At 44.0% G+C, this 72089-nt stretch overlaps 4 protein-coding genes across 4 annotated transcripts in view; all 4 read right to left on the bottom strand.

Moving 5' to 3' along the window:
• LOC306919342 (uncharacterized protein) overlaps positions 1 to 4763 on the bottom strand; it is an 18456-nt gene extending 13693 nt beyond the window's left edge. Inside the window, exons 1-2 of the mRNA XM_079532137.1 lie at positions 4479 to 4763; positions 2068 to 2164 (exon numbers count right to left, since the gene is read on the bottom strand). Of these exons, the coding sequence (XP_079388263.1) occupies positions 2068 to 2137 (70 nt within the window). The 5' untranslated portion in view covers positions 2138 to 2164; positions 4479 to 4763. The remainder of the gene's footprint in view (positions 1 to 2067; positions 2165 to 4478) is intronic.
• A 17782-nt stretch (positions 4764 to 22545) lies between these two features.
• On the bottom strand, positions 22546 to 23406 carry LOC306919475 (eukaryotic translation initiation factor 3 subunit G-like; the record flags this gene model as incomplete). Its single annotated transcript, XM_079532244.1, has 1 exon — positions 22546 to 23406. One exon carries the CDS (start codon positions 23404 to 23406, stop codon positions 22546 to 22548), a length of 861 nt encoding a protein of 286 aa, XP_079388370.1.
• A 19619-nt stretch (positions 23407 to 43025) lies between these two features.
• Positions 43026 to 50095, bottom strand: LOC306919284 (dermatan-sulfate epimerase-like protein; the record flags this gene model as incomplete). The annotated part of the gene is made up of 4 exons (XM_079532097.1): positions 43026 to 43850; positions 44279 to 45413; positions 47812 to 48077; positions 48647 to 50095. 4 exons carry the CDS (start codon positions 50093 to 50095, stop codon positions 43026 to 43028), a joined length of 3675 nt encoding a protein of 1224 aa, XP_079388223.1.
• Positions 50096 to 66740: 16645 nt separating this feature from the next.
• Positions 66741 to 67511, bottom strand: LOC306919283 (THO complex subunit 4-like; the record flags this gene model as incomplete). Its single annotated transcript, XM_079532096.1, has 1 exon — positions 66741 to 67511. One exon carries the CDS (start codon positions 67509 to 67511, stop codon positions 66741 to 66743), a length of 771 nt encoding a protein of 256 aa, XP_079388222.1.
• Positions 67512 to 72089: the final 4578 nt, after the last annotated feature.

The following is a 72089-nucleotide window of genomic DNA, read 5'->3' as shown; positions in this document are numbered from 1 at the left end:
AAACAAAAAAGGTTTTAAATACTTCACTTTATGCACAATTCATTGAGAATATATGAAATTTCACTTTTTGAATTATATTAGGGAAAACAATGAACTTTTACACAATATTCTAATCCATTGAGATGGTATGCACCCACGGGAGGTTAGTAAAGGCTCATTCATAGTCTGGATTTTCGGTGGTGAGCTGACCACCGGAGCTGAAATAACGTTGAGCGGTGGTGAGTAAAAACAGAGAGAAGGGCTGGGGTGGTGGCGGTGGTTTGCTCTTCACCGCGGCTCATGACGTCATGTTGTAGTTCTGTGATCACCTCACCACCGAAAATGCAGACTACGAATGAGCCTTAAGCCACCGGTTGTGTGAGGGTTGAGGGCTGCTTGCTGCTGCTTTCACACCACCCAGACCAAGCGCTACATAGCGATTGAACAATGTTGGTAAAAGTAAGATATATGGCCCAGGCGGTGGCGTAACCGTCTGGGCACCCGACTGGTAATCCAGTCGCAGTGTGCCGCGGGTTCGACTCCCGAGCCCGACACGGCCTTTACTGCATGTCTTCCCCCATCTCTCTCCCGTTTCCTGTCTGTCCCTTCAAAAAACCAATAAAAAGGCGTAAGCCGCAAAAAAAATATCTTAAAAAAAAAAAAAAAGTAAGATATATATATTATACATTGTAACATTGCATCACATTTTCATTATAATACTGCTGGGTTAAACACACCGTCACAACCTCGCACTGCAATTGGCTAAAAGTTTTAAAACCCCTGAGGCGTCCCGGCAGTAAATATTAGTGGATGTAAACACCCAGAGGGAGCCAAAGGGAGAGTGTGCTGTTGCAGAACACCCCAGCATCATAATAGAGGGGAAGATAGAGGGGGGAAAAGGCCAAACAAATAGATTTATTTAAAATGTTGGCTTAAAACTTGTCTACATATATGACCTTTAACACCTTGAGGGCCCGGGCCTATTTAATCCATTAATAAAATGTGCCCATCGTTTATAGCGCCCGGACCACTTTTACCGACGGGCCGGATGTTGTTGTGAATGTGTGTGTAGCAGCTAACAATAGCCACACCACTCTAGAGTCGATCGACAACAACGGGAGGTAAGAATAAATCTATCGCGACTAGCGACTGGACAGCGGAGGGCCGTCAAACACAGGATCTTTTTTCATAATTAGACGGGATGATTTAGATCGCGAGTTAGGAATGTTTTAAGATTTTCGTTGTCGTCAGCGAAACAGGCAGGGAACATTTTCGATGACGTGTCACTGTTGTGCAACACCGAGGATTGCGCAACAAGCGCCTCTAGGCTGTAGAGCAGGGTTCCCCAATAGGCGGCCCGCGGGCCATTTGCGGCCCGCGGAGCGCCCCCTTGCGGCCCGCGGAAGAATTTCAAAAAAAAAAAAAAAAACATTTTTTTTGTTTTTTTTGGAGGGGGGGTCCCAGATATAAATGGCATTAAATGGGGGTCAGTAGCCTATGCATGTCAAACTGGGCATCCTTTTCAAATGGGGTCTTGCCCTGAAAATTAATTTTCAGGGCAAGACCTCGACCTCGTGCGTGCGGACTCGGCCCCCAGCCTGGTACCCTAGTCAAAATATGGCCCTTGAGGAAAATTAATTGGGGAACCCTGCTGTAGAGCGATGCGATCAGTTTTCATAGCACTAATTTGGCGTAGATTAATCAATCTCCGTCTCGGGCACTTGAACTTGACGGTGATCTCCGTCCTGCGCCGCCAAGGTGTTAACTGGCCACGTATGTGCATGTCGGACTAACGTATGCCCCTCCGTATTCAGTCAAGTTGGCTCTGTGTGTAGTGGAAAAGGCCATACAATGAGAAACAATCATCCTTCCAGATTATGGAAGTGCATACCTGAATTCTAAATAAAAGATTCTACTGTCCTGGCAGATTGAATGGGTTTCTATTAGTTATGTTATATTAGTATCACATTTAATTGTGTCTTATTCCACACTGTTGAAGCACAATCATTTCACTGCCAATAGTGCAGCTAGCAACTGTTGCATCATGTGACAATGAACACCTTCAAGCTGGACAAGAGAGAGACTTACTGAGGTCTGGCTGGTCTTCAGGTAACTCCTGTTTAATTGAAACAGGTGCGTCTGGGTCTGGAGAGTTCATCTGCACCTGCTGTCTGGACTCCAGAGTCTGGGAAGAAACAATTACAATCCCATAGTTCAGGGTTAATTACAAAGACTCTAAAGACCTATTCATACTCCAGATTTAGGTGATGAGGTCACCATCACAGAAAACTACGACATGATGTCACGGAGCGGTGGTGACCACCGAAAAGGTGGCCACCTCTTCACCTAAATCTAACCTAAAAGTATGCCATTAGAGAGAGACATAACTTCAACAATAACAGACTACTAATAAGGAAGGAGTATATAGCTTATTCCCTATGTGCAACATGCAGCGGACAATAATGTTCATCTCGTCTTTATCGCGGACATACTCAAAATAATGTGAATACTTCCAAGTATTGAATGTAACGCTTTGTTGTGCCGGTGTCTCTGTCTCCTCCACCTCCTCCATGTTTAGTTTGTTTAATCTCTTCTCTCTTGCAGTGTAGTCTAACACGAGTCACACACTAGTTTGTTGTTCCGCGTCCCGGACGCTTTAAGGCCCGCCCTTCTGCATCCGATACTTCACACATACGTACAGACGTAAGTGCGCATCGTTTCCATATCCGCTCTAGAGTCTAGATCTAGAGCGGATCAGCAGCCTGCAAAGCAACTCGACCCCAACCCAGTCTATCATTGTAAATAAACACTCAAACCCACAGTTCCACCAAGGCTCGTGAAAATAGTAATAATGTTACTTTTGGAAAAAAGTTAATGTAATATTATTACTCAAAATGTGAAAGTAACTAGTTACTTTACTAGTTACTGAAAAAAAGTAATAATATTACTGAAAGTAATATATTACTTAAGTTACTTGACAACAATGTTTACATGGCTGTCATGTTGGAAACGGCAGTAAATCAGCAGGGCGCATCCGTGCAGCTGGTGCTCCGAGGGTTTAATTAGGCATCGGTCTGTTATAGAGCGGAGCGGTCATTATCCAGAAATAACAGAATAATTGACCAATCAGAATCAAGCATTCAACCAAGCCATGTAATAAGCAATTATACTTAATACAATGTAAGGCCCTTATTCACTTCAATATCCTTTGCCGTCTTTAATAAGGTGTGGGGAAAGAATTGCTATCTTAATGTAATTATCTCTATGGTTGAAGATATTCTCTCTTTAGTAGAATTTATATTTTAGAAATCATAAATGTAATTTATATAGTAGTAGTTTAGTTTATTTTGGTCATAAAATGAACATTAAATGTATTGATTTGATCTTGTTTTTTTCCTCACAACTTATGGACAACACCAAAAAGAGGCTGATTCCGCAATGGCTTATTTTGCCTAACCTTTTTCACATCAAAAGCAAACTTAGAAAAAGAAGAAAAAACAAGAGGGGGCTACAGAAAACAAAGGGGAACTAGATAAAGTGCCCCTCGGGGCACAGGTCTCCACCAGGGCAGGTCAGGTTGTGGCCTCCTGTTACTGCTATAATAGGCCAATGTGAAACGGGTGGGATGTATTCCTCAGCCTAGTAGGAAAGTCTGAAAGATTTCACGTAAATTGCACACTGCGTTCATGATTTGAGGCATTTTGTTCCAAAAATGTGTTTTGCAAAAATCCACCTGTTGGTGGTGCTATAACATAACAGGCCAATGCAAAAATGGTGAGATATATTCCTCAGCCTAGTAGGGAAGTGTGTGAAAGATTTCATGTAAATTGCATGCTGCGTTCATGATTTGAGGCTTTTTGTTCAAAACGGGGCCAATTCTGAAAACTTTAAAAACCATGTTAGCCAGTTAGGATGGAATATGAAATGTCGGACAGATGCGTCTTGAACACATGACTATAGAGATGGTGTATAACGATTTGCTGGAGTTTTAGACAGAATCTGGAGGAGTAGTATCAATGTTTTTTTCAAAAGTTGGCCTCCTGGTGGCGCTATAACAGGCCGTTCTAGAAAATTTGGGGCAGATGTTCATCATTGGCATCCAGGGAGTGTGTGTGCGCATCGACCGGGTTAACAGTGCCGGAAATTAGCTGGTAAACACACGGACGGAGTGCAAAACATGTACTCTCTCCACATGCCTTTGGCCTGGTGGAGACAAAAAACTGAAGAAAAGACAAGACAGAGGGAAAGGATAGGTAAAATGTGATCACTCTGAATTGCACAGGACAGGAGGAAACGTTTAAGTAAACGTTATTATACTTATAGCGTTACTTTGTCATGATTTGTGCAAATGGTATGCTGCCTAAGTACTAATAATAATAATGAAAACATTGTTTTCTTTTCTTTCAGGTTTACTAATACTGAAATGCCCCTTTTCTTTCAGGCCAGCACTCCAACTTACATTCTCATTGTATATAAACAAAACAAAACAAAAAACATACCTCCTTCTTGTAGAAAAACACACTGCTACACCTCCAAAGTGGCCGGGTACTTGAAGCTAGCTTAGCATTCGCGTTAGCATACAAAACGTGTTTGAACTGCGTGTGTACATTAAGTTCCTCCCGTTTTCACAACGAGCCAGTATGTCACTCAGACACAGCAAGTTACACAAAGAAAGGTTTGTTTCATACAGTTAGATATAATCGGTTTGTTCACTACAGCAGACTTTCTCTGTAGCCTGTGCCGTTCACACCAGTGTTTTGTTGGCAAATATAAGCCAGCAGAAATAAGACTTCCGGTGGACGATCTCTTCAAAATAAGAGTACCCTCTAGTAAACTGAATTCATTGGAAAAACTGTTCATTTGCACATTAAACACATCTAAACGAGTAAAACACATTTAAACGATGCTCTACAACACACATTGTTTCTTTGTAAACAAAATAAAATAATTCATAATATTACAATATATCTTGGGCCCATTTAGACCTGAGGACGATTCTACAAAATGCTTTCTGTGGTGTGGTGCTCAACCTTTTTCATGTCAATTATTTTTCTTCTTTTTTATTTTCATTTTAACTGTTATGTTTCTTGGGCTGGCTTTTTGTAAGGTTTGTAATGTTGATGCTGCTTTGTACTGAACATAGATCTTGTATGATTTGGAAAAACAAATACAATTTTGAATTATTAAAAAATAAAAATAGCTGCAAGCAGCGATAAGGCGGGACCAATAAAGAAGACAATACACAATAAGAACAATATGCACAAATGAGACTCATGGGCTGAGTTGTCGGCACCCGGATTTGAACCAACAACCTTGGTCCAAGGGCAAGAGCTCTACTGACAGAGACAATCAGTGACTACAATGTAAACAGGAAAATCAGTGTGTTTGATAACAATCATGTGTGTCCTCGTTGGGCATGTCATTATCCATTACTACAGTGTGTTCGAACATGTTTTCACGTATAAAGTTCTCTTCAACTGGAATTTCAGATAAGGTCCATACATTGTGTGTAGAATGTTTCACGCAAATTGCTAAAAAAAACCAGGCAGAAAATCAGGTATTAGCATTTTTCAAACTGCTCAAAATGGTGGAAAATCTGAGGGCGGAGCTTACTTTTCAAAGCGACAGATGTGTTCCCCATGAGTCAAGGAACATGTGGAAACAAGTGCCATGAATTTTGGCCAAACGAGGCATGAGTTATGACTGTTCAAAGGTTTCATTTTCAAATAATTTCCATAGCGCCCCACTTTGACCAATTGGAGTAAGACTGGTTACAGGCCTATTTGGCATGACCCTCTACCATACTGTGAAGTGTAATAAGCAAATGACGCTTCATGTAGGTATTAGGGGCAGAAGAAGAAGTTTCACAAAACAGCAATTTTCATTGGCTCATAAAAACGTCATTTTTTCACTTAACAAAAATGTGCTACGATTATTTGTCCGTATAGGTCCAAAGTTCACGTGTAGAAGTTTGTGTATTTTGATCAAATATCCTGGGAGCAGATACACTTTAACCGTTTTTCATATAATTCAAAATGGCAGGTGATCTAAAGGTCAGAGGTCAAGTCAGAACACGAAAGTTGTTCGGCATGAGGAGACACATATGTGTATCAAAGTGTCACTGCCAACGGTCAAACGGTTCATGAGCTATGCACGTTCAAAGTTTGCATTTTCAATTGAGCGCTATAGTGCCACCATTTGGCCAATCGTCATGGGCTTCGCATAGTCACCGTTTGGCATGGCCCAATCGTCATGGGCTTCGCATAGTCACCGTTTGGCATGGCCAGATTACCGCGTTTCACAAAAAACGACTGCACGGTTCAGCCAGAACAGCTATTTTTGGCGGAAGAAGGAGAAGAAAAATAAACACAAAAACAATAAGTGACTTCTTGGTCCCTTAAGTGACCAAAGTCACTTCGTGACTTCTTGGTCCCTTAAAAAAAGAAATCCGCGACTCCACGGCGGCGCTACCACACACCCAAAATTGCCGATCTACAAGCTCACAAGGCGTCACGCTGCAAGCCTGCGGCGCGTTGTGAGCTTGTAGATCGGCTATAATTATGTGTGCACGCAGCACTGTGCACGTGGCACCAGCTAAAAACACCAAAGCACTAAAAACTATACTTATAAATTTACCAATAAAATACAAGTGATAAAGTGCAAGGTGCTTAGCTTTAAAATACCCAACGACCTTTGTGAGAGGTCTGGTCCTCTATTAAAATACAAATATAAAAACAAGGCAACACAGGTTCGTGGACAACTTTAAATATAAAAGGCAAACTTAAAACAGAGGCCGATTTGAATGAACGAACAAATACTTGTATTACACTAAAATAAACAATAACTCTTAAAATGTCCTAAAAATGTGCAAATTGGGCCAACAGGGGGGAACTCAGTCCATGAGGGGATCTCCATGGACTTCTTTCTTCTTGGTTCCCTGTGAATATACAAGGAAAAGCCACCAGTACATCTGTTCACAGTAACTTGACATCAATGATTGTTACACCGGTGGAGTACGTTGCCCAAATACCAGAGAACGTTACTTACAACAAGCCCAGACAGATGTCTGGGCGCTGCTGTGGTCGGGGGTCTGGTATTGGGTTCTGCCGTCTCTCTGCTCCGTCCATCACCCGTTCGCCTCCCATTGCACACGCTCAACTGCCGTCTCTCGACCGGTCTCTGGGCAGCCTCGTCCCCACAGGCAAGGCCAGGCCGGGCACACACCAGCCGGGGCCGTGGTCGTGGCTCTTACAGTTGTCGAAGGCATGGCTCTCGTGGCACTTATAGCCCAGCTACGGTCGGCAATCATGGCTACCACTGACCCCCGGGCTGGGGTGTGCCGGCCCCCGTCCTGGGCCCAGCCTGTGGGAGCTGCCCTTTTTCCTCCTCCAACACAGCCTTCCTTCAACATTCTCCCAAAACACTCTCTCTTTGTTCCCTTTGCCAGCCCCAATATATAGGGCTCTTGATTGCTGGCCACACCCATGCCCAGGTGCAAGTCAGTCACTCAGCTGCAGGTCCTTAGTTAGTTATGGTAGCCAGTCAGTGGAAAAATAGTTATACAAAATCATGCAGTTCAAACAGAATTAAATATTAAGCAAAACAATAAAGTAAATCACTCGACAATCTCACTGTACAGCATACAAAATTATAAAACACAGCAAATCATGAAAATTACAATAAACCAAAACACATCTAAAATTCCACCGGCTCACATCTCCCCACACTAAAAGGTTGGCAGTCCCTGCAACCCAAACCAAATTTTCACATCACATCATTTTTAAAACCTTGTTAAAAGTTTTGCCTTTTAAAAGTTGTCCTCGAACCTGTGTTGCCTTGTTTTTATATTTGTATTTTAATAGAGGACCAGACCTCTCACAAAGGTGGCGTAGTCGTTGGGTATTTTAAAGCTAAGCACCTTGCACTTTATCACTTGTATTTTATTGGTAAATATAGTTTTTAGTGCTTTGGTGTTTTTAGCTGGTTTTAGACTTGAACCTGTGTTGCTTTGTTTATATGTGTATTAGTTAATAGAGGACCAGACCTCAAAAAGGTGGCGTAGTTCGGCTACAGACAGTTTTTATTGAGTTCACAGTGAATATGCACCAGCACTTTAAAACAGTGCACTTTATTAATAGTTTCTTGTGACTTAATCGGCCACACGTCACACACGCATGCACGGCACCGTGCACAAGATTTACTGCTGATGATGCGGCCAGGCAGGTTCAGAGCCGGTCAGGGGGGCGAGAGGGAAATTCAGGAAGTTCAGGACGGAGAGGGCACTTTTCTCCGACGGTCAAAACAGCAGGGGCTAGAGCCCCCTTTCATGTGCACGTTCCCACAGTACAAACCAAGGGTAGGAAAATGTGTGCCCAATTTAATGGGAATCAGTAGCCATTTTAAATCGGTATTAAACAACCTTTTAGGGCACATGCCATTTAAAAATGCATGTATCATGAATGCATTTTTAAAATAAGTGTATGTCTTTAAAAAAAAATACATTATGAGACCTTATTCTGAAGGCAACCGGATTTCTTACATTTGCTAGCTCCTAATGCGGAAGAACATTGGAAGTTCTACATTTGGCAAAACAAAAACAAAAAAAACATTGAGATCATAAACAGACGCATTGATTGTAAAAACAATAATAATAATTTGCTTAACAACACAAACTGTCACACAAACTATCACGCAGAGAACACAGCTCGTTAATATTCATTAATATAATCCACAGTGGCGTGCACAGATAGACACTAGGGGGTGCTAGAGCACCCCCTGCCGCACCCCCTGCTCTTTTGGCAATGTGCCCTTTTGAAAAAAAAAGAAAAAAAAAACTTTTTTTCTCTTCTTTTTTTTTGATTTTTCAAAAATAGCAGACCTACAAGTTCATAGCGCGCCACTCGGTGGCGCGCTATGAGCTTGTAGATCTGCTATTTTTCAATAGCTAAAGCATAACATAATGCTAACACCAAAAGGGGTTCCTGCCCAAAATGGATTAAGGCAACCGGCCGGTTCCACGCGCTGCACAAGGTGCCCTTTTTTAACTTGAGCACCTGCCCCTCTAAATGTCTGTGCACGCCACTGATAATCCATGTATTAATAGAACAACCAGTTTACTTCACAGCCTTTCATTTAAAGTCACTTTTCCATCGGTACATTTGTGCACCATCGTCATAGGACGGTGTCGAGCGCAGAATGTAGCAAATCAAGTATTTCCAGAAATGTTTTATAGCACCCGCCACCCATACATTTTTTTTCGACATTTCATCAATTTGATTATTATTCCAGGACATTTTATTATCAACATAGTAACTTTAACTTTGGTTACTTGTTCAATATCTGCATTGCCTATAAAGTGTAAAGTCTGTGCAAATGTTGTGATTTGAAACTAATAGGGCCTACAATACAGTTTGTCTTTTCTATATTCAAAACCAATGTATTTATTCTCATCCATTTCTCTATAATGTATGATTACACCAGGTGAATGACATGTGAAAACAACAACAACAACAACAACAAACCATAGTCATTCTGTCAAAGCTAATTTAATGTCAGGACGTGTATTATGCATTTCTCCGTTGTCACCACAAGGTGGCAGTAAGCCTATATTCTGCATGTCTGTTGTAAGTGGAGCAAATGTAATCAGTGGTGATGTGATAAGTGCAGTGGTGTAAAGTAACAAAGTACAATTACTTCGTTACTTTACTTAAGCCGTGTACTTAAGTAAAGTAACGAATTTGTACTTTTATTTACTATTTTTATTTTTCTGTACTTTTACTTTGTTACATTTACAAGTAAAAAATCTTACTTTTAATCCGCTACATTAAAATTGGACACCTTTCGTTACTCGCCACACATTTCCGCGCAAAATATGCGAAATATGCGGGGATCGCTTGATTTCACAATCTCCGCATTTTCCGCATAAAGTTTATAAAGTAATCGCCTCACTCATTCGTCCACATGCACACAGAGAAGCATGGTGGTGCGGTGCGGTGAAAAAGCTTGACAGAAGCGCCCGTCTCTCTCTCTCTCTCTCTCTCTCTCTGGTGCGGTGAATAAATAACAGCGAGCCGCGCTGTGTGTGTGTGTGTGTGTGTGTGTGTGTGTGTGTGTGTGTGTCACAGTGTGTGTGTGTGTGTGTGTGTGTGTGTGTGTGTGTGTGTGTGTGTGTGTGTGTGTGTGTGTGTGTGTGTGTGTGTGTGTGTGTGTGTGACGCGCGCTGCATCTGCTGGTTATTGCCGTTCTGTCATCATAGCTGTTATTCATTTGCACGGCTGTGTTGAGGAACACGTATACAGTAGGCCTACTATCCTAACGTCAGGAACGTTACACGACTCACCCATCCAGGTGATTGCAAATTGCAATAATAATCACTGACTGAAAGTTGATATCGGTTTCATCTTTCTCCCCCAATAATGTAATCCACATTTGTCCAGTGCATAGGCCTATAGCCTACTGCAGGCTCTTTTAGATTTAGAAGACATTTTCAAGCTCTTGCTGAACGGATTGCGGAGCGGTCTTGATACCGGAAGGGCGCCAGTTCGAATCAGCGGTCCGACACGTTACAATTACCACCGCTGAAGTGCCCTTGAACAAGGCATTGAACCACTACGATGAAATGTTCTATGAGCAGGGCCTGGCTGGAAACAAGTTCTTGAGCTTAGCCCAGATACCATGGGTAAATATAGTAATCATTTAATTTCATTTAATTTCACTGAAATGATCGATTATTTTTATGGAGAAATAATTTAACATGCATCTCAATGGGAGACAGAAGGACAGTTTGCCCTCGCAGAGTGGAGTGGGTGGGGCTTAATTAGTGAAGGGCTAATTATAATGCGTGAATTCACGCAATTATAATGTCTGTTTTGCAAATTGCAATGGCTGCCCCATTCTCCCCTAAATGACTGTGGACTGTTGACTGTGGACCCCCATCTGAAATATATGTTTGTGTGAGCTTGCTTGCACCCTGAGGGTGCATGTATGTAAACACAAACATTGTCCTAACACAAACATTATGCCATTGATAATGAATGGCCAGTTTCTAGTGTTTATCCCAACACAAACATTAAATGCCATTGATAATGAATGGCCAGTTTCGAGACGAGTGTTGAAATAAACCCACTTTTGAGTTTAAAAAAAAATCCCACTCCTGTAGAATGACTCATGATCCCATCCCGCTCCCACTCAAAATTACTCCCGCTCCCATCCCGCTCCTGTTTTTTTTGGGTTTTTTTTTTAGTTAGTCATTAGGCAATTGATCGATCGATCCATCTATCCATCTATCTATAGGCCTATCTATCTATCTATCACTTCTGGCTTCTCAAGACAGATAGCCTACCAATTAAATTAAAATAAACTAGAAAAAGTGCCCCTCAGGGCACAAGTCTCCACCAGGGCAGGTTGGGTTGTGGCCTCCTGGTGGCGCTATAATAGGCCAATGTGAAAAGGGTGCCATTTCTTCATACGCCTTTGATGGCAATTGGATGATTTGAGGCATTTTGTTCCAAAAATGTGTTTTGCAAAAATCAACCTGTTGGTGGCGCTATAACAGGCCAATGTGAAAAGGGTGCGATATATTCCTCAGCCTAGTAAGAAAATGTGTGAAAGATTTCACGTAAATTGCATGTTGCGTTCATGATTTGAGGCTTTTGTTCAAAACGGGGCAATCTTGCAAACTGTGAAAGCCAATTATAGCCAATTAGGATGGAATATGAAATCTCGGACATATCCGACTTGAGCACATGACCATAGAGATAATGTGTAACGATTTGTGAGATTTTTGGACAGAATCTGGAGGAGTAATATCAAAAAATGTGTTTTACAAAAGTCGGCCTCCTGGTGGCGCTATAAAAGGCAGATGCGGAAAATGCAGGTCAAAGGTTTGTCCTTGGCCTCTAGGGAGTGTGCATGCAACGTTTCACGCAGATCGGTGCAGTTTTAGGTAATAAATGTGAAAAGCTGCCTCATGGTGGCGCTATAACAGGCCGTTCTGGAAAATGTGGGGCAGAGGTTCATCGTTGGCATCCAGGGAGTGTGTGTGCAAAGTTTGGCATCGACCGGGTTAACGGTGCCGGAGATTAGCTGGTAACAGACGGACGGAAGGACGGACGGACACACACACACACACACACGGACGGAGTGCAAAACATACTCTCTCCCCATGCCTTCGGCCTGGTGGAGACAATAAAGTGTTGGATTTACTACCAAATACCATGGCTGAGGGAAGTAGGGGTGCTGGGGGGGCTGTAGCACCCCCTCCCCCCAGGCACAGCCCCCCCTCGAACAGGAGGGGAAGAAAAAAAAAAGATAAATAAATATGCTGTATCACAGTATTGGCACCTTATCCTGGTGAATTGCCTGTGTCAGTTCGTTCATATAACTTGCGTGTGGAGAGGGAAAGTAAAGGCCACGTTTGCGAGTGAAAATGCGCTAAAATGCGCGTGCATGATGCGCGTGCACGCGCATTTTTGCGGCGCGCGCGCAGCGCACCCCCTACTAGACGCTCAGCCCCTGCGAGTGTAAAGTACTTCCCGCGGGCCTGCCAAATACAGTTCTGACACTTAATTTAAGTCCTATGACACGGTTTTTCCCTGAACAGAACTTAAAGCTTAACAGTTAACAAGTGCTTTGTCAATTAAGATTAAAAAAAAACCTCTATATGAATAATTATTCAGTCAAGTCTGTGTATGGCAGTGGTTCCCAGGGGTCCTTGAGAGTTCCAGTGGGTCCCCAGCTAAATAATAGTTTGGAACCAAATGGACCCTTATGGGTCTGTAACAAATGGGAGTGTACAAATGGAACCAAATGTTCCATTTGTACACTCAGAGTTAAATTAACATTGATTTTACAATATAATTTGGGGGTCCCAGCGATAAAAATGCCATTAAATGGGGGTCCGTAGACTAATACATGTCAAACTGGGGGTCCTTGAAATTAAAATGGTTGAGAATCACAGCTAGAACCGTAATAAAAATCTTCTCTTATGGGGGTCCCTACCCCTGGCATATTTTCAAATGGGGGTCCGCGGGCTAATAAATGTCGATTTAGGGGTCCTTGGCATGAAAATGTTTGGGAACCACTGGTGTATGGGACCCGGTTGGGAGAAAGAAGGGAGACGATGTATTGTAGAACATTCGCTCAGAACAGAACAGCTGTTCAGGGAGCTAGCTAACAGCTAACGTAGCATCACAATTGAAAGTTGCCACTGCCAGGAGAAACAAATGCATCAGGATGATCTGGCTATAAATAATCGATTCAATCACGGCACCGGCGCGATGCAGAATCATACACGGCCGCATTGCGATGTCTTTGACTCTTCATATAAAACTGTACAAAACGTCCAGCCCGACTGGATTGCATGGAGGAGGTTGTTGTGTTGTGGAAGCACTAGCACTGCTGACGCAAGTCAAAAGAGTGTTGGCTCACAGAAAGATGACTACAACAAAAATGGGTGCTTCTGTTATTTTGGTTGGAACTTGGCAGCGCGACCAACGTCAATCACGCTCCTGCACGCTCCCGTTGACTTTCATTCCCGTCCCGTCCCGATCACGGGATTAATACAAATATTAATCCCATCCCGCGGGAATCCCGTGTCCCGCGGGAGTCCCGACCAAATCTCTCTAGTGTGCATGCAACGTTTCACGCAGATCGGTGCAGTTTTAGGTAAAATATGTTAAAAGCTGCCTCATGGTGGCGCTATAACAGGCCGTTCTGGAAAATGGTAATGGACGGACAGAAGGACGGACGGACACACGGACGGAGTGCAAAACATACTCTCTCCCCATGCCTTCGGCCTGGTGGAGACAATAACATGTCAGTTGGATACTGTCAGTCATTTTAACGGGATGTCTTTCATTTCATCATGTCATGTTTGGAGTTTGGAGTCATGTTTAGAGTAGACCCAGGGAATGATTTCCCTCAGCCATTACAAGGTTAATGTAAAGATACACTTTTGTAACCAATGAGTCAAACATAATACTGTCAGAGTTGACCAACGAATTAATTTATGTGCATTGATTAGTGTGTCAGCAGTGTGTGTGTGTGTGTGTGTGTGTGTGTGTGTGTGTGTGTGTGTGTGTGTGCGTGTGTGCGTGCGTGCGTGCGTGCGCAGGGGTGATGGCCTCCATAAGATGGATATGAGCAAGTAACACACTCGTCTTGCATAATGATCTATATTTAAAACTGTCAGATGTCTGTTTGACATTTAAAATCCGTTTCAAAATGCAAATAACTCGCCTAAGTGGTTCTGCAGCACATTCTCACATTAAGCAAATCCGGCTGTCAATTTGAAAATGAAAAGCCAAATCATTTAGAACGGACAACAGAATTACTGCATCTAATTTTCCATCTGTTTTGTAAACAGGCGCAGTAAACATTCAGTGTTTCAACTAATCCAGAATTGATTATTTTCGTTGCAGCAAATTATGAGGGACCTTATATGGCAAACAATATCAAATATTATGTGGAGGGAATGGCATTTGGTTATTTCCATGTATGTATGTACATGTGTACATTGATGGATGGCTATCCATCTACACCATTGTAATACTGTTGTAATACTGTATACATTTTTATTTACATGAAGTAGTGCATGCGACATACCTACAGCACAGCGCAGCGCTATACCTACAGCACAGCACAGCACAGCACAGCACACCAGCACAGCACAGCACAGCACAGCACACCAGCACAGCACAGCACAGCACAGCACAGCACAGCACACCAGCACAGCACAGCACAGCACAGCACAGCACAGCACAGCACAGCACAGCACAGCACAGCACAACAGCACAGGTGGGTTGTCAGATCCGATCAGACTGCCATACGTTTTGTTACTTTGAAGGCCAGCATCAGATTTGTGTAGCCTACTCTGTGTGGACAGCAACCGGGAACCAATGGAGAAAGTGGAGAAGGGGGGAGACATCATCATTTTGAAGACTAAGCGAGCTGTGACATTCTGGATCAATTGGAGAGGCTTAACACTTTGGCTGCTATACAGTCCAGGAAGGCCTATACACAGGGTGCTGAAGGAAAGCATTGAAGGAGGACCCTTTTCCAAGTCCCAACACTGGCCTCACCTTCTGCAGTTTGTCTGCCTTGTTACCTGCCCCATTGTCCGAGAAGGGAAGGAACCGGAACCGGAGCAGGAGCTGAAAACGGCCACGGTCCATGGTCTTGTTGAAAAACGGGTTAGCAAGAACCTCACTAGTGTCCCGATACAGCTCCAACTTGGGCTTCACGGTGACCCCAGGGAATACAGGGCGACGACGTCCAACTCCACACTCTTGTGTGCCAGCTCTGCAGGGACAACAATTTACACATTTAGCAGATGCTCTTAGTCCAGAGCAATTTACAGTAAGCAAGAACACATGGTAGAGGGAGAAAAAAAAATGTGGTGCTTGTAGATTAGCTATTTTCAAATGCCCGAAATGCATATAGGGCGGCTGTAGTGGTTAGTCTATGACGTTTTGTAATGATAATCGAAATCCCAAAGTAACTAAAGCTGTCAAATTATATATATATATATATATATATACTTTATAAATATAATCAATATAGCGGTATAACGTATAGTATGGCAACTAAGTAGGCTATAACATGACGTTTGCAACGATGATGCAATGCAAAGACACGTAGATAGATAAATAATGACACAACGCGTCTTTGCATGGTTTCATTTCATCTGCCCTTCTCAATCCACATTATTTGTCTTACCCGATGATGATGATGATGAGGATGATGATGAGCGCCTCGCCAAATCTGTCACACCGATCTTCTTCTAGGATGCGTTCGGTCCCCCAGCAGCAATATCATCACCGTTGTTTTTACAGGAAGAAGATGTTACAATGCACCACCGAACCCCGCTTTAATTCCCTCGATCGCATCACACGCAGCATGGCTACTGCATGGCTAGTAGTAGTATAGGCTAGGCTAGCATGGCTCTTCTTTAGCCTACCCTGCCCCTCTCTCTCCTTCAGACGGTCCCTCGATACAATCCGTGAAATATTGGTGTCGCCAGCCCAGCAGCAATATCATCGCCATTGTTTTCACAGGAAGAAGCGGTTACAATGCAGCCAAGTTACAGAGGTGGAGGTGAAAGAAGAGCAGCAGCAACGATCCGTCCGACACTGTCTTCACACAAGACAAGACCCCTCCCCTCCCCTCCGAGGGAGAAACAGGAGGGGAGGGGGTAGGCAAACTGATACTGGGTCTTCATGCAGTGTGAAGTGTGATTGAGGCTGACTAGAGTTTTACGACCGTACAGAGCATGGACGCCGCTATTAGGGATACTCTAAACACAAAGCGCCCCTCCCGTCCTGTTTCAGGAGGGTTGGGGAGAGGAATTTATTTTATTATTTTTTGATCACGTGCCCGGGGTGTTGTGGCATGGATCGGGGCTGGTTGATCTATTGTCCGGGTGGGTAGAAAGGTGATTGAAAGTAATCAATACAAAAGTGCTTGAAACGTATTTTCACGTGTCTCGCACCGGACCTATTAATTAAGAACGTAAATGTAAGGTTATCGCGTTTGATGTGTTAAGTGCGCATGCTGGTAGGCCATTAAGGAGAGCGTTACAATAGTCAAGTTTTGATATGACTGCATAAGGAGCTGGCCTGACTGAGTGTAAACCTACAGGATCTAGTGAACGCTGTAGTGTGTGCTTTGAATGAGAGCTGACTATCCAGGACAACACCAAGGTAAAATGGAAAGGGTTACAAAAATCATGGATTCAGACAGGAAATGGGGAGAGAGATGGTGAGTGACACGCATAAAGGTTGTCGGGATCGGGATTTTTCATCAGTTAAAGATTTACAATTTACAATTTAGGCATTTAGCAGACGCTCTTAATCCAGAGCGATTTACATTAGGCAAGAACAAAAGCATGGGAATTAGGCCTGTCAGTCGATTAAAATATTTAATCGCGATTAATCGCATGATTGCCCATAGTTAATCGCCGATTAATCGCAAATTAATCGCATATTTTGTATCCATTCTAAATATACCTTAAATCAGTGGTTTTCAAGATTTTTCATATCAAGGTCCATTATGGATTCTGCATTTGAGCCACAGACCACCATTTGATGACATTTAGCCTTCCAGACCCAAACTAAAGAACGTATGGTTACTTGGTAACCTTTGTTCTCTGAGTGAAGAGACTACCTCTCCACCCAACATATTTCATAAGGTAAGGGGAATGACCCCACCTCACTTGTGACGTGGATATCTCTTTAAGACACACCAGTTGTACTGGCACGCACGGGTATATAAGGCCCAGGTGTGCGTGATTACACTGGTTTACTTGATCGACACCGCTTCTGAGCGACATCGTGGTGGAGAGGTAGTCTCTTCACTCAGAGAACAAAGGTTACATCGTAACCATACGTTCTCTATCGTATCGAGACTACCTCTCCACCCAACATATTTCATATGTAAGGGGAACTCTGTAAGACACCTCGTGAGGAAGCGAAGCAGTCCCAGAACCCCGAAGACACCGCCAGTGGGCTCCGACCCAATACATACTACATTTTTAATTATTTATCATGTATGTTCAATGTAATGTATTTACAACCCCATGTGGCAGCGAGGCCCTGTGTGGAATGTGTACATGCTCCTGTTGGGGCTGGCCTGCCTGCCCACCTATATGCCTGCTGGATTGTTTCACAAGCCAATGAGTGAAGTCCAGTCTTGGAGACTATCTGCCTAAGACAGTTAGGCCCATTTAAGGCCCTGAGAAGAACACTGAGGAAGGCCCTGCTTCACCACCCTGCTTAGGAGGGTGGGAATATATAATATATATATTATAGAGGGAAACAACTACGTTTCAGAAACTTGTACTTGGTTGTAAAGCACTGCATGCATCCCTCTCGTATCACAGCGGTTACAACAAGTTGAAAACATGTGCTAAGAAGAATGCAGCTCAGCTCTGTGGCTTTAACTAGCATACATTTTCTGTTCCTGTGCCTGTGCGCGCGTGTGAATGTGTGCAAGTGCAAGTGTGTGTGTGAGTGTGGTCTCCTTGGTGATGTAGCAGGGCCTGTAATGGATGCAAAGCCCAGAGTGACTTATTGGATGGTTTGCTATTCTCTGTTGAGGAAGGCAGCTAATTGGTGGTGGGGGTTGTGGTGGGGGGTTGTTAACAATGCAATTAGCTATATTTATGCTCGTTGCTGGGTGGGTGAGTAAGTATGTGGAGAGACGCCTGAGGCATGGCTTTCTGTCACCTACTAAAAATGTCCCTTTATTTGCTTTTAGCACAGTTGTAGTATCATCTGCCCCTGAAAACGGTGAGGTGTGCCATGTTTCATAATAACACACTAAGACCGGGGAAGCACTGTGTCATTTTAGATTATGTATAGCACATTAGTAGACTTTTAAAGAAATAGCTTCAAGTAGATCTGTCATTTTTGAAATATTGTGAACATTGGCTTTGAAAATATATTTTTGCCCCTGAAAACGGTGAGGTGTGCCATGTTTCATAATAACACACTAAGACCGGGGAAGCACTGTGTCATTTTAGATTATAGCTATATGTATAGCACATTAGTAGACTTTTAAAGAAATAGCTTCAAGTAGATCTGTCATTTTTGAAATATTGTGAACATTGGCTTTGAAAATATATTTTTAAAGCTAAATGTCTTAAAGGGGAAAACCACCCATTTTCAACATTTTACTATGTCATTTATATACCTTTAGAGCTGTTGTGTGGAAATAATAAAAAAGTCCCCCCATTTTGTATTTCCTAGAACTGTAATTATGAAAAAAATCATTAACATGGTGAAACACATCTTGATGATGTCATCAAGATGTGTTTCACCATGTTAATGATTTTTTTCAGACCTCTAGTTCTAGGAAACACAGAATGGGGGAACTTTTGTATTATTTCCACACAACAGCTCTAAGGTATATTAATGACATAGTAAAATGTTGAAAATGAATGGAATGCCCCTTTAACTAAAATATTTGCTTTACTACTACTACTACTACTATCGCTTGCAATATATTTGGATCCCTGGGACAACATTAGACTTAGAAGACATTTGTAGAATCTGCCTCAGGTCTAAATGGGTTAGGCTTAGGGACTTAATGTAGTCCTCCCTCTCGCTATAGTGCCATTAACACTGGTACCAGGTTGTGTTATGACTCCGTCGGGGACACTTAGCGTGATTCAACTCCACATAAACAATTGAATTTAAGCGCCGGGATGAATATTCATCGAGTGCTTCAAATGAAGACCTCATATTGATGCCTACGCCTGCCTGTTCTTAATGAACCCCGCATTGCAGCGAATGCCAGCGCGGGTAATTGGTTCTACGGTGACTCAGAGATGGTGCACACAGAACAGAGTAAATGTATGTGTGGTGGAGTGGACCCACAGCAGACATAATTGACAAGCATGGATATGGATGGATCCCTGCGACATCGACGTTTTCCTGTCGTCGTCGTCACGACGACAGGACGACAGACACGCACGCACGGACACGCACGCACGCACGCACGCACGCACGGACACACGCACGGACACACACACACACACACACACACACACACACACACACACACACACAGATGCTGTGCCCCCCCTCTCTCTCTCTGCTAAACCAAAGTAACATCTAATTTGTTCCAAAGGCCTTTTCTTAGTGAGTCTAGCATCTGGTTGCGTGGAATGAAACACTTCAGACTGGCAGCCCCCCAAATCCAGCCCAAATCTGATTGGTTGTATGCAGCAAATTTAGTTTTGGTCCAGCCCAAATCTGATTGGTTGTATGCAGCAAATTTAGTTTTGGTTTTAGTCATATTGTTTTGAATAGAAAAAATAATGTATTTTCTGTCATATTTTAGTCACCTGAAAAGTTTAGTTTTTGTCGTTTTAGTCGACTAAATCTAAAGTTGACTTTGACTAAAATGTAAATTTGGAAGGCCTTTATGGTGTCAGATTTTGCACTTATGGTTGCATGCTGAAAATAGATGATCTGTATATCTGCTATACACCTGTATAGTAGATACACAACCAAACATAATATGACTTATTACATGGCTTCGTTGAATTCATTAATTCTTGATAAAAGACTGCTCCGCTGCCTAATCAAACCCTCTGAGCACCTGCTGGGCCCCGCTGATTTCCTGCTGTTAACATGACAACCATGTAAACACACACACTGTGACACACAATGTCATTTACAGCTAAAAATTGCTCTCAAAAATGTTTTTGAAAACATCTGAGCGAGAAATAGACAAAGCAGTACCCGGAAATGGATTCTATTTGATCAACTCACTTCCTTGTTTTCTGACATTTATGTTATGTAGCCATAAGCGGGATAATATCTGGCTATATCTGGTTGTGTTGCGTCAGGATATAATTCACGTCCAGGGTGATTAACCACCTCGGCTTCGCCTCGGTAGTTTAACTCCCTGTCGGTAAATTATCTCCCGACAACGACCACCTAGCCAGATATTATCCCTTACTTGTCTTTTAGTTCTACTGGATCTCTTCTCCCCTATAGTCTCTCCCTAACTTTGTAGTTTTTATTGTTGACAAAGTTGTCAGTATAGCTTAGTTTTTTTGAGTGGTGTAAACCACTCCTACAACTGGCTTTGTTTGTGCAGAAAAAATGAGCATGGTTGCTATGTTCACCCTGTTCACCCGGGTGTGATTTCATTATTGAGTGGTGTAAACCACTCTTACAACTGGCTTTGTTAGTCTGTGCAGAAAAAATGAGCATGGTTGCTATGTTCACCCTGTTCACCCAGGCTATATAAGACCTTACACCACTCAGTTCACACGGGTGTGATTTTTTAGGTGCGCTAACCCCTCCACTGCCTGGCTTTTTAAATTAAGTTATATGGCAGCCAAGTCTATGGACTTTTAATGTCTGTTTAGAGAACACAATTCACACCCGTGTGAAGTGAGGGGCGTACATCATCGTGCATCATCATTAAGAATGGTGGTCCCTTATTGGCCAAGGGTGGCCACGGACATACCCAGTCAATTTGCTCAAGACACATACAGTATGACGTAAATTCTCCATTCATTGTCATGGTGAATTGAACATGGTGGACCCTGTTGTAAACAAGTGTAATGCTTAATTGGGTCGTTCACTCACAGTTAACAGCCTTTGTATTGAGTTTGTGCTTGAAATGTACTGTAATTTTGCAAACTGTTAATACAAATTTCAATCAATCAATCAATGGCATTTAATGTTTGTGTTCAGACAGAATCTACACTATAGCTGTTTATAGGAGGAGCTGGCGCCCCTCACAATTCGAATGGTAGCCAAGTCTATGGACTTTTAACGTTTGTTTAGGGCAGCAGTTAGACGAACATTCACATGAGACATCATGTGGCCAATATAAATACATTTTGTGACTGGTTTTGTTTTATACAATATAACTGGCAGTGAATCTGCAATGAATGTGGCAGAGACAGTGGGCGCTCCTCACTTCACATGAGTGTGATTTTATTTAGTTAGTGTGGTTGACCAAGTAAGTGACTGAGTTTAATTTATGTATTCCGTATGAACTATTTGAGGCTAGCCTCTGCTATATACAGCTTCTGTCCCCGCACGTCTCAATATTTGCCATTGACAATGGAAGAAGAAATTAGGTAAAATGCCCACCAAATATGACGTAAATTTGTGGAAACACAAAACGCCCCTCACTTCACATGGGTGTGATTGTTTTTACTATAGTCAGGGTCCCTGTAGCCTGGGGTCCACCTATGCTTTCTATGGCATAGGCAGCTCCCGGCAGGATCCGCCGGGAGAATCTAGACGCAGCTGCGCGACATGAGACTAATTAATTAGAGCGACAGAGAGAGAGAGGAGTGTGTGTGTGTACTGTGTATGTGCGTGCGTGTGTGCGTCAATTTAACAAAGGTGCAGACGATCAGAAATCAGCAGAGAGTGATCGACGTTTGCGCTACTCTATGCCGAATTGAAGTGGACTCGGTCCCAGACTGTTTTTTTCTCCCTGGAAATAAAAACGTCTAGGTTTCCGAGGCTAGGGTCCCTGTGACGTCATGTGGGTCAATACATCATCATACTGTACTTATGCAAGACTCAAAGCTTGAAATTGTCAATGCAAACACACTTGCAATTTCCCAGAGTTGTGCCCTTTTTGAGGGGCGCTAGTCCCTCCCATGCCCAGCTTTGTCCGTTTGTGTGTACCCCATAGCAATGATTTGATTGGCTGATCACCCCTTAGCGATGATTTGATTGGCTGAGCAAAGTACGTATTGAGGATAAAAAGTGAGGACTGACAAGTGAGGACGCCAATTGCGATTGGCCGGAATGTGATGATGTATGATGATGTACTTTATGCTGTCACACGAGGGTGAAGTGAGGGGCCCTCTTGCCATCATACATCATCACATTCCGGCCAATCGTGTCCCCCTTGGGGTTTCACATAGAAATGATGTGGCTTGAATGTGCATCTCTCACACCTGAGGTATACTTCAGACTCTTTGTTGTTTTCTCATCAAAAAAATCCTTTATCATAATAATAACAGCCAAATTGAACTTCTGGAACAATACAATCTCCCCTGGCATATTGTTTGAATAGTGGCACTCAGTTGTTTGATGGCTTTGCCCATTCAACATTGAGAATAAGATGATCATAACCATATCCTGACATCTTTGCAATGGCCCTGGCTGCATCCTCCTGATGGTGGAAGCTGATAAAAGCAGAGCCCTTGGACTGTCCAGTGAACTTGTCCTTGACTAGGTACGTCCTGGAAAGGGAGCCAAATGGCCTAAAGAGCTCCTGAAGGTCCTCCTCGCAGGCGTCCTCAGACAGATTGCTCACGCGAATAGTTGCGTTGTCGTCAGCTCTGCGGTTGGACTGCATGGTCTCTCCTCTGCGTGTGCCTCCGTCCCTCAAGCTGGGAGGAACATATTTTCCGGCCTTGCTCTGTGCCGGCTGTGCCGGCTCCGATTCTCCCGAGCCGGCAGGCCTCTCCTCGCCTCCCGTTGCCAACAGGGTGTCCTTGTAAGGGCAGCGGGTGGTCCAATGGTCACCTTTGCACACACGGCAGGTCACCATCTTCTGTCCCTTGAGCTTGTTCATGGGGTCTTCATCCTGATGGTGGTCTTGGGCGTTCAGTTCCTCTTTGCTGGAGATGAAGGTCATGAAGACATCGTCACTGACAGTGGTGGTAGCGACATTAGGACCTGGTGCGTCAAACTCTGAGTTGCCAAATTTCTTCCAATTCTTTCTCCTGGCCACAGCTTTTGAGGTTTTTCTAGTCTCAATCCTGATGGTCCGCACAATCTTGAACTTCTTTCCTGCTTCATCTATTTGATATTCTGTAATGGTTTTGATGTTTCCTTTGATTGTTTCTTTTGGAGGCGGTAACCGACCATCGGTTTCTTCCTCTTCAACCTGGTCCGCCCAACTGGGTTTGAAATCTCCGCGTTCAGCCGATGACATCGTCTTGGTTAGTTAAAGGTTTATGATAACAGCCTGTGACACGCTAACTATTTATAACCCCAGTTGTTGTTGGCGGACCTCCTCATGTCTCAGCCATAACCAGTTCCCAATGCAGGTATGCCTGCCCAAATATGGAGTGTGTTTTGTCTAACCTCAGTGTGTCATCACTCATCAGGCATATACTGATGTCATCAGGGATCTCCATATGTGGGCATAAAAGGGACAAGAACTGACAGATCCAGAGATCTCCATATATGAGCATACCAGCATGCCCATATATGGAGTCAAGGTAGTGTACAATAATAGAATAAAACAAGAACACAGTCAAAAATAAAGCAGCAGTAAAATACAATAAGAAACAGAGCAACACAGCAGGACATAGAAATAGATACAAACAGAACAACAGTACATAGAAATTAGGGATGTCCCGATACACTTTTTTCGTTTCCGATCCGATCCTGATACCACAATTATCAGTGTTTGTGGATCTCGTGTTGTGTTTATAGCTATCTTGCTATATAGAGCGTTGCAGTCCCGCCCCCTTTCATGACGACGCCAGGCCCAGGAAATGAAACCCAATGCATTTTTCTCATAGACATTTCAAAAAGTATTTATTTAAAGACGGTTACGCCGCGGACAAAGTCAACTCGAGTTGTGACAACTCATGACAACAAACACAATATTTTGGACCAAACAAATAATTACAAAGAAGAAAAACAACAAAGAAAGTGTTGTAACCTGCCGTTTTTTTCTTCTTTCTAATTATTTGTTCGGCTGTGTTTCAACTGCGCCCCTCCCCCTCATACAACACAAATGTTGTGTCAAACCATGTGACTCCCATTGGAAATGCATTGGGGCAAGCTGTGTCACACCCTTTGTATACAGCAATCTGTTGCGACCGTGTGAGTGAGGCCTTAGGCCTCCATTTCCAATGGAGGTCACATGGTCTGTTGTATGGCTTTCAGCTGTGTTTGGACTGCGCCCCTCCCCCTCACACAACACAATGTTGTGTCAAACCATGTGACTCCCATTGGAAATGCATTGGGGCGGCCATGACACTACCCAACGAGCATAGAGCATTGAATTAACCGTGTGAGCTCAGCCTTAGAATGGGACATTCTGCATAATGTGTAGGCCTACTTACATTCTGATGCCAATACTTTTGCACTTTGACTCAAGTACATTTTGAATTCCGGACTTTGACTTGCATATTGCAGTATTGACATTGATTTACTTAAGTAAAACATTAGATAGCACATTATGTAGACTTAGATAGTATTTTAAACAGACCTATAGCTTGTTACGTAGACAGCTCTAGAATTGCACTTTATGTAGTCATAGCACTTTATAGTACACATGTATAATATATTATATAGTATAGTATGTATAGTTAACATAGATACTCCACTGTTACGTTAGTTTATGATTCATGATAACTACTTTTTATATATGTGATGTATGCCATGCTTTTGTTATTGCTTAATGTAAGTCGCTCTGGATTAAGAGCGTCTGCTAAATGCCTAAATTGTAAATTGTAATTGTAACATTTGAGTACTTTATCCACCACTGATTTCCGCCTCTGTAGTGGGGACGGTCCATATTAAAATTCTCAACGGGCCCAAAAATGATGGTCCGGCCCGACCCTACCATAAAAAATAAATGCCACCAAATGGCGGCGCCGTGTTTCAGTGTGAAAGTGAGAACGGAGATCAAAGGATGTATGTAACTCACGTTAGAATAGGCTATTAATGTTCCATTTCCAATCATTCTAATGGATTCCATACAGTGGTGGTGGTGACTGGTGACTGGTGAGTAAACACGAATAGCTGCTGCAGCTCCCTCCCTTAGTTTCGTCTGAAGTGAAGTTGCTTTACGTGTAGCGTTTAAATATATCACCATGGATCGCTTGGCGACGTTGATTAATAATTAGGTTTTATTAATCGCAGCCAGCTGGGTTAACGAGACTCGGTGCAACATGACGAAACCCTGTCGCTTCGTTCAGCTATAGGCTATCGTGTGATAATCCGATTGATTTTATAAAACATTTATGCATATGGCAACTTGGCAAGTTAACTGGTGGTTAGTAGCTCGTTTGGTGCACAAACGTCTCACACCGTTCACTGTTCTCTACTGTACTGCCTGCGCGCAGTGCAGGACTGCGGGGCTGCATGCTGCTCTGGCCTCGTACACACATGCCGGACGGACATGATCTGTTCCGTCTGTGTTTCATGGCCGCCTTCAGGCTCAATGCTTTTCCAATGGAAGTCACGTGGTTTGACATGTGTGCACGAGGCCTCGGAGTCTGAAATGCCAGTGCGATGCGACCCCCGCCACCAGTCCTCCTGTCACAAGTGAATCGCCTAGCGCAGCCCTCTTCATAATGAATACATATAGGCTACATGTATACACAATCACATTACACAACAGAATTGCTATTTTTATTATAATAACACTCTTTAAAAAAAAGAAAGAAAAATAACAAAATCACGGAAAATCACAGAGCCCTCGGCCCGGCCCGACTAATTAGCATAGTTTTGGGGCCCGGCTCGGCCCGATAACGTCGGGTCGGTCGGTACCGATCGGGCCAGGTCGGGTTCGGGCAGAGTTTGAGAACTTTAGTCCATATAGCAACCTTTTGTAAAACTCAGGCTTTGCGCTGAAATGCTTCCATGCCACAGACAGAGCTAAACTGGTTAGGATTGAGAGGGAACAATATGAAACATGTGCTATAGTTTTATGATTGGCTTATCTCACAGGGCAAGAATCCCTCACCGCCGTGGAGCACATAGTCTAGGAGTTGAAATGGAGGCAATCACTTTAAGGCTTTATATGTGTGTGTGTGTGTGTGTGCGTGCGTGCGTGCGTGCGTGCGTGCGTGCGTGCGTAAGTGCGTGCGTAAGTGCGTGCGTGCATGGCGTGTGTGTGTTTGTCAACTTGTTCTCACACAGTGAAACCACTAACACAGCTGCCCCATTCTAAAGCACCACTACACACAGACATGCACCACCCACGCACGCAGGCACGCACACACAAACACACACACGTATACCTATGCTGTTTTTAACATAACTATGACAACAGTGGCAGTGCCAATATGACAGTGTCCTGCTGTGACCACTAATCACAGATCAATGGCGCATGCAAAAACAAACTCACACATAATTCTCTCTCTCTGTCTATTGTATTGTGTGTAACACATAGAACATGTAAATCAGGGGTAAGGAGAGGCCATGCCTAGACATGGTTGAGGAGTCTGAGGAGAGCCGTGGCCACAGCAGCACTTTGACAGCAGGGTTATGGTTGCTGAGCTTCGCTAATGAAGGACTACCGAGTCTGTCATCCTCATACTGGTACAACGGCATTGCCTGCCTGCCTGCCTGCCTGTCTGTGTTTTTGTTTTGTTTAAAAAAAAACTTAACCTTCATTTAACCAGTAAAAAACACATTGAGACTGCGTCTCTTTTACAAGTGGGAACTGACCAAGAGGCAGAAATAAAATTACACTTCAATACTACATCGTAAATGTCACATTATGGAACAGCAAATAAAACATTCATGATACACCTCAAAGTACAGGAATAAATACAACAAATCACCAAAGTGCTAATCTTTTAGTAGCAGGGCAAAATACACAATGTACAAAATATAAACAGAAATAATAAATACATTGGCATGAACATAGGCTAGTACATATCCAAACATGTGCAGGTGTTGGACTGTACATTCTACTTAATCATCAGGGTTTAGACAATACAGGAGATGATTCTCCATTCCAAAGGTAAACCCCAGCAAAGCAGCAGGTGTGGTGCTGGCCCTAAAAGCAAAAACGGCCGTATTAAAAATAGTACTTACTGTAGCTACTACAATTCGCTGAGGCAAGAGCAGAGAAACACACAATGAAACGTACTGGCTTTAATGAGCCTGTCGTTGTGCTCACTGCAGCGGTAGCCAGGTAAGAGGACAACTGTAAACAACAAGAGCCCATGTTTATATTCCCATGGCATCAAAGACACCAAATGAATATATACACTGCGGAGAAGGAGGACCACCAACCACATACCTGGGTGGCATGGCGTCGTTTCACCACACGCCAAACAGGACTCCAGCGGGAGTGAGTCGGGTGTAGCCCCGAGGTTAAAAACACAAGCGGGGAAAATTGGACCCGCTTGTGAACCGAACCGCTACGGATCCGAGAAACATTCTAATTGGCCACACCCGCCCGGAAACGGACCCGGAAGGATTGGATCCGGTCCGAAACGGAGCCGAGAAGGATTTGCCTGTTTGGACCCGGTCTGACCAAAACGGCGCCAATCCGATCCGATATAGTGTGTTCTCTGCAATACTATATGCTTCAACATGACATGAGACTGCTCTCTATGGGCGACGTGACCCGCCTCTCGAGACAGCGCAGCGGAGGTTTGCAAACTTGCTAATATTAGTGCATTTTAGCGCACCGACATTCTTACCAGAGGTGTTGACAATCACAACAAAACTGTCCCACATTTTTCCTCCGAGGTGGAAAGCCTGGTGACGCGAGGTTAGTCCCACATTGCTCGTTGCTTTGCGTTTCACCTCGCTCGCTCAAGGGGGCCGCCATGATTGCATTAACTCCTTTGCATTAACCACAGCTCCGGGTGCCAGCCTTAAAAATCTTCTCTTATGGGGTCCATGGCATTATGTTTTCAAATGGGGGTCCGCAGGCTCATTAGTGTCAATTTGGGGGTCCTTGACATGAAAAAACTGGCACATGACAGCACAGTCCTTTGCAATTTGCAACTCTATATTTATTATAATGATATGAAGTGACTTGCCATACCATCCATTGACTCCCCATTCATCCAATTTGCATCTGCGATCTGCTTGTATTAAACGACATTAAACTCACCAACATTGCAGCTGTAGGGAAAGCTTGAATATCCACTTTCAAACTTTTGTTTCATAAAAATCCACCGAATCTTTTTCCCACTCAGCTCTGCACTTAGTTTTTCTAATTTTCTCACTACTCACTACTAGAACTTTCTGACTCTGAGGTAGATAAGATTTTTGGCTGTCAACACTCAACAGCATCCATTTGTGTTTTCAATGTTGTAGCCCGGAGCGTGGTGGAATAGTTGCTAAGATACGATACTGCATAGTGATTGGCTCTGCTGCATGCCTATGAAGAGTACTAACCAATGAGCTGTGCCTATAGTGCCTAGACACCAGGTTCCATGTCTTCCTCCTGTTCCCATAGCTCAGATAGCTGCCTCTTCTGCTTGTGTTTGTGTGTGTGTGTGTGTGTGTGTGTGTGTGTGTGTGTGTGTGTGTGTGTGTGTGTGTGTGTGTGTGTGTGTGTGTGTGTGTGTGTGTGTGTGTGTGTGTGTGTGTGTGTGTGTGCCCGCATGTGAGTGACTGAGAATCACCATAACGCACTGTCATTCTTCCACAACCCCAAAATACGGGATTAAGTGCGTCCCGTATCGGTTCATTACGGGACAGGTCTTTTAGTTGCCAAATAAGGTATGATCCCGTATTTTACTGTACTTGGCTTAGGGTTGGCAACCCTAAGCCATATACAGGGTTCAGCAACAGACCCTGTAACATTAGAAACACATGTCTCCTATAAATGTCACAAAAGTGTATTTGTACAGACTCTATATTCACACATGAGACATCCCTGCATCATCACATGCAGAAGGGGCAGCTATCTGAGCTATGGGAACAGGAGGAAGACATGGAACCTGGTGTCTAGAAAGGCGCTAGGCACAGCTCATTGGTCAGTACTCTTCATAGGCATGCAGCAGAGCCAATCACTATGTAGTCTATTTGACCTGTAGTATCTATTTCACCACGCTCCGACAGGTCCACAACATTGAAAAAACAAATGGATGCTGTTGACAGCTAAAAATCTTATCTACCTCAGAGTCAGAAAGTTCTAGTAGTGAGATAGAACTAAAAAAGAAGAAAAACTAAGTGCAGAGCTGAGTGGGAAAAAGATTCGGTGGATTTTTATGAAACAAAAGCTTTGCAGTTTGAAAGTGGATATTCAAGCTTTCCCTACAGCTGCAATGTTGGTGAGTTTAATGTCTTTTAATACAAGCAGATGCAAATTGGATGAATGGGGAGTCAACGGATGCTTTATGGCAAGTCACTTCATATCATTATAATAAATCTAGAGTTGCAAATTGCAAAGGACTGTGCTGTCATGTGCCAGTTAGCCCTGACAGGGACACAGTTCCTTGTTCATCAAGCAACTCTAGTGGTTCCCAAACGTTTTCATGTCAAGGGCCCCCAAATTGACACTAATGAACCTGCGGACCCCCATTTGAAAACATAATGGACCCCCATAAGAGAAGATTGTTAAGGCTCTAGCAGTGATTCTCAACCCGTTTAATTTCAAGGACCCCCAGTTTGTCATGCATTTAATGGCATTTCTACCTCTGGGACCCCCAATTTATATTGTTAAATTTATGTTAATTTTACAAATGGAACCAAATGGACCTGCACTCTCAGAGTTACAGACCCATAAGGGTCCATTTGGTTCCAAACTATCATTTAGCTGGAGACCCCCTGGAACTCACTCAAGGACCCCTGGGGGTCCCCGGACCCCATTTTGGGAACCACTGGACCCCCAGGGGTCCTTGAGTGAGTAACTGTAAATGTGAATTTAAACCAGAAGAGTGGGTACTGAGAAGCCTGTATGCTTTGTAAAATGGTCTGAAAAAAGGTAAAGTTTATGATTTGAACATTTGACATTTAAGACTTAATATTTTGTATGCTGTTTGTTAAACCTATAAAACCTTATGGCATGAACTATACGTTGGAAGGTGTAGAGCAAAGTTTTAGGTCAGTGCAGACTGCAGATTCATTCAAGTCATGTATACTTTCCAAATCATACCTTTACTAACATTTAGATTTTGTTTTTTGTCAATTTCATACTGCTACATGGTCAATGTAATGAAGTACCCCAACACTGATACACATATTTTTAAACCATTAAGATCAACTAAATCATATTATAATGCAAGTAGATGTAATGACTAATATTTATTCATAATACAAATAATGCATACTATATAGCACTTTTACACTCTCAAACAGCTCATAGGCCTACATGTCAATACAGGTCAGGTAGTATTTGATATTAATTATATAATATTATATTACAATTACAATATTACAACTAGAAATATTGTTCCTGAAGAAACAATGTGGGGTCGCTGGAAGCCAAAAGATTGTAGTGTGTTGTTTAATTTAATGTAATTGATTAACGTAATTTAGACCTGAAATTGGGGGGGTTTGACCGGAAATGAGCCAATTAGATTTTCAAATAAGGGACACCAATTTTTAATAAGGGACACCAATTTTTCCAGCTCCTCCAAACTCGTACAGTTTAAAAGAGGATCATCCTAGACCTCTCCTCCCCCCACGGCACCTCCACCCCCAGCATCAACAGCCTCATCCCCAGCCCCCCCTTCTCCATGCAGTATGCCTCCCCCTTCACCCCGACTGTTGGCACCTTTTTGGGGTTCTCTGGCAGGAACACTACTACTTTGCCGTCCGCCTCACCTTCGGCAACAACCACCACCTCCCCTACGTCACTCATCTGCTAGATGACTTCCTGGTCGTCACTCCGCCTCACTCCCCCTGGCCCGACGAACTCCACCTCCTCGACCCAGACCATTCCCAATCCTCCACTCTATATGAACTCTATCCCGTCGTCATCGCCGCAGCCCTGTGGGGCTCCCAGTGGACCAGCAAGAGCATCCTCATCCACACAGACAATATGGCCGTGGTCCACATAGTCAACAAAGGCTGCTGCTCCTCACTCCCCGTCATGTCCCTCCTGCGCCGCCTAACCTGGCTCTCCGTCACCCACCAGTTCCTCCTCCGTGCCGCCCACATCCCCGGCCACCACAACGCCATCGCTGACTCCCTTTCCCGCTTTCTTTTTCAGAAATTCAAGACCTTGGCCCCACACTCCGATCCTCTGCCTGTCCCGGTCCCTCCGTTTTCAGACATCATCTTCCCCTAGAACACCCCCTCTTCCACCTCATTCTCCAGTCCCAGCGCTCCGTCCTGCAGAGCGTAGCCGACTCCACCCTCTCATCATACCGGACAGCGTGGACCAACTTCCAGTCCTTTCACCTCCGCCACCACCTCCCCTTCCCTTCACTCGATCTCCTCACCCTCTCCGCCTACATCAGCTTCAGCGCCTCCACCCTCTCCACCCACTCCTCCACGATCAGAGTCTACCTTTGCGGGATCAACTTCTTCACTAAACTCCTGACCGGTTCGCCCCATCCATTCACCCAGCACCCCCAAATCATCCTCCAACTCAAAGGCTTGCAGCGCGGCGAACCGCGGCTTCCTCCCCGACGCCTCCCCCTCACCATAGATATCTTGGCATCCTGCATTCACACCATCCGGTCCGGCTACGCCAATCAAACCCTCAACTCCACACTCAAATCCATGTTCCTCCTGGCCTTCTACGGCTTCCTCCGCTGTTCGGAGTTCACGGCCGCCAACCAGAACTTCGACCCCACAATCCACCCCTGCCTCTCCGACATAACCTCCCACGACCGCGACACGTTGGTCTTCACCCTGAAACAAAGCAAGTCCTCCCAGCATCGCCCAATCCCCATCTACCTCTTCCGCATCAACTCCCCCACCAGTCCTTTCGAATCCCTGGTCAACCACATCCGCCTCAGACAATCCCAGCACGCTCTCCCCCAGGACCCCCTCTTCACCAACGAACACGGGACCGTCGCCACACGCGGCTGGTTCCTCCTCCACCTCCGCCAGATCCTCACCACCTCAGGCTACCCATCGGAAAACTTCTCCGGTCACTCCTTCCGCATTGGCGCCGCCTCCACCGCCGCCAGCCGAGGCCTCCAGGACCACACCGTCCGCCTGCTCGGCAGATGGTCCTCCCAAGCCTACCTGACCTACATCCGCTCCTCCCTCCACGACATCAAACAGGCCCACAACTCCCTGGTCTAGTGGTCGCCCCAGTCTTCCTTTTTGGGGATCAGTCTCCACGTGTACCGCAGGCTGACCGCCACACGACCCCCTCCCCAAAGACTCCAGGGTCGGCGACCCCCCGGAACCCGCGCCCCACTCCCTCATCATTCATTCATTCATTCAATAAAATCTTTAAACCTTCCACAATGTGTGTTCATTCCAACTAGTGAAATGGAGTTGGAACAACAGATGTTCAGGAGGCGGAGGAACACACCTTGACCATACCTTCACGCCAATCTCCGCCCCACACGCCAATCTACCTGAGCCTACTTATAGCCGCCCAATACAACCCAGCATCCTCTATGCTTTTCGTATCCCACCTCCATCCCCATCACCACCTCAGGACCAGCAGCATCTCCACTGCTCCATCTCCTCCTCCCTCTCTCCTCACCTCCTCCCTTCCTCGCAGTTCCCACGGGGGGGATCAGTCTCCACGTGTACCGCAGGCTGACCGCCACACGACACCCTCCCCAAAGACTCCAGGGTCGGCGACCCCCCGGAACCCGCGCCCCGCTCCCTCATCATTCATTCATTCAATAAAATCTTTAAACCTTCCACAATGTGTGTTCATTCCAACTAGTGAATTGTATTGTCATTGAAACACACTTTTGCTGTGAATAATAGTGATGATACATAATGTAGGGAAGAACGGGGTAAGATGAACCACTTTTTCCTTAAGTTGTCCTGGAAGCAAGGCAAAATGGCAGTAAAATCTAATGATCTACCCATATTTCAGGATGTCTTCTATCAATTGAAATGATGAGTAAGCATCTATGACAAAGGGCCATGAAAATATGACATTTAAAAATGTGGCTCAATTTGCCCCAGTTAAGGGGTAAGTTGATCCAAGTCGAAGGGCAAGTCGAACCACATGATATTTTAATGTTAAAAGCTTAAACTTGAACAGATAATGTATTCACTTATAAATAATAATATAATAACAGTTTTCCCTTTTGCAAATAGTCTTATTTATTTGTTTATTTATTATTTAAACAATATTAAGACATTTAAATAAAGTTTGTTATTCAGAACTTCTCTTAAATGAGTATGTACATGCAAATTAAAGGTCATTCAGTATAATTTGAGTAGCAAAGACTTAATAAAAACATGTGAATAGTGATTCCCATTGACTCAATTTACCCCCGGACATTGGCTCATCTTACCCATAGCCACCATTTTAGAAAACAATGACTAGAATAAGCTACTTCAGACAATTGAATTGTTAAATGATTCACATGGTTCTATCCATTGGCAAATCATCAACGTGTAACAGTCATTTTACATGATATGTCGAAATTTTACTTTGACAGACAAAACAGTTTTTTGTGTAAAATAATGTTTTCTACTTTCCCCATGTGCTTCCCAACTTCACAGCCAGGTGTAAATAATGGATGCTTACTAGATTTAAGGTCACATGGCAACACAGTTTTCTAGATAAAGGGCGTGGTTCAACTTACCCGCTGGCTCATCTTACCCCGTTCTCCCCTACATGTAAAATGTATATTGTCAGTTTATGCTGGACTCACTGAGGGGAGGGTCTGTTGCTGAACCCTGTATATGGCTGCATATTCACTGCATATTATCCATTTATTTTCTGACGTACAGACGTACAACAACCAGTAAAGAATCATCAGCAGCAGCGTGTGGTCCCTTCCTTTCTGTCCACCAACACAACACAACGCAGAGGGTTAGCGGATGTGCAGCCAACTAGACAAACTGGCAGAGCACACCCGTTACAATGGTTTGAGGAGTTTTTTTGGGGGGAGGGGGTCAGGTGCTACCCTGGCTGTCGGTGTAATTATTTTTGGGGGGCGGGGGGTTTGGGGAGGTTTTGGGGTCCGTTTTGTGGTGGTTTTGGGGGGGTTGTCAGGGCTGGGTGCTGCCCTGGCTGTTCTGGGGGGTTTTGGGCGGGTTTAGGGAAGGTCAGGGCTGGGTGCTGCCCTGGCTATCGGGGTCACCCGATCCTAGGGCAATTCAAGAAAGACATCATCAGTTATTATGCAGAGCTGCACCTTTCCTCCAGCTCCTCCAAACTCGTACAGGATTCCCGCGTTCACCGCGTCTCTGACCAGCGCCAAGGCTCGTTTCCCTCTCTTAAGTTGACCGTCGTAGCCATTGGCTACCATTGTACCATCATTGTAATTCGTGAAAACATCGTCTGCCGGCTCACGGCCTTTCCCTTCCGAGACGTGGTTCTGACTATGGGGTTCAATCTCCTTATTTCCTGAACCTTGTACATGAGGTAACTTCTAAGTTGTTGGGGAAGACTAGGTCTTTCTTTTCACTTTTGCCAGTTAGTGTCGGTCATAGACTTGTCCTCTTGAAACTTTTTGGACAGACTTTCAGTCAGGATGTTGGTGGATTTCAGGAGGGGTGAATGTAACAAGGTTACAATTGTAGTTTATTTTCATGTTGAAATCCCACCAAATCTTTATTACTTTCAGTCAATGTTGTTCCATTCCAATACCTGTACTGTCACTTTAAGACTTCACTGCAGCCGAGAGTTAATTTAGCGACTTTAAGCAACGACGGATACGGAAATGGATCAGTGCTCGATACATAAACCTGCTCTCCGTCGCAGTCCTTTCTACTACTACACTTACACGTAGTGTCTACAACGCCATGTCATAACCATGTTTATTGAAATTATAGCTGTCATACATTTACACCGATTGCTCCATCACCTCTCTTATGCTGTGTAATGTGTTGGCATGCTCTGAATGAAGAAATAACACTAATACCTTATGTCATATTAACCATGTTTATTAAAACGGTTTTAGAATAACACAGATTGCTCCAACACCTTCCTCTTTCCACTGCTGATCATGTCCAGCGCATGTAAGAATTAAGCAATATCGGCAAGTTAGCTGACGCGCGACGGGGTGTTTATGTTTGACACATGCTGCATAGATGCGTCACCATGGGAACCAATGTCGCCGTCGACGACGGCTGTTTGCTTAACGATTTTGACAGCTACGGCGACGGTGTCATAGCCGCCGTACTTCCGCATAGTGTTGCCGTCCTGAAACAGTCGTTGCTTTAAGTCCCTAATGACGTTATACAGCTGCGCCTCCTTCTCAGTTTATGCTGGACTCACTGAGGGGAGGTATGTGTTGTTTTTCTCCGTCAGAGTTGACGTTACACCCATTACAATAGCAAAATAATGGTGTATTAGTAAATTAACTGTGATTATTTTATTTTATTTCATTATTTGTATTACTTATTACGTATTACTTTTTCCACTCACTGTATCGAACGTGTAGTATTTTCAAAATGTGTTATATTGGATTTTTTGCTGTAATCAGGTTGTGATGTTTTCAAGGTTTGCAATGTTTAGTGTTTTGTCCATGCATGCTGTGTATATGTAATGTGTTTTGTCTACGGTTTACATGTGCAGTATTTAATTGTGACTGTATCATCTATGTTGGGACTGTTGTAATCTCTAAGTACTGGACCCTCGTCTGGTTCTGACAGACAGGTAGTGTGTGCAGGCTGGGTGGTGTGTGATAATCCGGTTGAAGTATTCCTTCGGTACGGCGACTGCGGCGGCGGGCCCGGGAGAACAATAACGCGACACGAGACAGTATCACGCTAAAGGTCCACAAAGTTTATTACACAAACGGGAACATATATAGTGACAATAAGATATGAGACAGAATAACGTGCCTACTGCAGCAAGGCTGACCTTGCTGCCGCTGAGATGTCTCTCGTAGCCTATCTATAAAGTATGCTACAGTACAGGCAGTACACAATACATATCAAGTACACTGTATCTCAAGTTCAGATTCAGATTCAGATACCTTTATTTGCCATTTGTGTATACACACATAGGAATTTGCTTTGACATAACATGAGTGCATTCAATTCTTTTTTCACAAATACCAACAGACATAAGACAACACCGTGCAGGGAAATACAAGTGCATAGACTAAGATGTACTGTGCATGGGCTAATATTATAACAGGGACCACCTCGAAAACGAGATGGTACATATCTCAAGGGTTTTGATATATATTTTTTTGTCCTAAAAAAGAAACTTGAATCACAGGTTTAACATGACTCAGCCTCTTATTCCAGCTGCTTGAGGGCGTGGTCTGCCTGCCATGCAAGATGCTTTTTACCGGGCAAGCATTCAGCGAAAATTGCAGATCTACAAGCACACAATGCATGGCAATGTGGAGTGAGCTTGTAGTTGACCAGGGTTGCTGTTTTGGCGGAACGCTCATCTCCATTATAACTTGATGTGTTATTATTATTGTAGAAAAGAGTCATCCTAGTTCTCAACAGCAACCCTCCCTCTGGCCTACTCATGGATTGGATCCACCCATTTCCTGCCGTCACTCCCTACCAATCCCTAATCACACATGTGCTCACTCACACCTCAATTTTGATTGATTGATTGAAGAATTTATTAACAGTTTGCAGAATTACAGTACATTTCAAGCACAAGCTCAATACAAAGGCTGTTAACTGTGAGTGGACGACCCAATTAAGCATTACACTTGTTTCCAATAGGGTCCACCATGTTCAAATCATCAAAACATTTAGAGACGTACAAATAGACACTTCTATAGACAGAACAGGAATTCATCAAAAAGGAGGTAAAAAGGGAAAATAAATATATACAGTGAGGGGAAAAAAGGGGGGGGGCGGGGGGCCTGCTATATATACTGCTTGAGTGCCTGTCCCTACAGTTATTGTTTGGCAGCAGCAGCAGCATGAGCTCCACCTTGGAATCTCTCTGTCCTGGTCTGGACTCTGGAGTCTCAGAAGCAGACCATTATGCGTCAATGAAGTGAGTTCAGTTCATGCTTTGTATGCTGTATTTATTGGTTATTGTGATATTAGATCTCAGCTGTTTGCTTTGAAACCTTATGGAGAAGATGGTGTGTAATGCGCAGTGCACATTATTTTACTTGTTTAGTATTCATGGAAATGCAGTATTTAACCTAGAGTTCATTGAAATGTTGTTTGTATTATAAGTTTGCTTTGTACTCTTTAATGTATTTAGTGGTAGCTACCCACCCACACCTTGAGTACCAAGTTTGCATTAGGCCTAATTGTCTATTGTCTGTATAAATGTGATGTGTATATAATGTTGACTTGTAATTATGTTTCTCTGTCTTTTATAGTAAAAAACCATAACGTGAAGCCTCACCAACTCCTTGCTCATAAACCAAATGCTCATGTGTGCAACGGAACAATAAAGGCTTTGATGGAACGCTTTGTATGCATTCTTGCCGATGCACCATGGTGATGTTAAATATCCTGTGAACCTAGAACTCTATCTCTTTAATAATTATTATATTTTTTGTTTAAATAAACGGTAAAACACATACGTAAATGATTCTGCGAGAAGAAAAAAGAAATCCCTCAATTAAGTAAATTAACACGCTACTTGATCATACTACAGTGTCACACGTTTTGGACATAATGAAGGATTTAAGTGTTAACGCAGCAGGCTGTCATGTATTTATTTTCGACTAAATCCATTGAGTGATCTGATGCTCTATCAGGACGCAACGCGAGGCGCTTAAAAGTCAGCCAGACAGTGCAGGTACTGGCTTGTTGTGAGTAAATGTACTTAGTTACTGCCCACCACTGCAATTTAGCAGACTACACTACAGTAGTGGTTTTCAATGAGTATAATGTGCACGGAAGGAGAGTCATGTTTGAGAGTCCCTGCCAAGCACCAGCCGGGCAGTTCGTTACAGAAATAAAGGCTCAAGAACAAAATGAGTAATGACGTGATTGAGTCATGGAGGAGGCGATGAGACGCGCACGCGCACGCACACACACACAGCATGCTATCTCCATAATCCTTGTCCGGTTAAGACATGTTTGACACCCGCAAAGTGCTCACATACAGTCACAGACATGTACTGCGACACATGCTTTAGATTCGCCTGGCAGGTCTGTTTTAATTATTGACTCGACTTGCACACTTGCCACGCGTGTAATTATATAACCACTAAAGCACGGGTAGTTAGGCTGCTGTCATCCGTGTCCAATAACATGGGCACGTCTCTACTGCTGCAGCCATTGTGGGAATATTAAGACGTCTGCATTATGTATGTAGAAAATACTTCCCTGCATATTGTCTGGTATGAACATGACAGTAATGCAGGTTACAGTTAATGAGATGTTATATCTAATCACAAGGTACGGTACACAATACACATACTATAATCATGTTAGGCCTATACGCTACATCAATATCCAATATTATTGTTTACAAATAACATGTCATAGTAAAAAGGGTGTTGTACTGTAATCAGTAAGTGCATGTACAGTGCAAGGATCTTTTATGCTTTCAATACATCAGAGACAAAATAATATTGTACTTTTAGTCCACTACAATTATTTGAAAAAGTTACTTTGTAGATTTTGATTATTATTAAACAACCAAATGTACAGTTTGGCAATATGAAAATAGACAAGTTCACAATGCTTTGGGATGCGACATGTTGTGAGCTTTGTAGTAGATCTACTATTTTCAAAACTATTTGTATGCATTTTATTCATTTGAAACCTCGTGAAAACTGGACATTCTGCACAATGAGTACTTCTACTTTTGGTTCTACATTTTGATCCCAATACTTTTGTACTTTTATTCAAGTAAATTTAGAATGTCTGACTTTTACTAGTAACATAATTTCCACAGTTCAGTATTGATACTTTTTAACTTAAGTAAAACATGATGTGAGTATGCTTCCACCATTGCCTTTTCAAATCAAGGCCCATTATTTGAGCAGTTGAGACGAATAACAGTCTAAGTCCATAATTTATTCTGACCGGCCGATGCGTCTTGACCCCTAATCCATCATTTTTACATTATGGATAATTACTATGGAATTGCTGCCACAGACACCATTGATGACATTTACACTGCGTGAAAAGAGGAGTTAATGGGCAATTTTTGGCACTAGATTTGCCCGTAAACCTCAAGTTTAGCAGTCATAGCCTATACAGTAATATGCTGTAATATAAAGGTGTGATGGTACAATTCGGGAGTTTACCGGAGTTTGTTGGAAAGTTTAACGTGAGTTTCCTGTAATATACACATCCGTATTCCATTATTTTTTGCACAGTGTTCCATGCTTTTTGCAGTGTTAGTATCTCAGGCCCAAAACCATTCCACACTGTATTGATGTGGCACAATAGGAGAGATAACAGGCAAAAAAAGTAGAAGATTTGTTATTTTGATCAACTCAAAATAACAATTCTTCTACTTTTTCTAATATGTAGACTTCTCGTAAATCAAGTAATGCTGATTTGTAACAATAATTTAACTCTTGAGAGTGTAAAATGAAACCGAATGGATGGGTCTATTCGGTTTCATTTTAAACTCTCAAAGGTTAAAGATCTAATAAAAGTCCATTTGGTTACCAACTCTCAATTTAGCTGGGGACCAAGCTGGAACCCCCTCAAGGACCACTGGTGGTCCCCGGACCACGGCTGGAAAAACACTGCTCTACATCCATCTCCAATATTATTGTTACGCATAACGTCATTCACACTGCGCCTGTGAAACACATCAAAGCGGTCCCTGGTTGCCCAGTATATTTAAGGATTTATTATTGTCTTTACATGGTCTCCACCTCCCTTCCATTTCCCACAGAGCCAACAGAGAAAACAGCTGTACAAGAGAAAGGAATTGTAATTCAAGGCCACAGAAGCAAGGAAACGTAATCCCCACCACCAGCAAAAAGAACAAAACAGAGGATTGCAACAGCAAAGTGAAAAAAGCAAACGGCTGCCAAGTCTACACGTTCAAAGACCACAGAACAACAAACAGGCGTTCCGAGCTGTCAAGGGTTTCACTTTCAATGTTCAGAGAAATGGGAAAAACAAAAACAAGAAAAGTATGGATTTCTTAACCCATTAAAACTGGGAAAGCCATTTTAGATTTATTTGGCTGTTCAAAAATAGCAGATCTACAAGCCTGTGAGCTTGGAGATATTTTTTAATTTTTTAATGTGCAAATCTTTGAATATATATTTAACAAATATTTGCCTGTCCCTGGAACAAAATGTTTTGAGATTGCCAAATCCAATTTTTGGGGACCCTTCAGTTTGAGCACCACTGATACAGTAACATTTTCTTTTATGTTTGTTTGTTTGTTTTGTTTTTCGGAAAAAAGACATGAAAAAAAAATTGCAATAAGTTTTGGTTTTTCATTTTCTACAAACACAACGAAAAGAAGCCCATGAGCGTGCATCATCTGTGAATGAATTATATATTAATTTAAACTGGTTTAACCGGTTATAGCCAGACGCCATCAAAAGTCGCAGAGGGGCATAGGTAGATTTTGCTCACAAAAAAGAAGGAAAAAGTACAGTAGACAATAGAGTCAGTCTATCAGTCTTTGACTTTATTTTGCTGTACTTAAAATGCATGCCCATATAGTCTGCTGCCAGAGGAATCCTTTCAAGACAAAAGAGCTTGCATTTCCTCCAGGCCTCTGTGAAGATTGCGCCGCAATAAAACACAATTATGTTATGGCATTCTCTTCTTATTCTCTATTCTTCTTCCTTCTTTCAGATTAATATGGGTAGCTGAAGGGAACACTTTGGAAATTGCTTCGACTGGAAATGTGTCAAAGCTGTCAGTTTTCCGTCAGTTTGATCCCTATTGAGCACTTTCCTCTCTGATCTAACGCAATAAAACTCTGCCAAAGGGAGTTAAAATAATCATATTCAACCCTGATCCTCTCAGATGTCTGCCTTGTGTGGCACCATTTATACTTGCAACGTTTCTTCTCTCCTAGAAATAGTCTCTTTCAGAGGCTCTTATGCTTCCAAGCTAATTTATGAGTGGCATACAGTGAAGCCTGTTATTCCATGAGGGCTATGAAATACACACACATATATATATATATCCCACAGACAGTCAGCAGCATTTACTGTTTGATACCTGATTTAAACTCGGTTTTGTCAAAAATAGCAGCTCTACATGCTCCAAACGCATTGCATGGAAACACGTTGTGAGTTTGTAGACCGATTATTTTTTTGACGAGCAACACTGGCACACACAACTAACTATTTAACCCATTAAAACAAATAGATAACTCCATGGCACATTAATTAGGATACATGTATATTAAAATTAGGGATATCCCGATACACCTTTTTTGTTCCTGATCCGATCCAGATACCACAATTTCGATACCGATACCAAATACCGATACCAGTGTGGTGTGGTAGTGTGTATAGTGATCTTGTGTTGTGTTGATAGCTAGAGCGTCTGCTAAATGCCTAAATTGTAAATTGTATCTAGCTATATATCTCGTGTTGTGCTTATAGCAGATTCCTCACTCAAATGTGCACTTGCAGTTTGGGCAACTTGAAAGCAAACTCCACATGCCCCAACATTTTATTTACCTGCCATAGTGTCAAACCCTTACCCCTGTATGGGATCGGTGGTTAGACTGGCATAGGCCTATTCGCCGGTACCGATATGAACCGATATAATATGACAAATAAGGGCCGATACAGATACTTTTCCAATACAGATACAGTATCGGGACATCTCTAATTAAAATACAGTCAACATATGATTCATAAAGCTTTATCGCCATCTTGTATCATTCTGCCAAACCGATTGGATAAAAATAGACACTTGCAGATCCCATAATAAAAGGGGCGGAGCACTCAAATAATGCACATGATATATAATTCATTGACAACCTAATCACTTTTATACACAAACAACTCTTTCTCCAAGTTAAATAAATAAACATGATCAATATATTAAAACTCCTATTGAATCATTTTAATGTAAAACATTTCTCCCATTGCAAACATAGTTTTGCCCTAATGACAATAAGAGCCCAAATTTGCCTTACCCCTTTAACTATTTATAGGCATTTTTTGTGTATTTTGAAAAAATATTTTAAAATAGTTCGGACGGGAACCCCTTTTGGTGTTTTAAGCGTTATGTTATACTTTAACTATTGAAAAATAGTAGATCTACAAGCTCATAGCGAGCTTGTAGATCTGCTATTTTTGAAAATGTGGTGCAAATCTTTGAATATATATTCTTCCAGAGCGAACGTTTTTAATTCAAATCTTTGCTTCTGGGGGGTGCCTGGAACCACATATTTTCAGATGGGGGTCCGTAGCCAAATACAGACAATTATGGGGGTCCTCGACATGAAAAAGATTGAGCACCACTGACATAGAAACATAGGTTTTTCCGTCAGGATTTAGAAGACATTTTTTTAGAATCGGCCTCAGGTCTAAATGGTTTAAAAATTCAAAATAGTTGGTTTAAGCATAAGGGGGTAAGGCACGCAAGATAGGGTTGTATTCACAAATCTTTTAGTTTTTCCTTAAACATATTTAATTTATTTATATTTTTCACATCAAAGCTACGAGATAATGTACGAACCCGCACTACATATTGGATTCATGTTAAATGTGTGTTTTCAGACATTGAACCGCTTAAACCATCAATGCACGACTAAACTTGACCTTTGGCTTTGTACTTGGTCTGCATGACCAAGTACGGACCCCATGTTGAAGACCCCTGCAGTAAGAGATGGGGAGCTATACAGTAAACAAGACAACTCGGCGCATGTGAGTCCGCTGACCAGCAGCAGTATATATAGTGTTGTTAACTGTCCAACCTGGCATAACCCAGCCTCCCCATCACGCCGCCACACGTGTCCTCGATCAGCCGTATGTCCTTTCGGGGCATGCTGTCCCTCCATATATCGATGCTGTCCGGTGAGACGTCCCCCTCGTACATGAGGTTGTACAGGCTGGTGGAGGTGGCGAAGAGGAGCCGGTTGAGGGCGGCCGGCGACAGCGGCACGCCCAGGAACGAGTGTATCCTCTCGGCCGTCTCCCGCGGGTACGCCACCGCGTCCTCAAAGCGCACGCGGAGGGGCCGGGCCTCCGCGGGCAGGGTGTCGCCGACCCGCAGCGTGGCCGCCGTGTGCGCCAGCCACAGATGGGCGAGCAGCAGGACGGCGTTGTTGGCCTCCGACGCCGAGCGGAGGAGCTTGGGTATCGTTTTGAACTCGGGCGCCAGAGTCGGGCACGAAGTGTCCTCCTTCGATATCGAGGACAGGTGCTGGGGGATGTTCTTGAGCGCGTAGAGGCTGGGCTTGCTGTTGTACACCATGAGGTAGATCCACGCCCGGGGGTCTCGGACCACGTAGATGGACCTCAGCGACGGGCCCACCGCCTCCCGGATGAAGGGCAGCTTGAGCGCCCAGCTCCCGCTGCGCATGGCGAGGACGACGCGCGCGGCGGGGTACTCGGCGACGTGGCGCCTCATCTCCCGGACGTACTCTGCGTCTCGGTCCAGGCTGGCCCTCAGCTTGCCCTTCAGCTCCCTCCTCGCCCCCGTCCTCTTCCTCCTGTCCCGGGAGGAGGAGGAGGAGGAGGAGGAGAAGGCTCTGAGCGGCTGCCTGATCCGGCCGCCTTCTCCCAGCTAGACAGACAGACAGACAGACAGACAGACAGACAGATCTTTATTGTCATTGTAACAACAGCATTTAAAAGAATTGTTGTACACAAGTACAACGAAATTTAAAGTGCCACTGCCAACCGAGCAGTGCATCAAATCACTAAAATATATATGAAGCTAAAATAAAACTATGACACACGCACACACACACACACACACACACACACACACACACAGACACAGACACACACACACACACACACACACACACACACACACACACACACACACACACACACACACACAACCGTATACTTTCTGCTATTGAACAAACCCCTATTGGACTTAACATGTATTGCAGCTGTTATTGCACAAACCCCTATTGCACTTTACTTAAAAACAGCACAATAAAACATGTATGTATTTCTTAGCAGCATTGAGTGTGACTATACCTGAACGTTCTGCAGGTGCAGCTTGGTGTCGTGGACCAGCGAGGTGAGCCAGCCCTGGACCGTCTTGAAGCGCCCGCCCGCCGCGTCGGCGCGCGACCACTCGCAGGCGTCGGCCAGCGAGTCGAACTCGAACTCCGTCTCGGGCACGTCCAGGTGCTCCGTGGGCACGCGCACGTACAGGAAGTCGGACGCGTTGTGGAAGAGGTGCGCAAGTATCTCAGCGCCGGAGCCGGGCAGCGTCGCTATGACGACCGTGGGCAGGGGGAAGAGACGCTGGTCGTACGGCGGGCGGACGCCGCGCAGCTTGTCGCTCGCGTCGGCATCATCACCGCCGCCGCCCCCCTTCTTCCACTTCACCCCGCACAGCAGCCGATCACAGCTGTTGGCCACAAACAGCAGCTCGGCGATCCACAGCAGCAGCACCGAGAGGAGGGCGTAGCGCATCAGCCTGCCGAAGCACACGTAAAACCTCCTCTGCACGCTCAGGAATCCGATGGCCACACAGAGTACGACCCCCGCGATGACGTTGACCGTAAATCCAAAATCGAACAGCTGATTATCGCCGCCGCCGATCGGCTTAGGGACGAGCTGCGTCCCCAGGCCGTATCGGGTGGTTTGATGTCTGTCCTCGACTTTGGCGTGACCTCCGAAACCCAGGTAGCTCAACCTGGCTCCGATGTCTTTGTGGTTTGTCGCGACGGAGACTATTTTCTCCGTGTCGTTTATGATCAAAGAGAGCCTCACCCCGTTTTTGCTGCTGTCCACGAATCTGCAGTCGGACACTTTGACGTACGGCCCGTGCATCACGTAAGCCACCCGGCTGACCGCGCCCGTCATGGGGAACGTGACGTTGACGTACTGCGTCCATCTTTTCTTAAACTCGGCCGCCTGCTCGGCCTCCTGTATCCGGGTGTCGGGACTGCGGCCCTGCGCGTCGAACCAGAACATTCTGTAGTGGGCGTCCCACACGTCCATCAGCGCCCCGTTGTACCTGTCCATGAACCTGCGCGGCACGTACTTGAAGTCGATGTCCAGGTTGTGGAAGAAGGCGCTGAGCGAGGTGACGGGCGAGTCGTCCCACTTCTCCACGTGGTCCAGCACCAGCAGCGTCTGCGAGTCGACGAGGACCAGCGCCCTGAATCACAATCAGAATTATTGTCACGCCACAGGTTTTACAGATAAATAAAAAAATATATATACTTTTTCATGAATTCATTTGTCAACTTATGTTATTATCATTTTTTCACCATCATCATGTAAGATGACAACTGAATTTATGTGATATAGCCCCGAGCTGAATTAAAACAATGGCATGGCATTTCATGTTTGTGTTGCCACAAAAAGCCGACAAAAAGTCGTTCAGACACTTATGACGTAAATTCTCCATACATTGTCAATGGCAAATGTGACACAAGTTAAGGACGAAAAGCTGTATAGAGGGCTGGCGCCCCTCAAAAACAAGAAAATGTGCTATTGTTTGTTATTTCTGTTCCTACCTTCAAAACCACCACCTGTTTAGACTAGCCTATACAAGTTGACTTGATTTTAACTTGTTACTTGTACTGTTTTATTGCTTTTAATTCTTCTCTCTTTTTGTTCTTCTTTTTCCATGTTCTCCCCCCTGGCCCCCACACATGTAAAGCGTATTTGAGTAAGAAAACGAACAAATGCTCTACATCAAGGGTCTTTCAAAAAATGTCAGGCCAAGGACCCCTTAGCTGACAGAGAGATGATTATATTACATATATTGGATTCATGTTAAATGTGTGTTTTCAGTCATTTAACGACTTGAACACTACACTCAAAATATGACCTTTGGCTTTGTACTTGGGTCTGCATACTTAGTTTAGACTAGTCATTGGTTAGACATGGGTTAAGGTTAGGTTTAGGTGTGCTGCCCCGTGGGAGGTTAGGTTTAGGGTCAGGGTTTGAGATTGTAGGGTTGTAGTTGTAGGACTAATGACTGGTGTCACGTGGACTGCGGTCACGTGTGTGTTATGATTTGTTATGATTAGTTTTGTTATGATGTAGTATAGATATATATATTTATTGGTTAATATTATGTATATATCTATATGAGGTAACTGGTGGTATTGTTATAGTTATATTGTATATGTTTAGACCTATCTTTGATATCTCTTATTATATATATATATATAGCTATACATCCAGTAGACTTGTTATGAACCATATATTGGAATAGAGGGCGCCTTCTATTATATATGTGTTCTTCTCCACTCCAGGTTCAGGTTGGATTGGCTGTGTTTGCCTTGTAGTTCCATCAACGAGGGGCCGGCTCTAGCCCAGCGTCTGATCAACGCTTGGCTTCCTGATTGGCTGCCGGTCGCGTGCACTCGCTGCAGCAGTGCACTGTGTTCTCTACTTAGCCAGTTCATGTCTGACAGCTCGCCGGGGAACATCACTAGGATCTTCCCCCGACCCGCTGCTACTGATATGTGTAACAACTAGAGTACTAACTGTCAACTATCTAAAACCTTATTGTTTAAACCCATGTTGTGTCCGCCCTTCGGAAAGGCGTTGTTTGTTTCTTTTGTTTGTTTGTTATCGAGCCTTATTGTAAATATATCTTTTGAGTTATGTTTTATTATATATATAGTTTTATAATAAAACTTCCCATTTGAGCACGGTTTCCTTGTTCTTCAGTCACATGTTACCTACCTACTACCCCTAGACTTATGATTTGTAACACTGGTCTAACCAATGACTAGTCTAAACCAAAAACTGTCTAAACTAAGTACTGCACCCGTCTGTTCTTTTTTTCCCTGTAGCATACACCAACCTCTTTGCCGACAATAGCAAATCTACAAGCTCATAGCGTGTCTGCTATGCGTTGTGAGCTCGTAGATCTGTTCTTTCCGGCTAATGTTCCCGGTCAGAACAGGAATGAGTGTTCAAATGGTTAATGTAAAAATAAAAATCACACCCGTTTGAAGTGAGGGGCGCTCTTATCATTATACATCATCATACATCATCTCATGAACAACTGAATTGATGTGATTGGTTAGCCGATTTGTCGATTTGTCTACATATGACGTAAATTTCCCCTTCATTGTCAATGGTATTTAATGTTTGCGTTGCCACAAATTTCATATTTGGCGGACATTTGACCTAATTTCTCCTTTCATTGTCAATGGCAAATGGACAAAAGCTGTATATAGGACGGCTAGCCCCTCAAACATAATAACGATAATCACACCTGTGTGAAGTGAGGGGCGATCTTATCATCGCATTATTTTGTTTATGTTTTTTTTTGTTGTGTCTTTTTGTTTAAATTTTTCTTCTGTGTGTGTGTGTGTGTGTGTGTGTGTGTGTGTGTGTGTGTGTGTGTGTGTGTGTGTGTGTGTGTGTGTGTGTGTGTGTGTGTGTGCGCATGCGTGCGTGCGTGCGTTTTTTTTTGTGTGATACAGCGGCGGGCGGGTGGAGTGTCTGTCACAGCATGACAGACAGACAGACAGACAGACAGTTCTGCCTGGGTTGCATAGTAAATCGTTCAGTGCATTCGCAACATGTACCTGTACACGCTCTTCAGCCGCATGGCGGGGGAGTAGGCGCCCGCCGCCTCCCCGCTCACAAACATGGTGTCCTCGTGCGCGGAGGCGGCGATCAGCTCCCCCGCGGCGTCGCCCACCCCTTCGTCGGTCCAGCGCAGCCACTTGGCGCACTCCCCCAGTTGGCCCTCCCACGGAGCGTTGCAATGGCTGCTGGGAGAGGGTCCGAACACCAGCACGTTGTTCAGGTAGCTGTGCTTGGGCCCGTAGAGCGCCTCGGACACGAACACCTGCAACGGAAGATGTTACTGAGAAGGTTCCACAGACAATAAGGATTATTGAGGAGCAATGTACATTCTTTATATGCCAGATCTCACAGCAACACATTGCTGCTTGTTGATTTTGACAGCAAATTTGGATTAAGTTTTGGTCATATTCTAGTCACCTGAAATATTTTACTTTTAGTCTAGTTTTAGTCGACTAAATCTACGGTTGATTTAGTCAACTAAAATATTTTTTGTTAGGCCGTGGACCGTGGTGCTATTGAAATGGCTGATTTTCACTTAGCCGTATGCCGGAAATAGCCGATCTACAATCTCACAATGCATCACGCTGTGACAGGTTGTGAGCTTGTAGATCAGCTATTTGCGGTCTGTGACACTCACGCGCACCACTGATGACTTGATTTAGTTCTACTGGATCTCTTTTCCACTAGTCCCTCCTTAACAATTTAGTCTAGTTTTTATTTGTTGACAAAATTGTCAGTAAATTTAGTAGTAAAAAAGCTGTACATTGTACATGAAATAAATCAATACCATAACAACTCTTATATGAATTCGGCCATCACACACACACACACCTGTCCGTTGGGGGCGAACGTGAAGGAGTTCTGGTCGGGGTGCTCGTGGCCCGGGTTGAAGCTGTTCCAGCCGTCGATCCAGGAGTAGGGCCTGTCGTGGACGATGTCGTAGACGGCGCGGCCGCCCAGCTTCCCCGACTTGAAGGAGACGAACGTGTTGCCCTGGCCGCTGGGCAGGCCCGCCCCGTAGGTCACCACGCCCCAGTTGGAGAAGACGTGCATGCGGGCCCTGGCGAAGCCGCCGTGGGGAGGCTGCGGCGCGAGGCCGGCGTCGTACCAGATATACTCCGTGTGCAGCGTGGCCCAGCGCTGGGCGGACGACTGGCCCATGGGCCCGTCCTTGGGCCGGTGCTTTCTGACGTGCTGCGCCAGCCAGTTGCCCGTTCCGTTCCGCATGACGAACGTGTCCAGGAAGACGAGCTGGCTCTCCGGGCCGTAGAACCAGTTGTAGTTTGAGTCGGCGATGCCGACCGTCCTCTGGAACCCGGGCAGCAGTGTGGCGTAGTAGAACCAGAAGTGTCCCCGGAGCCAGTTGTTGCGTGTGTTGTCCATGTTGAAATGCCGCCGCGCCAAGAAGACGTACTGCGTGACGGACTTGGCCGTGTAGCTCCCGTAGGCCACGCCCTCGTCCAGGGACCCGTCGACCACGTGGTTTAAAAGAAACATGGTCTTCTCCATGTAGCTCACGGCCACCTGTTTCCAGATCATCGACTCTGGGTCGTCGTGGCTCCCCACCACTATCGCTCCGGTCAAGATGGCCAAGACGTTGGTGGTCTGGTGGTTCTGCAGGTACTGTTTCCCCCACCCCCTGTACTTGGACAACTCGTACAGCTCCGCCGTCTCGGAGCGAATCCTCCCGAGGTAAAGGTTCCGTCGCTTCTCGTCCAGATGCGGGTGAATGAAGTCGTAAGCGGTGGCGAAGCCGGTGAGCGAATGTGCCGCGGGGACCTCGTCGTTGGGAGCGGCGGTCACCTTCCAGTCCGGGTATCCCGCCATCCTGTCCATGAACGTGATCAGAAAGCGCAGGGCGCCGGAGTCCTCCGGGCACAGCAGGCAGTAGAGCGCCAGCGGCGGCAGGTTGTTCCCGTAGATCTCGTTCCACTTGCCGGCGAACTCCTCGTGCTTCGTGGGCGGCATGTAAACCGGCACGTTGGATAGCATGGTGAGGACCGCCGTCCGGATGACTTTAAATATGTGACTGTGGGTGGTGGAGGAGCGTTGCCTTAAGAGCAACACGTCCGCTTGGTTAAAGTACAGGTTGGGATGGGACTTTGTGGGCTGGAGCTTCCGCGGCCCGGTGGTTTTGTCCGCGGCCAGCTTGACCCGCAGCAGGTCCTCGGTGAAAACGTCTCTGTCCGAAGTGTTGTTGAACACGCCGGAGAAAGCGGCGCCCGCTGCAAACACCGACAGCAAGATCACAGGGTATGCAGTCCACTTATCATTAGCCATTATGCGAGGCGTTTTTAAATGCATATTCCTGACAGGTTGCTTTATGGTGTTTTAGTATGCCCGTTGTTGTTGCATTGTTAACCTCAGACGTGACATCTGAATATTATAGTCTGGATGTGGATTGGTTGGCAGTGTTATATAGTCCATTAGGAAGTGCCATGGATAGTCCAATATGATGCAAAATCAGCCAATCCATAGTAGCCTATTATAGCAGGAAAAACACGTATAGGCCCAATAGTCAATAGTTTTCCCACCTGTCATATACAGTAGTAAAAAATAAAAATAAAAAATACTATCCATATGCTCTCACAACAGTATCATAACCGTTTTCAAAACCAGCAATTAATTATGTTGCTGTGCACCTGAGTAAAAAAAAAAGGGGGGGGGGACTGCATCTTGAGGGAGAAAAGATATTTATGCAGAATAATTCAACAGACAATCATAAACGGTGCTGCTGCTGCCATCCTCCTCACACAGTAGTGTGTGGGCGTGTGTGCGCGTGCGTGCGTGTTTGCAGCCCCCCGCTGTGAGCAGCAGCAGCAGCAGTCTACTTCACACACATTGATCTCTTCTGCCCAAAACATTTGCCCTCCTGGTCAGTCCATCAGCATCAGCCCCAGTCAGTGTCCGGTTCAATAACCACTGCTGTCCCCCCATCATCCATGGACATCAACCCGGCCAGCGGTGAACAACGCATCATATCCACCTTACTGGTGATTCCGTGCCAAGACAAGAGTCTAATAAGGGAATTGGGCTAACCATTTTCCATTGTCGATCGCGTGTTATGATGAGTCCTTATAATCTCTCTCTCTCTCTCTCTCTCTCTCTCTCTCTCTCTCTCTCTCTCTCTCTCTCTCTCTCTCTCTCTCTCTCTCTCTCTCTCTCTCTCTCTCACTATCTCTCTCTATCTCTCTCTCTTAAAATCCCAGCTGTTGTTTAGAAGTCAGAAGAGAAAGGGAAAGTTGTCGTCGCTCCTCAAGTATTCCCGGAATGAGTATAGTCCAGCCTGCAGAAATAAATGGTGTCCGTTATAATAAATCCTCGGAGATGTGCCTCTGTGCATAAAATCTGTGTGATCATGTCTCCTATCATCCTATGATGACACTATGACTGCACCTCCTCCGACCGTGTTACACGTTGTGTCCAGAGTCAGTCTGAAGTGCAGTGTGTGCGTCCTCCTCCTCTCGAACTGGAACCAACCAACGACACTGTGATTGTTTTCCTCCTGCAAAAAGGTTACACTGTATGACCTGTAGAGGGAGCTGTGGATTCGGAAGACCTCATACTACAGTGTATAAGGCACTGAGAGAGAGAGAGAGAGAGAGAGAGAGAGAGAGGGGGGGGGGGGGGGGGGGGGTAAAATCATTAATAGGCTAATAAGAAATCAAAATAAACTCAGTTATGCATGCCATGGACATGCTAAAGTAAAGTTATTTGTTTTGCCTAATAGGCTGTTGTTTTCTTTACTCGTTTTGATATTGTTGGAGTTTTAAATCATTTTGGGAGGTCCTCAGAGGATTAGCTGTTTTCTCACTCAACAGTAGCCTAAGTGTATAGGCCTACAGGGTATAATCTGCTATTTTCTAAAGTGACAATTTAAAGACCTCTTAAACAATTGTCAAAATTGTCAAATAGTAGGCTACATAAGAAAGGCGTTGTGAGCTTGTAGATCGGCTATTTTCACAATGTGTATCTGTGGAACCAAGTCAAACTAAATGTGATGCCTACATTCCAAGTGCTTCTCAGGGTGGGGGGTCCCCAGTCCAAATATGCTAATTTTCCGGGGTCCCCACTCCCCAATCCAATATCTCCACTGGGCTTTCAGACAACTGCGCTGAAACAACACCACAGACGCAACTCTCTCTCTCTCTCTCTCTCTCCCACCGCCCCCCCCCCCCCCCCTCTCTCTCTCTCTCCCACCGCCCCCCCCCCCCCCCCTCTCTCTCTGTCATTCACAGAGAAAAATCAACAAACATGGTCAGTAACACATGGAATTCACGGAGAAACTACAACAACACGGACCGCATGGCGTTAGACGCGAGGGCGCACAAGATTCTAGTTGTTTACATGCAGACAGTGTTTAATCGCCTGGTAGACACGGACACTATTTCAAGATAATTATGATCAATTCAACTTACCATAATATCAAAAAAGCCAACAGCCATTAAGTCACCAATAATGTTTATAGAACACGTAGTGAATTCGAGAGGGAGAGCGAGTGCATTTTCTGACAGTGGCATGAGCCGCGGAACACACGCCGCAGGTGGCATTGTTTCTCGGCGGCATCAGTCCGACACCCCCAAACCCTTATACCCTAAGCCAGGGGTTCTCAACGTTTTTGGCCGGGGACCCCCGGAAATGCTTTGGCAATGTCTCGGGACCCCCGCCCCGCCCCCTCCCGACCCCCAATATAAATTGACTGCTACAATAACCTTAAACCATTTTGGGCGGGAACCCCTTTTGGTGTTTTAAGCATTGTTATAATTTAGCTATTGAAAAATAGCAGATCTACAAGCTCATAGCGCGCCACCGAGTGGCGCGCTACGAGCTTGTAGGTCTGCTATTTTTGAAAAATCGTGAAAATAACATTTAAAAAAAAATCTTTTTTTTTTTTTTTTTTTTGAAAATAATTTGGGGACCCCCTAAAATAATTTGGCGAACCCCCGAGGGGTCGCGACCCACGGGTTGAGAACCCCTGCCCTAAGCAAGCACGACGCAATTAACGCATGTCGTACCAACGCACTGCCGCGGAAGCGAGCGGCAGTCAAGTGTCATAATCCCCCCAGCTTCCCCAGCAGATGCCCCTCCCCCCGGCAGTGCCGCAGCTGTTACCGGTAGTTGCGGTGTCTGGAGCGCGGCCGCCGAACGGACCGACAGTGCCATCTCATTGCCGCTGCCGGAGAATTCTGGAATTTGACTTAGTTTAGAGACAGGAGTTTCGGCAGGGATGCCATTATCGCTCGCTATTTAATATCATGCAGGATTTACGCACTGCTTTAGCTCCGTATTCATTGAAATGTTTTAAACTGTATTTTCTGTAGGTTTGAAACGAGGATAGGCTATTGGCTTGTGGTGTGTAAACTGTTGGGAGAACTGCTCTTTCCCCCACGTGACTCCACCCCCAGCTATTAACGTGCTGATGACACTATGCCGTGTATGTGTAGCGAAGTGGCTCAGAGCCTCAGACTGATGGCCTCAAAAGTCTAATATCTCCCCCGGTCCACAGGGATATGTCCCTTTGGTCTAGTGGTTAAGATGTTGGACTTTCACGTGGGAGACCCGAGTTTGAATCCTGTGCGTTACATATCAGAACATGTGAGCGACGCAGGGCGCGAGGAGTAGACCGGGTGGATTTTTAATTGAGCGCTGAGCTGAGGTGTTAAAAGGGTCGTTCTGACCCTTTTAAAACCGGAGCGAGAACTGGCCTCCGCTCCGAGCCACTCAGTGCACACGGAATACGTGTTTAGAAACTAAACGCTTGGATTTAGTGTGTGCAGAGCGCATTTACCAAAAGTATGAAAGTGTACTGAAAAATTGTGTAACATTCATCAACGCGTGATTTGTGTGGCGACCGACATTATCAAGGCATTTAACATCCTCCCTGACGTTGAAGGAGAAGTGGAGAAAGATGATGATGATGATGATGATGATGATGATGATGATGATGATGATGATGAAGTGGTGGTGGAGGAAGAGGAGGACATTTTGGAGGAGGAGGAACCTGCACTCTCGCAAAACCAAGTCTAATAATTTAGAGGCTATGGTAAACCAGTACTTAACCGTGTCAAGTTTACACGTGTGATGGCCAATTAATCTGCTTCAGTTAGCTATTTAGTTAGTTAGTTAACGAGCATGATGATGTCAATCGGCTGTTAGTTAAAGTGGGAAAGCTAGAGAACGTGTTTTTAAACGTGTCACAGTGTTTAGATTATAAACAGAAGAACATGTTTAATCGTCGGTAAACACATAAATGTTCATGCTCTGAAGGCCTTCAGGCAATAATAATAACGATGTGTTTAATTAGACAATTTCAGGAAAACAGCTTTTTCTTTTCCGGGCGTATCTGAGCGGATCGCGGAGCGCCCGTTGCGCAAATTAAGGTGAGCGCTGATCGAGCGGAGAGCAGCGTGGGGGGATCAACACGAGCAAATGAACGAGCGAGACAAAAGCCGCCGAGAGCGAAGAGCGGATTTCTTGGCCGTTCCGTGCTGCTCACATGGTCTTTTACATATGTATGGCAAAATTACATCATCAACTTGCGACGGGCATTGCCCATCTTGAGAAAAAGATGAAATGTTTCTAAAATAAATAAGGTATAGCAATAAGGTGTTATAAACACATTAGTTTAGTTATAGAGGGCAATTATAATGTATTAAGGCATATTTGGCTTTATAAGCCAGGGATCCTTTTAAGATCCTTTTAAGATATACCAGAAAAAAGGTCAATTCGATCTATTTTATCAAGCTCTATTTTAGACATTATTCTGTCAGCTTGTATATCATACAAGATATGACTCATTCATTTCTTCAAATCAACCAACACTATTCAGGCTCCAATCAATGTGACCTTCCAGCAAGTGTCTTTGTCCCAGACTACTCCAGACAACACATTCTGAATTGGCATCTGAAGGCTTCTCCAGTTCCCTTCTTCAATATTCCCTTTAATATTCACCAGAGTCTTATTGTGTGAGTTAATTTATTACACGTACAGGATTTGTAAGGGATTTGCTGAATGTATCTTTCACATGCACGTTTCACATTACAGTATATGGAGTTGGAACAACAGATGTTCAGGAGGCGGAGAAACTCACATTGACCCTGCCCTTCACGCCACTCTCCGCCCCCCACGCCAATCTACCCGTCCCTATATTTATTTATTCATTCATTCATCCCTCCATTTCTTTACTGTCAATAAATCCCTTAAACCTCCCCAATGGTGTGTTTCTTCCGACTAGTGAAATAACTATATTACAGCACAAGGAACATAAAAGTTATAGTGTGATATTGTGGAGTACCAACCCCCACCGTCTTAATATGCAGTTTCACAAAAGGATTCTCATGATGGATTGCTCCATAGCCTGTACCATAGCAGCTAATTCATGCACCACGATTCACATGCTATCCCGTAGGGACCGCAGTCACACACACACACACACACACGCACGCACGCACGCACGCACGCATGCGCGCACGCACACACACACAGTCGCTGCCCTTATCAGGATCACTGCAGGGAACGCGTGAAGTATGGAGTCCCAGGAGGGCCAAACACAGTACTAAGACACCATGGAAAGGAGGACTGGGAGACACTGCTGCAAAATGTCTCGCTAACCAAGTGATGATATATTGAAATACTGTACGTGATTCCAGTGGTGAAAAGTAACCAAGTACATTTACTTAAGTACTGTAATTTAGTACAATTTTGATGTAGGCCTATTTGTAATTGACTTGAGTATTTCAAATTTCCAATACTTTTACTTCTACTCCACTACATCTCAGAGACAATTTATTTATGTGTTTTTCCCAACAGGCACAGGTGCATGCCATGGTCTAGCACCATTTCCATTTAGCTTTCTGCTCATTAGTCGTGTATTGGTTGCATACGTGCAGTAACTGGAGTTGCTCTAGTCTCAACTCGATCAAGGTGTCAGACGGGCTAATACACAACAGTGTTATTCATGACGTCTCCCCCCCCACCCCAACCGCAAGTCCTGACGGCGCCACTGTTACATGAAAACTTGAAATGGGACATTCTGCATAATGAGTACTTTAAGTACAATTTGATGCCAATACCTTCGTACATTTTTACTCAAGTACATTTTGATTTCCGGCAGCTTGTACCTCTGCTATTTCCGGGGCCCTCCGTTCTAAACCACTGTTCTAAATCCTAAAGAGTTTTATGAAATACCTCAATCTAAAATGACACAGATGTTGACACAGATATACTGTATGACACAGATGCTTAATGGACTGTCCTTATCACATTCAGCGTTGAAACAGACTTTTGTTTCGTTTTGCAGCATAGCAGCCTAGTACTCCACCACCACCCAGCATTTAACTTCCATTATTACATGGCTTGGTTGAATGCTTGATTCTGATTGGTCAATCGCTTAATTCAGCGGTGAGTTATCTCATGATAATGACCGCTCCGCTGTATAATGACCGCTGCCTAATCAAACCCTCTGAGCACCACCAGCTGCGCCCCGCTTGATTTACTGCCGTTTCCAACATAACAGCCATCTAAACACACACACTAGTGACACACAATGTAATTTACAGCTAAACATTGCTCTTAAAAATGTTTTTGAAAACATTTGAGCGAGAAATAGACGAAGCAGGACCCGAAAATGGATTCTATTTGATCAACTCACTTCCTTGTTTTCTGACAGTGCTGCAGCCCTGCAGCTGGGCAGACGCAGCCAGCGCGAATTTATGGAATACTTTTTTTGTTGTGTTTTGGGTCAATGTATTCATTTATGTTAGTTAGCCATGTAATAAGCGGGATAATATCTGGCTAGGTGGTCATTGTCGGGATATAATTCACCTTCAGGGAGTGTAACCACCTCGGCTTCGCCTCGGTGGTTAAACTCCCTGTCGGTGAATTATCTCCCGACAATGACCACCTAGCCAGATATTATCCCTTACTTAATTGTCCGTCTGTTGGAGCTTCATAGCAGCCTATTCCACAAACAGAATATAGCTAACAGTAAACTATCAATGTCAAATTTGAAGTACGCAACACTGGTAGTGGTAAGGAATACTGGGATGTTGGGACCAACATGCAGTGGCGTGCACAGATAGACACTAGGGGGTTCTAGAGCACCGCCTGCCCTTGCCCTCTGGACAGCAATGTGCCCTTAAAAATGGCCATGGTGACATTGATCAATTCTTGATAAGTAGTGATCTCACACTATTTAGTGCAACCGGCTGGTTCCACGCGCTGCACAAGGTGCCCTTTTTGTCTCCACCAGGCCGAAGGCATGGGGAGAGAGTATGTTTTGCACTCCGTCTGTGTGTCCGTCCGTCCTTCCGTCCGTCCTTCCGTCCGTCCGTTACCAGCTAATCTCCGGCACCGTTAACCCGGTCGATGCCAAACTTTGCACACACACTCCCTGGATGCCAACGATGAACCTCTGCCCCACATATTCCAGAACGGCCTGTTATAGCGCCACCATGAGGCAGCTTTTCAAATGTTTTACCTAAAACTGCACCGATCTGCGAGAAACGTTGCATGCACACTCCCTAGAGGCCAAGGACAAACCTTTGACCTGCATTTTCCGCATCTGCCTTTTATAGCGCCACCAGGAGGCCGACTTTTGTAAAACACATTTTTTGATATTACTCCTCCAGATTCTGTCCAAAAATCTCACAAATCGTTACACAGTATCTCTATGGTCATGTGCTCAAGTCGGATCTGTCCGATATTTCATATTCCATCCTAATTGGCTATAATTAGCTTTCACAGTTTGCAAGATTGCCCCGTTTTGAACAAAAGCCTCAAATCATGAACGCAGCATGCAATTTACGTGAAATCTTTCACACATTTTCTTACTAGGCTGAGGAATATATCCCACCCTTTTCACATTGGCCTGTTATAGCGCCACCAACAGGTTGATTTTTGCAAAACACATTTTTGGAACAAAATGCCTCAAAAACATTTTGCCAAACATCTCACACAGTCCTATCCTCCTGGTGGAGACCTGTGCCCAGAAGGGCACTTTTTCTAGTTTCACTTGAGCACCTGCCCCTCTAAATGTCTGTGTACACCACTGCCAACATGAACCATCCTATAGCATAGTATCCCATTAGAACCGGCCTCTGTGTCATGTTATGTGTCTCTGGTGACTATTCAAAGATAGCAGATACTGTATACAAGCTCACAGCGTGGAACTTCTCAAACTATTATATGATGTAAACACTAAATTGAGATTATTTATGTCAAAGTTGAAATAAATAGAGTATACTGTAAGTATGTACCAAATAGCAAGAGCAGGCCATTGAATAGGATCACACAATTTTGCCTTTGATATAGGCCTATCACAAAAAACGAAAATCAACTCTAACTCTGAGAACAAGAACACACCATTTAGGAATTCTAGATAAAGCAGAAATAGATTATTGTAAGTGTAGGCCTATTTGTGAATGAACCTGAAGGTTGAAGAGCATGTTAAACCTGAACTGCCAAGAGTGGAAGTTCAGCATACAGAACGTACAATAAACACTGAGGAGCTTGGAGAAACAAACAAAAAAACAGCAGCATGGACATTTACAAATCTCCAGGGCCAGATGCAATACATCCTAGGATTGTAGCTTGTGTGATTGCTGAACCATTGATATTGTTATTTAATACTTTGGAGGAAGCAACTTTGCTTTGTCGTTGTAAAGAAGCACAGTGCAATTTTCAAACAAGGAAGTAAGGCATTAGCAGGGAACTGCAGACCTGCTAGTCTGACATCTGTGTTATCTGAGTCGGTTTTCTGCTCTATTATGTTAAGTTCCTCATAAGAGATGAATAATATCAAAATGAAGGTGTTATAGGTTGGATACAGGCTTTTCTTAGTAATAGGAAACCAGTAATACGCCTTAAAGGCGATATAACGACCGCTAGGGCTGAGACAGTCTACCGGAGGGGTGCCCACACGTTTTTGACTTGAGAGCTACTTTCAAAATGACGAGCTCAACAAGATCTACCCTTCACCAAAAAATAAAATACCGGCACTGTCGTTAAGACAAACACTCTTGGAATGGGAAATAGAGAGTGGGAAATGTAATTTTTAGTTATTTCTTTGTATATAACTTTGATATAACTCTTGAAAACAAAATATTGCATTGTGTGTTTGAGCTCACAGGCTCTTTTTGATGTCAATCAATAAAGTCACCTTAATTCAAGTGGCATATGGGAAAAATAGATTTTCTTTTTTAATTACCGGTATATATAATTTAAGGGCATGTCATGTGGTCTACCTGCAAAGCCTTTGGGATCTACTGGTAGATCACAATCTACCTTCTGGGCACCCCTGGTCTACCGGAATAATGTGTGAAAGAATGGGTGAAATTAATTCAGTAATTAATAATTAATATCAATTAAACTCTACAACATATTTCTCTTAGCAAAATACAAGCACACCGATGAAGCCGGTCGATTTGACATATGGCTCAAGTGCGTGCCCTCTAAACTGTGGGAGGAGTACTCTAGAAAGAATAATAAAGTGTTCCAAGTACTATACCGTAGTCTAGTTGCCCTGTTAGGGCAACCACACTAATAAACTGTCTCAGCGATATTGGCAGGGAGTTGTCATTGTGTCGTCACAACTGTAAATTAACTTTCTCAGAAATATATTTGGACGGCAGTAACATTAGCGTTTTCTCTCAGTCAGTTGATTCTTTATATCCATACCCACTGAGCCGACTTGGGGACCCAACGCAAGGACAACACAAGAGACGGTCACGGCCACACAGCCAACTCAAGGTACGGCCACGGAGCCGACTTGGGGACCCAACACAAGGACAACACAAGAGACGGTCACGGCCACACAGCCAACTCAAGGTACGGCCACGGAGCCGACTTGGGGACCCAACGCAGCTCCTCCAAGGAAAACAAACAAATGAACGGAGCTGAACGTGAATCCCCCCCACCGCCCACCCCTTTTTTCCCCTCACTGTATATGTTTCTTTTCCCTTTTTACCTCCTTTATGATGAATTCCTGTTCTGTCCTTTGTCTATAGAAGTGTCTATTTGTACGTCTCTAAATGTTTTTGATGAATTGAACATTGTGGACCCTATTGGAAACAAGTGTAATGCTTAATTGGGTTGTCCACTCACAGTTAACAGCCTTTGTATTGAGTTTGTGCTTGAAATGTACTGTAATTCTGCAAACTGTTAATACATTTTTCAATCAATCAATCAAAAGTCAAATCACCGCGATCATGGGAAATGGATGGGAATGTCCCTGGCAGTCAAAATGCCCAAAGCAAATCTTTATAATCTTAAGTTAGGCACAAACAAACTATTTTCTAAGAACAATATTGATGTAACTAAGAGATTCGATGAGTTAGCTATATTTTATATACAGATATTTAGAAGGACTAAGCAAGAGTATGTGTGTGTGTGTGTGTGTGTGTGTGTATGTGTGTGTGTGTGTGTGTGTGTGTGTGTGTGTGTGTGTGTGTGTGTGTGTGTGTGTGTGTGTGTGTGTGTGTGTGTGTGTGCGTGCGTGCGTGCGTGCGTGCGTGCGTGCGTGCGTGCGTGTGAAGAGCGCAGTAGCAGCATTACATGAAGAGCATTACATGCACGTATATATAGTAACTGCGACCTAGAGGTCGCAATAAGTCCCATGGCTAACTAAACAGTTGGAGATTTGGTGATGAATCAAGTAGAGGAAGAAAAGGATATTGTTGTGGTTGACAATTAAATTAGAATTTCAAACACACATCTCTGAAAAATATGTTCTTTACACTTCGAGCTCTGCAAGAGCATGACACAAAATTACAGAGGAAGTGGTCCAGGCTCTTTCAGTCAATACTGATGAATTGACGTTTGCATTGTATTGGGGTTGGTGGGTTGATTGAGTATGTGAACATATTTAGGAAAATCTTGAAAGTATGAGAACTGCTTAATTAGAATTAAGGCCTCAGGTCTCAATGTGTTATTTCTCCTCTTCACGAGAGCATTCCGTCCAAATATCGTAAACAGACACACCTGCTGCTCTCTCTCTCTCTCTCTCTCTCTCTCTCTCAACTTCTAATATCTTTGTGTGCCAAAAAACACAGCAATCTCATTTCCCTTCCCGTCAAACTTGTGCTGGAAAATAATGAGGTTTCTGATCCCGGTAGTTGTAATTAGAGGCGACGTCTGTCTGTGGGCTGCCGCTCAATGAAAAAGGATGAATGATGTAGGGTAAGAACAAGCTAGAGGTTTTGTTTCGAATCACTGCTGTGTGCTGTCTGAGCCCCAGGTTCAGGTTGTTGAGGAGAAAGACGTCTCACAATGAAGGCATCTGATCAGTTTTGGCAGATGCCAACGCTCCACACGTCCCAAACTCTTCTCCCTTCTGGCTCCAAAACTATGGAATGCACTTCCCATCACAGTCAGAACTGCAGCCTCACTCCCAATCTTCCGCCGTAGTCTGAAAACCCACCTCTTCAGACTCCACCATGGCCCGTAGCACTTGCTCTAGCCTAGCCCCTTAGATAGCACATTATGTAGACTTAGATAGTATTTTAAACAGACCTATAGCTTGTTACGTAGACAGCTCTAGAATTGCACTTTATGTAGTCATAGCACTTTATAGTACACATGTATAATATATTATATAGTATAGTATGTATAGTTAACATAGATACTCCACTGTTACGTTCTTAGTTTATGATTCATGATAACTACTTTTTATATATGTGATGTATGCCATGCTTTTGTTATTGCTTAATGTAAGTCGCTCTGGATTAAGAGCGTCTGCTAAATGCCTAAATTGTAAATTGTAAATTGTGAGACCATGCAAACTCCACACAGAAATGCCCTTTCGCCAACCCCACATAGGGTATGGGCACTGATGATGTGGAGGAGAGAACACGCCCCGAGCACCCACAGCATCCCCGGTGGGATTCAAACCCGGTACCTTATAGCTGTGATCGAGGCGGCGACAGTGCTACCGCCTGTGCAACCAACAAATGTTTAGTAGTGAAAATAGCTAATGTACAAGCTCACAGTGCGGCACAAAGTATCACGTCTTGAGCTTGTAGATCTGCTATTTTCACTAGGGTTAAAATGGTAAATGGTGCATATATAGCACCTTTAGCCAAGGCGCTTTACATAGATTGTGCATTACATTCACCCATTCACCAGAGTATTGGACTCGAGACTCGATGACTCGACTCGAGTCCGACTCGAGTTATTGATTTGACGACTTGCAACTCGACTTGGACTTGAGGGTAAAAACTTGAGACTCGACTTGACTTGGAAGACAATGACTCCAGACTCGACTCGACTTGAGACAAGCTGACTCGGACAACTTAAGTAACCGGCCTGTCCGGCAGAGTATTGGACTCGAGACTCGATGACTCGACTCGAGTCCGACTCGAGTCATTGATTTGACGACTTGCAACTCGACTTGGACTTGAGGGTAAAAACTTGAGACTCGACTTGACTTGACTTGCCCACAACAGAAAAACTTGAGACTTGCTTGAGACTTGGACCAAATGACTTGCTACTCGACTCGGACTCGGATCGGAGAGACTCGTGCAATTGTCTGCCATTCACACACACATGGCGGCGGAAAACATGCAAGGCACCAACCAGCAAATCAGGAGCAATTAGGGGTTCAGTGTCTTGCTCAAGGACACTTCGACACTAACTCTGGAGGAGCCAGGGTTCGAACTGGCAACCTTGCGGTTGCGATCCAGCCACTCTACCCCTGAGCCACCGCCACAAAGCGGGAACCACACTAACTCTGGAGGAGCCAGGGTTCGAACTGGCAACCTTGCGGTTGCGATCCAGCCACTCTACCCCTGAGCCACCGCCACAAAGCGGGAACCACAGCAGTACGGAACCGACTCGACAGACAGTCTGTGTCCATATTAAAAATGTGTCATGCTGGGAGTAAAGGCAGAGGTGAACCAGGCCCATGAAAGAAAGACTCCCCAAAGAGAATAATAATAATAATAATAATGAATTGCATTTTTATAGCGCTTTTCCAAGTGCTCAAAGCGCTTTACAATGGTTCATTCATTCATACATTGGGAGGTGAAGCGGCGAACAGTAGACGCCAGCGTCCTCACTTCCCACATTCACACACCAATGGTGGCAAGCTTACACCGACCGACTCATTGGAGGCAATGTAGGGTTCAGTGTCTTGCCCAAGGACACTTCGACATGTGGACAGGAGGAGCCGGGATTCGAACCGCCGACCCAGGGATCATTGGACGACCTGCTCTACCTCCTGAGCCACAGCCACAGCCACAGCAGATAGATAGATAGATAGATGACCACTATTCCTCCAGCAGAGCCTTGGGTTGCTCAGCATGCATGGAGATGTAAGAGACAGAGGTATGAGAACTGTTGGTTGGAAACTTGGAACTGATTCAACCTCACTAAAATAAAGGGATATTTACATTTACTACTATGCTAGCAGAGACTCACAGAAAAATACAATCAATATATAACATTTTCAAAGTAGGCTTGATAAAATAGCAAAGCAAAATGTAATGTAATGGAACTACCGTACTTTACTAATTGAAGGGCAGCCAGTTCTGGAAACTATATTTTGGTGTTATTTTTCTTATAGTGGTTACACAGTAAAGGATTACAGTGAAGACTTTTCATGAGTGTAAAACGCAACCATTTGCTTGGTACAGTACGTGGGGTAGTCGATGTGGTTATTATGTGATGATCATTGATCAGGCCTAAGCACTCAGAGAGAGAGAGAGAGAGAGAGCATTAACCTAAAGAAAACTAAAGTTATGATATTCCAAAAATGATCTAGTCCCCAACACCAACAATTTGTACTAAATACAATCGCACTAGAACATACAAAGAACTATACCTATCTCAGCCTAAACATCAGCAGCACAGGTAACTTCAAACAAGCTGAGGGACAAGGCAAGAAGAGCTTTCTATGCCATCAAAATAAACATTAAGTTAAACATCCCAATACAAATCTGGCTAAAGATACTATACTCTGTTATAGAACCCATTTCCCTCTATGGTTGCAAAGTCTGTGTCCCACTTGCCTAGCCTGGTTAATAAACCAGACCGAATCAGCCGTTGGCAAAAAAAAGTTGCCTACCAGCGGATTACGGTCTGGCGAGGCTCAGTAGCACGCCTCTTTCCTACAGCAGAGAACAGGTCGGACCAATCGGGACACGGTATGCAATATAGGCGGGCTTTGGTACAGTGACGTTCAATGCTTGAGACCTTTGACTGACAGTAGCTCTGACCAATTGCGTCAAAGAGAAAATGTTCCCCGGGAAATGAAATCCAAGTGGAGCCAGCCCAGACTGATATACCGCGACAGTGTTGTGTGATATTAGTCTGGCTTATTAGCCAGGCTACCACTTGCCGATCAAGAACCGGAAAAAATGTGATAAACACCAAATTGAAACTCTGCATGCAGAATTCTGCAAATCCATTCTCCGCATCCAACGGAAAACACCAAATAACACATGCAGAGCAGAATTTGGACGATACCCTATAATTATCAAAACCCAAAAGAGAGCATTGAAATTCTATAAACACCTAAAGGAAAGTGAACCGGACATGCTCCACAAAAAGGCCCTCACACACAGTGAATCCCTGGAAAGATGTCCCCTCAGCCAGCTAGTTCTGGGACTAACACAAGCACAACCACCAGACAGAAAACAAATGGGAACTACACAAATCATAAGAAAACAAAAAGAAAGCTATCTCACACACTGGAAAAGATCTACTCAAAACCAGAGCAAAATGGAATGCTATTTAGCTATAAACAGAGAATACACAGTAGCAGAATACTTAAGCACAGTAACTGACCCAAAACTAAGGAAAACAATATAGCTGCAAGCAGTGATAAGGCGGGACCAAGAAAGAAGACAATACGCAATAAGAACAATATGCACAAATACGAATCACAGGCTGAGTTGTCGCTACCTGGTTTTGAACTAAAGACGGAAAGCAGCAAGAACACATCGAAACTTGAACACAAAGGCGTTATGTGTATTTGCATGTCTATGGGAGCGCCACATAATGGACACGCCCGGGCCGTGATGAATGGGCGAGGGGTGAAATGGGTGAATGGACGACCAATTTGGAGCAACGGGATATTCTATTCCAATTGAGGTGTTTACATGAGCATTTTTATTCTGATGACTGGAATGAATCCATTCATTCCGAATGAATTTCTGCATGTAAATGGGGCCACAGAGTATCCACTACTTAACTCAACTAGTAGTTGAATAGACTGTTAACGAGCCCATCAGTGACAACATTCCACAGCTGGGCAGAGACCAAGCCGTCTACAGCAGAGGCATTCGTGGGGGAGGGGAGGAGTAAGTGGTAAGTGACTGCAGAACAGAAGTTGTATATTGAGGCTTTTGCAGCTGAGCAATATTATTGAATTGAATGGGACTAGATGTAGGCTACAAAGTGACAACTGCATGTACATCTGAATTAAATAATTGGATGAATGGCAATTTGCACGGTTAAACACAAAAGTAATTTCAGTATTTAAAATAAAAGGTATCTTAATAAAAAGGTTAATTGACACATTTTATAAGGTCGCTTTTACAGTTAAAAGTTTTTGCTCTGTATTCAGTGAAATTAAATGGGATTGCATAGCCTATAAGATCTACGACAACTGCAAGTTACTGAAATAATTGGTGAAATGGCAGTCTGATAATGTTAATTCAGCTGAATCAAGCTGTTGTATTTACCAGTTAATAATCAAAAAATTGCAGGAAAACAATGTTAATTTTTCACCTTTGGTCATTTTATTGTCTACTCAGGCTTATGTCAACACACATGTTTTAAGTTACTTGAATCAGTAGATATTTGATATTCATTTTAGCTGCCCCGCCCCCTTACTATACAAACCCATTGTAACTTCAAACTCCATTTTAACCATGATAGATAATCGAAAACACTCGTCCATTTTTCTGGTGACTGATAGTCCTTTTAATACGTAAATACATGAAATCAGTAAATTAAAAACATGGCCCCTCACCTATTAGAAGGATAATATCAGTTAACAGAAAAAAAGACGGGTGTTTTCGATGAATCTATCATTGTAAATGTACTTTGTTTAAAATTATTTGAATTTACATAATAATACTGTAAATTAAACATTTTTTCATTGTTTCTTTATTTACAGTTTTTCCCTGTATGGATTTTACGATATTTCACTGTGTTTTTACAGATTATTTTTTACAGTGTATGACATGAAAAAACGAAAATTCAAAAACAATCCAATGGCAGTCCCTCAGTCAAATTCGGCCACATTTTATTAGCACATAACCTGACTCCGCCAGATGGGGCAGCAGAGAGTACACTGAGCAGGAGGGGGGAACCCAGTGTAGTCTCTGCTGCCCCATCTGGCGGAGTCAGGTTAATTAGCACATGCATTCCATTCCATAAGGCTGGAATGGCTGCACAAATGGGGCGTTCTTCCCCTTGAGTAAATGTAGAGAACTATATGTCTGAAGTAATATTTAAGTTGACTTTAATTTTAATTAGAGGGCAATTATAACATTTTAAGACATATCAGTATGTAAAATTAGATCAGTAAGACCAGATCCCAAAGCCTACTGATATGGTAATGAATAAAATTCACCAATGTTTCTACATAACTGGCTAAAAGCGTCATTGTAGCGGGTTATTGTGGATATGTTAAATATATAGCCTCTGAATATACACAATGCAACAGGTTGGCTGTTCAATGCAGCACTATGATATAATACATGTAAAGAGATTGTATTAGACCTAACCACTGTCAGTCCATGAATCATATAGCTCATATGCAAACTTTAAGCACATGTTGCCTACTTGAATGGAATAAACTCTGTAAAGTGAATGTAGGCGGCTCTTAAAAGAGCCTTTGGGTTGTTGGTAGATCAAGTCATCCTCTGATGGCGGTCATGGTCTTTCTTTTGGCGTGCTCGGTGTAGGTGACGGCGGATAGCTAGATGCTAGATGCATTGTATGCATCTAGCTGGGCATCAAGCTCCTCTGCAGAAAGCGGCTTTTTGTTGGCACCACCAGCACCACGTCCGCCTCTCCCCCGGCCTCTGGCACCGCCTGCGCCGCGGCCTCCACGTCCCCTATGCATGCCCCCAAAGCCCCCAACACGCCTATTCACGCCTCCACCTCTTTTCAGACCCTGCATGGGAGGCCGTCGCTGCAGGTTATCAATCTGTGAGGTGACAAGCTGTATGTTCATGGGGCGCCCATCGAGTGGCACGCCGTTGTACCGTTTCATGGCCTTCAGGGCATCTGCCCTCCTTTCAAAGTGGACATCTGCAGTCCCCAAACACATCCCAGAGCGGTTATAATGGACAGCAACCTTCTTCAGTGTACCAAACTCTGCAAAAGGTTCCTGGATATCTGCATCAGAGACACTGAAGTCCAGGTTTGAGATAAGGAGCTTCCCTCCAGTTCCCACGCCAGCTCCTCCACCACCAGCATTGTTGAACATGTCATGCTGCCGCTTGTCCAGAACCTGTTTAGGCCTGCTGTACGGCATAGGTCTGCCTCGACCTCGGTTGAGGTTACCTCGGCTCCTCATGGGGCCGGAGCCGCCGCCGCGCCGGCCGACAAATCTTCCCCCGGTGGCTCCTCCAAGACGGCCACCACCACGGCCACCACCACGGCCTCTGCCTCCGCGGCCTCCTCCTTTCTGCGACCTGTTCTGTTTGATAATGTCGTCTAAGGACATATCCATTTTATCGGCCATTATGCCCCGAGCCTAATAACACTAAACTTAGACTGAAATAGAAAATGGTAGCACAACCTAGACTCTAACTTGGTCTCTACCTCGCTTAAGTTGAAGATACTAAAGTGAATGAATGATGAGCTCAGATCCTCCTCCTTTTAAGTGTGCTCTGAGGACCTAAGGGCGGTGCCAAACCTGATACCCCCTCCCCCATTCACACAATAGCAGCCATGTTCCCGCCCTGAAGGCATATTTCCAACCACTACAGAGCCTGCCACCTAAACCAGTTTGTCCAGTTGAACTTATTCAGACATGAATGTGATGCAACAACATGGTAAAATGGATAGGCCCTATGTGATATTTAGTAAAATTGTGGAAATTCAATAAAATACTTTAAAATGTAAATGGATAGACTATATACTGTTGTATGACTACCTTGATAACACAATGGAGATGATTAAATGCATAGGCTACATAGTATAAAATTGTGCCATTACACATTCATGTAGATTACTAAATTCTTCAATGTATCAAAACCTAATGTTATGCTAAACCCAGTTAGTTAAACCTAAAATATTCTAATTATAAACATGTTGCAATGTAAAGTGCACCTATTCTATGAATAGAATATACGCTCATAACATTTCAATACAGAGCAGTGTTGGGCCGTGACACAGACAGACAGACCGACCATTGTGAATTGAGATCATAGTGGATTAGGCCTACACATCTTTCTACCATGCTCTTCTTCTTATAATTTGGAAAAATACATTTGAGCTGTAACTATGGTTGGTTAGCCTCTCCATGTCCTGCTAAGCCTACTCCTGTGTGAGAAGGATCAGTGGCCTCAGTTACATGCTCGAAATGTATTCAGAATTAATGAATTCATACCGAACAGAGATTCATACCCAACTGTTTACATGGAACCTGAATACAAGTATTCCTATTCCTCAATTGTACACCATAGTATAGCATATATGTATAGTTTATATGTATAGTGTCATTATATAGATATGTTCTAGTTATAGTTTATATGTATAGTGTCATTATATAGATATGTTCTAGTCACGTTCTTAGCTTACGCATGTTTCGCGATAAATGCATTTTACATATGTGATGTATTCCCATGCTTTTTGTTCTTGCTTAATGTAAATCGCTCTGGATTAAGAGCGTCTGCTAAATGCCTAAATTGTAAATTGTAAATTGTTTACACGACCAAAGCATTCATTCGGAATATAACTTTGGACTATAGAGATGGCCAACCCATAACCGGTATCCCTTAAGAAATGAATAACCGACAAACACTAAGTGCTATTATCTGATAAAATAAAATAAAAATATATTTTGAAGCGCAGTCCCTGCAACCACACACAACCTTCACCCAAAACAACCCAGAACTAAAAAACACAGCATCCATACACCCATACACTGCAATTGGCAATGGCACTGTAATTCGCAGATGGGTTTGTAAATAGCGCATTTTATTATGGGGAAAAAAAACGGAATGGTGTATTTGTATTTTTATAATGAATGGGTAAAATAGCGCATTTCTGCACACATAAAATGTCTCCAAATGGCCATCCCTGCATGGACATGGGCATAGAGCACTATATTCTACTAAGGGCAGACATGTGTAAAATAATACATGTATTCCAAATTCCCAGTGGCATTCGGAATAAAGTGTTTATATCAGTGGCGTATGCAGGAATTACAAGTTGGCCAGGCGAACATATAAAACCCCGGGGGGGGGGGGAGTATCGGAAAAGACGGAAAGCAGCAAGAACACATCGAAACTTGAACACAAAGGCGTTACGTGTATTTGCATGTCTATGGGAGCGCCACATAATGGACACGCCCGGGCCGTGATGAATGGGCGAGGGGTGAAATGGGTGAATGGACGAACAATTTGGAGCAACGGGATATTCTATTCCAATTGAGGTGTTTACATGAGCATTTTTATTCTGATGACTGGAATGAATCCATTCATTCCGAATGAATTTCTGCATGTAAATGGGGCCACAGAGTATCCACTACTTAACTCAACTAGTAGTTGAATAGACTGTTAACGAGCCCATCAGTGACAACATTCCACAGCTGGGCAGAGACCAAGCCGTCTACAGCAGAGGCATTAGCGGGGGAGGGGAGGAGTAAGTGGTAAGTGACTGCAGAACAGAAGTTGAACCCTGTGGTCCAAAGGTGAGAGCTCTACCGACTGAGCTATGCAGACACAGTCAGTTGACTCATTCTAAACAGTAACATCATCCAGTATTTTTGGTAAAAACTGTCCTGGTCTTTATCCATTACTACAGTGTGTTTTCACGTACAAACTTCTCTTTGTACGCTTTCAGTGCTATTTGGCATGACCCTCTACCATCTAATATATACATTTGAAAACATGTACCCAAACCAGGAAAGGGGACCCAAAGTCAACAGCTACTACGTCACTGACACAGTGCAACACACACTGCAACACACTACAGTGACGTCAGAGACTTACCCTCCGCGTCGATCCACGGCTATCTCCTCATGTCGCGCAGCACACTGACACTCAACACCACCCCCGGAACAATTGTCATTGCACTGCCACTAAAGCCGGCTGCCTTCCACACTCACAAACAACATCAATATCAATAATAAACACAACAACGCCACAAGCACCGACACCCCCGCACGCACACACTCACACACGGGCCACGGAACACTGTTGCCAGGTCTATGCAAACAAGCCCAGAAAAAAATGCCAGAACAAATGCCATTCAACACGCTACTTACACACACTACCACTCGCTTACAATACGCGGACCTGGCAACACTACATCCCCTCTCCCATTTGCTCAAAGCCAACCACGTGACCCACGAGAGCTTTTATGTTACTGCAACACCGGAAGTTACACGCTACACACACACACATTAGAAGAATGATGTATCTGAACCATGAGAGCCCCGGAGAAAAGTTGTGACACACGGCAGACAGCAGAAGCAGATCCGAGATGATGTTGTTTATTTCACAAGTACACAGCGCAGCAATGCATACAGGTTAAAGCTCACGCCAGCCAGAGATGGCCTGACGTGCATCCACAAGGCTCGCGCCCGACTGACAAAGAGTCCCATCTTGGTCAACCTTTTAAGCAGTTTACATGAGTGTAGGGTGTCAACAGAAATATGCATACATTTTAGTGACAACCTTAAAGACAGAGACATCAAAGGAAGAATGCAAAGGTGGTCCCAACCCCCCTTAAGTCTAAAGTGGTCAAACATGCCTAAATTGTCTCCATATATGGTCACCAGGAAGCAAGCACAGAACAGTAGGTGTCCTGCAGGCCTGGCCGTTTACTATCAGCAAGCCAGATCTTTAGGGTCCCTCCTGCAGTGCCCATGCAGGCATCCTGTCTAAACATGTCATGTCACTCTCTCAATGAGAGACAAAGATCCAGGTTTACACTTTAGCTAAAGCAGACTATATTAATGTGAATTATGAATTCCAGATTCATCATAACCCCCCTTATGACCGTCCAAAAGACTGTCATACTAAAATATGGAATCATAATTCTTACCACCCCCCTTGATCCTCAGCTGGACGGTACATTCAAGACATCAGAAACAGCAGCATTACAGTAGGACTTTCCCCAAAATGGTTTACAGACATTTAAGATTACAGCTTGTCATAAATGATTACATTACATTACATTTCATCCTCGATGTGCTTTTAGGACTCTCTCTGTGTTACTTTAATCTTAGGCTAAAACATAAAAAAATAAACACTTACAACATTCACGGACCATCGTGAGACCTGACCACCTCTTTGTGATTCACACCCACGGAAACAACAAATAAAAAACTACATTTTAGCTTAAAAACCACAGTAAAAATCCCCTTTACACCTCGATAACTCAGCTGTCTGTAATTCAAATCATTTTTCTGACAAATACCTAATCCCAAACAAAGAATAATGGTCAAATGATTAGTACAAATAATAACTGACATTTAACAGACGTTGCCGCTTTCAGGAAATTTAGGACGTGCAATAACATATACGTTATAATGCTTTGAATAAAACTCTGCTCTACTAGGGTAGTACATAATAAATGACGCTGGGCCCTTGTTAACCAGCTAAACAGTAATAAGAAAAGATAAAAATACATTAACAGGCCAGAGTTTAAGCAATATTCAACTTAATATTCTCTTCACGTCGAGGAAATCACCTCATTGTTGCCTAAGTAGGCTACTCATGACTCAACTTATCTAATTATACGACAAAAACATACAATCAACACGAGGCCTATTAATTCATGTTGAAAACAAACGCGACACACGATTTGTAATCAGAGAGAAGGGAAGTCCATCTTCGCCTCTGATATATGGACAAAGGAAAATCTTCTGTATGCTGCATTCCGTTACCTCAATGTTCGCCAGGCCACGGATCAAGTTGTGAAAAAGTTCACACTGTTTTCGCTGTCCTCATCATCATCTCATCTCCCCCCTCCCAACTCAGAACCCATCAGAGTTGGGAAGAAAAAGGCCGTTGCGTAACTCCATCACAGACGCCGCGTATGACGACTGCAAGGCCCTCAGCTTGTGTCGGTCAGTCGGCCAAGGAAA

Source organism: Electrona antarctica (genome assembly GCF_951216825.1).
Source record: "Electrona antarctica genome assembly, contig: scaffold_25, whole genome shotgun sequence".
Classification (NCBI taxonomy): domain Eukaryota; kingdom Metazoa; phylum Chordata; class Actinopteri; order Myctophiformes; family Myctophidae; genus Electrona; species Electrona antarctica.
This window is presented reverse-complemented; position numbering and strand designations above follow the sequence as displayed.